This window comes from Pongo pygmaeus, chromosome 1 (assembly GCF_028885625.2).
Source record: "Pongo pygmaeus isolate AG05252 chromosome 1, NHGRI_mPonPyg2-v2.0_pri, whole genome shotgun sequence".
Taxonomy (NCBI): domain Eukaryota; kingdom Metazoa; phylum Chordata; class Mammalia; order Primates; family Hominidae; genus Pongo; species Pongo pygmaeus.
In genome coordinates this window covers 23,590,854-23,641,715 of record NC_072373.2, presented here as the reverse complement: position 1 = coordinate 23,641,715, position 50,862 = coordinate 23,590,854, and the positions used below count along the sequence as shown (strand labels likewise).

Sequence of the window (50,862 nt, the reverse complement as noted above, 5' to 3'; positions counted from 1 at the left end):
CCTGTAATCCCAGCACTTTGGGAGGCCGAGGTGGGTGGATCACCTGAGGCCAGGAGTTTGAGAGCAACCCGGCCAACGTGCCAAAACCCCATCTCTACTACAAATACAAAAAATTAGCCAGGTGTGGTGGTGTGTGCCTGTAATCCCAGCTACTTGGGAGGCTGAGGCAGGAGAATGGCTTGAACCCAGAAGGCGGAGGCTGCAGTGAGCTGAGATCACGCCATTGCACTCCAGCCTGGATGACAAGAGCGAAACTCTGTCTCAAAAAAATAAAACAAAACAAAAAACAAAACCAAAAAAGATGCTAACCATTGGCCGGGCACGGTGGCTCAAGCCTGTAATCCCAGCACTTCGGGAGGCCAAGGTGGGCGGATCACGAGGTCAGGAGATTGAGACCATCCTGGCTAACACGGTGAAACTCCGTCTCTACTAAAAATACAAAAAAATTAGCCAGATATGGTGGCGGGCACCTGTAGTCCCAGCTACTCGGGAGGCTGAGGCAGGAGAATGGTGTGAACCCGGGAGGGGGAGCTCGCAGTGAGCTGAGATGGTGCCTGCACTCCAGCCTGGCTGACAGAGCGAGACTCCGTTTCAAAAAAAAAAAAAAAAAAGATGCTAATTTGTCATTAAGGAATATGTCAGCGGGGAACAACAATGAACTATCACTATACAACTATTAGAATGGCCAAAATCCAAAACACTGACAACACCAAACATTGACGAAGTAACAGGCAGAGCAACAGAAACTCTCAGTCGTTGCTGGTGGGAATGCAAAATGGCACAGTCACTTTGGAAGATAGTTTGGCAGTTTCTTACAAAACTAACCCTACTTTTATCAAATGATCCAGGAATCACGCTCGTTGGTACTTACCAAGTACCAAATGAACTGGAAACTTATGTCCACACAAGAACCTGCACACAGATGTTGATGGTAGCTTTATTCATAATTGCCAAAACTTGGAAGATGTCCTTCATTGGGTGAATGCGTAAATAAACTGTGGTACATCCAAACAATGAAATATTATTCAATGCTAAAAAGAAATGAGCTGTCAAGCCATGAAAAGACATGAAGGAATCTTAAATGCATACTACTAAGTGAAAGAAGTCAATCTGAAAAGGCCATATATATATGATTGCAACTATATGATATTCTGGAAAAGACAAAACTATGGAGACAGTAAAAAAATGTGTGGTTTCCAGGGGCTAGAGAGGAGGAAGGGATGAACCGGCAGAGCACAGAGAATTTTTAGGGCAGTGAAACTACTCTGTGTGTTACTGTACTGGTAGACACATGCCTTTATACATTTGTTCAAATCATCAAATGTGCGCCAAGAGCCAACCCTAATGTAAACTCTGAACTCTGGGTTATAATCATGTGTCTGTGGCCGGGCGCAGTGGCTCACGCTTGTAATCCCAGCACTTTGGGAGGCCAAGGCGAGTGGATCACCTGAGGTCAGGAGTTCGAGACCAGCCTGGCCAACACAGTGAAACCCCATCTCTACTAAAAATACAAAAATTAGCTGGGTGTGGTGGTGGGCACCTGTAATCCCAACTACTCGGGAGGCTGAGGCAGGAGAATCACTTGAACCCTGGAGGGCACAGAGGTTGCAGTGAGCCGAGGCTGTGCCACTGCACTCCAGCCTGGTGAGAGAGCAAGACTCTGTCTCAAAAAACAAACAAAATGATGTGTTTGTGTAGGTTCATCAAATTTAACAACTGTACCAGGTTGGTGGGGACACTGATAGTGGGGGAGTTTATACATGTAGGGGGAGAGAGTATATAGGAATTTTTTGTGCTTTCCTCTCAATTTTGCTGTGAGCCTAAAACTGCTCTAAAAAATAAAGTCTAGTAGAAAAAAAAAAAAACCTCCAGTGACTTCTTATTACACGTTGGATAAAATTCAAATTTCTTCCCATGTCCTTAAAGCCCAGCTGACCTGGGCCAGGTTTGCCTGCTCCACCTCAGGTCCTTCCTCTCCTCCTCTCCTCACTTGCTCCCTGAGAACAATGCACACAAGCCTCTTTACTCTCCCCAAACGTGACATGCCAGTCGCACCTCAGGGCCTTTGCACAAGCTGTTCTCTCTACTTGCAAGGGTCTGCGCCCAGACCTTTGCATGTTAATTCGTTCTTATTATTCAGGATCGGATGTCACCTCCTCAGAAAGGCCTCTGTTATCCGTGCATACATATCTGCATGTTCCTTCCTGCCTCTACCAATTACTATCTCTCTTTATCTTTCTGGTTTATCTTCCTCATAGTACTTAGTACTATCTAAGATTTTCTTCTCCACCTCTTCAACCATCTATTGACTGCCTCCCCGCTGGAGCGTTGCTTCCAGGAGCTCAGAAAATTTGTCTAACCTGTTTCCTGCTATGTCCCGTTGCCTAGAACAATGACCAGCACAATGAGGTATCATGGTAGACACTTCATCAATATTTGTCGAATGAATTAAAAGATGGGCATTCTCACTGTGCAAACTTGGTGAACTCTGGATTTCAATTTTTTTGTAAAATGAGGTAGATAGATGAGATGATTCCTTTCAGCTCTAAATTACTAGGAGAAAGAAAAGGGGTGCTTGGGACTTCTCTCTGGATTAACCCCCATTGGTGCTAAATGCTGCCAGGCCTCTGCCAAGGAAGGTCTCCCAGGACTGAGAAGGGTAATCAGTTTCCCAACCAGAAGTCAGCTGTCCAGAGCCCTCTGAGCCCCAGGCCCATGCCTGCAGGCCGGATTGTTTCTCAGTCAGCAATCCTTGGTGTGGACTGGGAAGTTTCTGTGCCGTCCAAGGCTCAGCTCTGGCAAGGAACAGGATTCAGAGTCCACATAGAACACCAGTTGGTTCTCCCCTCTTGGGCTGACCAGCATCTGCCGGCTGTGTCTTAATAAGAAGTGGGCTCCACTCCATCTCCTTCTCTAGAAATAAGCTTTTTAAAATTTATTTAGAGATGGAGTCTTGCTCTGTTGCCCAGGCTGGAGTGCAGTGGTGCAATCTGGGCTCACTGCAACATCCGCCTCCTGTGTTCAAGGGATTCTCCTGCCTCAGCCTCCCGAGTACCTGGGACTACAAGCGCCCACCACCATGCCCAGCTAATTTTTGTATTTTTAGTAGAGACGGGGTTTCACCATGTTGGCCAGGCTGGTCTTGAACTCCTGGCCTCAAGTGATCCACCTGCCTCAGCCATGTAAAGTGCTAGGATTACAGGCGTGAGCCACCGTGCCTGGCTAGCTTTTAAGTGTTGGTTTCCCTAGACCCAGGGTGGAGGGCTCTGGCCACCCAGGAATTCCCAGAGCATCTCCTGACAGGAAGGCACCTAGTGCACTGTTCATGGATCTTCCTGTGAGGGGGCAGCACCAGTGGCCTGGCCTCCTCAGCCCAGTGACAGCAGGTCCTTGCTGAAACCAGCCCATGCTTCCAGCTCCGGGGAGCTCCCAGCGAGTCCAGATGTTGGGAGGTTGGGGAGGAGCACGGCTTGTAGTGTCAGACCAGGGAGACCCCTGGGGTGGAGTCTGGAGACCTGGATTTGGCAGGGCTCTGTCACCGACTCATAACCAAGACATTCTGCACCTTGGGTCTGAGGAACAGAGATCCTACAATTTCAAAAATAGTAAATGTCTCCGACCTTTTAGAGCAAGAAAGCTGCACAGTGTACCTGAGAAAGGAGGCGGATCAAGCTATTTGGGAAAAGCTAGGAAGAGGGTCCTTCCTCGCCCTGAGTCAAGGCCCATCCTTCTGGTCCCAGGGGGAGACCTTGCACTTGCCTGGACCCATGGCATAGACCAGGCGGGGTGGGAGGGGCACCATTCATTGAGGCAGGGAAGGGAAGACAGGCAGGTTCAGGAGTGGGGAGTGGAAAGAAGATTGGACAGGGACAGCTTGAGGAGCCAATGGGAAATCCAGGGGCCACATCCAGGACTCTGCAGAAGGTCAAATGTGGGGTCTTTGGCAGGAGGTAAGAGAGCAGGGAGAGGAGATGGCCAGGCACAGCTACAGAGGTACAAGAGCAGAGATGATACTGAGGGGAGCACAGAGGAAAACCTCTGGGAAATAACTAGTGGCTAGAGGTTTGGGAGAGAAGGGGAAAGCCAGATGGGACAGAAAAGAACTGAGAGAGGCAGGAAGAGACCCTCCCCGCCCCACCCCTGGACAGCCACAGACTGGTGCTAGAATCAGGGACAGGGAGGTAAGGAGGATTTTTATATATCGTTACAGAAAAAGATGGAAGCTCAGAAATGGAAGAGAGGTCAGAGAACCTGCAAAGCCACGCATGTGGGGTGAGGACTGCTCAGAGCTCAGAGAGGCTTGGTGCTGGAAGGGACCTGAGAAGAAGCTTTGGTCCAACCGCTCATTTCACAGAGAGAGAAACTGGGGCCTGAGGAGGTCACCCCATTGTAGATGGTGAGCCAGGCTGGAGTCAAGCATCTATAGGTTAGAGGATCCAACCACATCTCCAAGGTCCAGGCCTCATGGAGCCTCTGGAGCACCTCGTTCTCCTTTGGGAGAACAAAAATCAAATTAAAAAGCTGATTATTTTCTGGCTCAGCCTGAGAGGCTCTGCTACCTTGGTTCTGTAATTAAAAAATGAAATAATACATAAAGTGAAGGAGAGAGCTGGTCTCCAGGGCTGCCGTGGGACCAGCCCTCATTTTCCCACATAAGGCTTCATCTTCCTGCCCTGGGTCTCCAGAAGCAGATGGTGATATGGAGGACAGGTTGAAGGCTGGCCACGTCAACTTTCAGGCCAGGAAGGCCCCGCTTCAGATCAAAGCCGAGGCTGCTGTTCTCCTGGGAGGGAGCATTATGTGAGCCTGTTTGTGGGTCAGCATTGACAGGGCAGGCCCGGGGAGGCCTGTGTGACTTGAGCATGAGCTGAGGGAGCCTGCAAGGGGATTGGACATGGCACAGGGCAGTCAGCTGTGGTGGCCTTGGGCAGCCCATGACCCTCCCTGGACAATGGGGAATTTGACCTGCACCACGTTCATGTCCCTCCAGGATCTCTGGGTCTAGACTAGGGCTGTTTCCACTAATTAGGAATCATCCCCGGTGTGTGTTTTATTTCCACTTTCCATGTTTACTGTTGGTGTTTCCATAAGAAGATTCCAAGATGTGTTAGTTTGGTGTCAAATAAAACAGAAGCATCCTATGGTGTGTGTGTGTGTGCGTGTGTGTGTGCACGCACACGTATGGGAGTACATGTGGGTGTGTCCATGTGTAAGTGTGAGGCTGTGACTATGGCAGTGTGTATGATCCCTTCCTGGACCACGAGCTGACTGAGGGCAGCACCGACGCCAAGGCTGGCTCTGTGGCTGCCCCATGCCCACAGAGTAGGCTCCTGAGGGTCCTGCGACATGGTTTTGGATTTTGTTAATGAAAGATGCTGGTCCCTGGGAAGGTTTGATCCTCCTGCTTGGTACCTGGAGGCCCCTAGAATGTGTCCAGCAACAGAGCTCAGCCTTTTCCTATCTTACAGCCCAAGGTCTTTGGCCACCAGATGGGAGCCGCTAAAGGCCAATTCCAGACAGGCGGCAAGGAGAAGGAAAAGAACAAAACTGGCCCCTTCAGAGGTGGGCAAGATGAGGAGTGCTCACAGTGGTTCACAGTGGGGGTTGAACTGGGGCTCTGGGTCCTGTGGCCAGGGGTTCAGGGGTGGTCATGACCGCCTTTGTTCCAGGTGTGGCCTGGACCTGAAGCAGACCCTGTGTGAGGAGTGGGAGGGCTCCCTGAGGAAACTGCTCCCCTGCAGCCTGGATTTCCAGCTGCTCAGCCCAGCAGGGAAGGGGTCAGTGCGGCCTGAGCCCCACACACCACAGCTCTGGGGAGCGGCCTTTACTCTCCATGATGAAGACACCACAGCCCTGGCTGGGGATGACCAGCGGGGCCTCCACAGCCACACTGACCTTTGTCTGAAGCAGGTCTGCCTGACGGGTGCATTTGCCATGCAGCCTCATTCTTCTCCTGAGTATCCTCCTGTCCAGGGGTCTGGGTTCAGGAACGTGGCCCTCCTCATCCTGCCCCTCTCACCCGGGCCAGCTGGAGCCTCCACTACACCCTTGTCCTGAAATCCTCCCCCTGCTTCCCCAGGCCGTCTCTCTCCTTCTTCTCCCTCATCCCTGGACTCTTCATGATCTCCAGGCTGCTTGTCATGGGCTGAATTGTGGACCCCCAAAATTCATATGCTTAAACTCTAACCCTCAGTACCTCGGAATGTGTCTATTTGGACATAGGGCCTTTAAAGAGAAAATTAAGTTAGATGAGGTCACTAGGATGGACTCTAATCCAGTATGACTGGTGTCCCTGGTCTTGAACTTCTAGCCTCCAGAACTGTGAGAAAATAAATTTCTTTATCTTTTATTGTTTGTAGAGATGGGGTCTTGCTGCATTGGCCTGGCTGGTCTCAAACTCCTGGCCTCAAACAATCCTCCCACCTTAGCCTCCCTCCCAAAGCACTGGGATTACAGGCATAAGCCACCATACCTGGCTTTCTTTGGTAGAGACAGGGGTCTCACCATGTTGCCCAGGCTTGTCTAGAACTCCTGGCCTCAAACAACTTTCCTATCTCAGCCTCCAGAGTAGCGGGGATTACAGGCATGAGCCACCACTGTGCCTAGGTTGACAAATACATTTCTGTTGCTTAAGCAACCCAGGCTTGGTCACTTACAGCTTGGCTGTAGCAGCCTGGGAATGTGATGTGCCACTCTGCCCACACCGACATGGACTCAGCTCCAAGTCCACAGTCACAGTGCCAGGTTGCAAACCCACATCTGTGCCTCCAGACTCTTCTGAGGCCCTGCCTCGGTCCCTACGGGCTGAAAATGGGGAGCCCACCTCCCCTTAAAGAGGAACTCCCGATGGCAGTGGGGTTCAGCTCAGGCTCCAGCCATGCTGCTCATCTCATCTCGGCCCTGGGCAACCCCAGTGAGCCTCATTTTTCTCATTTGTGAAAATGGGCGTCGGATAGAAACACGCACTGGATAGGGTTGTTTGTGGGGACTGGGGAAGGTTGGGGAAGTCCAGCTCCAGCTTTGACCTATATCTGGCACTCCATGAACGCAGCTTTTATTTTTATTATTTCTCTCAAACCTATCCTCTTCCAGGATTTTCCATGTCAGTTAATGGTGTCACCAAGTAGAAGCCTTGGCCTGGCTTCCACACCTGCATCTTTCTCACCTGCCCTCATCTCACGGCTCAACAATCCCCATTAAATACCCGCTAAACAACAGCCATTGTGCTCTGCACTGAGCAAACAGCAGGAACCCTGTAGACGGCTGAGGTTTCAGCTTATCTGTGCATTAAACAAATTGAATTTTAAACAAGCAACTGATATTAGGGGGATATACTGGGGGAAGCCAAGGCTCTTTAAGCCTTGTGGATTACCCTCTTCAACTGGCTTCCCTCATCTTTTATACCCAAATGGCTGCAAGACTCAAGGCACTGTTTTCCAACATTTCTGGAGTATTCTTTCTTAAGCAAAAATTAGGCCTGATCCCTCCCTACTTAAAAACCTCTTAGGCTGGGCACGGTGGCTCATGCCTGTAATCCCACCACTTTGGGAAGCCGAGGCAGGCAGATCATCTGAGGTCAGGAGTTCCAGACCAGCCTGGCTAACATGGTGAAACCCCGTTTCTACTAAAAATACAAAAATTGGCCAGGCGTGGTAGCACACACCTGTGGTCCCAGCTACTCAGAAGGCTGAGGCAGGAGAATCGCTTGAACCCAGGAAGCAGAGGTTGCAGTGAGCTGAGATTGCGCCACTACACTCCAGCCTGGGCAACAGAGCAAGACTTTCTCAAACAAAAAAACAAAACAAAACAAAACAAATCAACCTCTTGCGGCCTCAGCTGCCTTCCGCTGTGCCAAGTCCAGCATCTTCATTGTTCAGACTCACCTGTTGTCCAGTCACACACACACCCAGCACACACTCATCCAGCACACACTCACTCTTCACTCCATCATATGAAGGACTGTACCAACACTGGGCACTGGTTCCCGCCACCCTACCTGAGCACAAGCAGTGCCCGTCACCCAGGGTGCCACTCTTCAGCACCCTGGCCCTTTAACACTTCTCCAGCTGGAAAACTCCCTTTATCTTTTCTAACCCATGTCCAACCTGACATTCTCTGCCAAGTCTTCCTGAACACCTCCTCCCTTCTCCCAGTGCTCCTCACTGCCTCCATTTATTACCTTGTCATATGGAATTTGCAATCACTTCTTTGTATCCTGATTTCCTCCACCAGACCAGGAACTCCAGTGGGGAATAAAGTGATCAGGTCTGATTGTATGCGTAGCGCCTGGTCTGGCCCACAGTGGACACTCAGTAGGTGAGGATTGAAATAAATGAATGAATGTGTGCGCGGGTTGAGGCAGGTGCTTTTTGCACCTCACCCCACCGAATTTTTACACAGCAGAGGAAGTTCAAGTTTACAGGGAGGCTAGCTTCTCTCTCTATCCTCCCCACCAGCCTTACCTCCACAATGCCCTGAGGCTTCTCTTTGCCTGGAACTCCATTTCCCAGGGCTGGCCCTGAATGTGTTGGGATATTGACACCCTAACATAGGTGGTCCTGGTCCATGAATAATTTGCATTTTATGTGCCCATGATCTAAATAAATATATATTGACTGGTAATTACAGTGTTTCCTCTTCACCTTCTTTCTGGTCTATCTCTTTGGACACCTAGGAATGTTGGCTGCAGGCCACAACCAGCTCAATTCAATTTAACAAGGATTCATCAAGCTCCACATGCAGTGGGCCCACACCCAGCTGAGGGTCAGCATCTCCAGTGGAACCTCCAGAGATTCTGATTCCAAGCTTTGGGGTGGGAGATGAGGGTCTGTCACATTCAGAGAGGCAGAAAAGACAAGGAGAAGGCATTTCTGGTGGAGAAAATGAGGTGACTAGAAACAGTGGGTCGTACAGTTAAGCACAGGTCTGCTTTTCAGATAGAAAAAGCATTTTGAGGAGTCAAGGGTAATAAGGTTGGAAAGAGAACTCAATAAATGCTGGTTTCCTCTCTATTTCCCTTAATTTAAAAAGGCAGATGATCAATTAGGTTTGGGAACCAGGTCTGGAGCCAGCGGTGCCCTGAGGAACAAGGACCCTGAACCCTCCCAGAGTGGAGCCTGACCCACTTCCGGTGCTGGGTCCTGTCTTTCCAGTTAACCTCTCTGGGCCTCAGTTTCCCTAACAGTTATAATCAACACAACAGCAACCTCTGGTTATTAGCGCTGTCCTGCCAGACACCAAGCTCAGCCTTTATCTTATTGAATCCTCATCTCAGCCCATGAGGTGGGGATCCTTCTGACCCTCACTTGACAGATAAGTTCTTGGAGGTTGAATAACTCACCCAAGGTCACCTGTCGTTAAAGTGACTGACCCTCTAGGCTTCGTCCTGAGCAAGATGGGTGTATATCGATTCAGATGGCCCACGTCAGGCTGGACACGCGGGCCCCTGGTGAGGCCTGAGTCACTGGCCGGGGAGCTCCGCTAAGCTGCCAGACCTTCCGTGTGCAGAGGGCGCTGCTGGGGCCACAGGCGAGGCTGCGTGGGGAAGCGGAGCGTGGATTCCAGCGCTTTCCCCTAGATCCAACTCTGAGCTGCTTTGCTATGTGAACTCAGGAAATGACCTGCCACAACTAAGCAGGTGGGCACCCAGCCGGGGCTGGGGTTTGCAACCGGTTTCTTCCCAACCAGGCCCAGGCAGGCTGTCTGGGGAGTTCGGCGGTGGCGCCTGGCGCCCTCTGGCGGCGCGGGGAGGTCCTCCTCGGCCGCGGGCGTCCGGGACCGCTTGGAGCCGCGAAGGGACGTTTTCTAGGAAGCTCTAGCCAGGCGCGGTGGCTCACGCCTGTAATCCCAGCACTTTGGGAGGCCTAGGCGGGCGGATCACGAGGTCAAGAGATCGAGACCATCCTGGCCAACATGGTGAAACCCCGTCTTTACTAAAAATCCAATGCTGTCCTCGAGGGTCTTAGGAACTCTTCCGTGAGCTGAGTGGGGAAAACGGGAAAGAAGACTCGAGTCTGGAGGCTGAGACTTTGACACCAGCTTCCCCAGTCATCTTGGATGGGTGCCTTGAGTTCTTCCTATGGGGGACAGGGATGGGGACAGGGATGGGGATGCCCCCTCCCTACCTGCCTCCAGATCGCCGTGGGACTCCTGCTGGATGCGACGAGTGACAGCCCCTTGTCAGCCCAGAAGCGCTACTATAGAGCAAAGACTTGTGTTCGTGAGAAAACAACTGACAGTCCAGGATGCCAAGGACCAATGGCCCTAGGCCTGGAGGAAGGAGCTGGGGAGAGAAGAGGAGGAGGCAGCCCTGGAGAGGGGGCGTGAGCAAGACAGCGGGGCACTGGGGAAGGCCGTGGGGTTCAGCAGAAAGATACACTGTTTAGGGCAAAGGGAGCATTATGCGGGGATCCGGGCAATGGCATAACTTTATAAATGCTCATTTCTTGTTCCTTTCCCTTTATTCAAAGAGCAAATAGTAATGATGGTTATATTTGTTTCTACAAAACAAAAAACAATTAAAATATTTGCTTCTCTGAGTGGGTTTCCCAGTGACTCAGGCAAGGTCCCCACACCACTGCAGGCTATATGGAGGCCAGTCCCCATTCCCCTCTGTTTTCTGGGCCTTCTTCCCAGGCACCTGTCCAGGGACCCCTGCAGCATCACCCTCTGCCTACACCTCCACCTTCTCACCTAGCCTAGTTTTGGGGGGGTCATTCCTTGTTTTCCAGCCAGAGGACCCCTCAGTGAGAGCAGTGAGGGCAGCAGTGCCTGCACATGGCAGGTCAGGTCAGTGCACTGGAAAACGGGTCTTGGTTTTAGACATACCTGGATTGGCACCCAGGCCTTTCCCCTCACTGGCTGTGCTCCCAACTTCTCCAAGCCTGAGTTTTCCTAATAACTACATCATAATTATTAAAGATTAAATGAGATCATGGGCCTTGCATGCGTAAAACCAGATCTGGTGCATAAAAAGAAGACACGTGTTTGTTTTTAAAGTTTCTACGCTTCAAGTCATATATGTGAAGTTGCTTGACAAGGAGCATTGGCTGGGCTTCCCATCTTAGGAAAGAGGAAAGCTTGCAGTGTGTGGGATTGTAGAAGGGGGAGGGATTGTGTCAGAGCAACATGGTCACCTGCCCAGGGGCCTCCCGGCTGCACAGTGACCCAGGTTACCCAAAGGCTTTGCCCAAAGCAACTGACCACGCTGAGAGAAGGATGAGCAATTATTATCTATTTCCCATTTTAATGAAATAATAAGTTGAAACCAAAGCAGACTAATGACTTGCCTGAAGTCACCTGGGCAGTGAGGATTAGAACTCAGGCCTTTGCTCTTACTGTTACCAGAAGTTCATTAACTACACTGGCAGAAGGAAAGCAATCTTTATTGTAATTTAATTGAAAAGATACTACACATGAAATTCTAACTTAACATTCACATATCTTAGAATTCAGGGTGGAGCAGTAACTGAGAGGTACATACCCCCACTGGTTTATGTTTGTTTGTTTGTTTTGTTTTGTTTTTTGAGATGCAGTCTTGCTCGGTCATCTGGGCTAGAGTGCAGTGGAGCGATCTCAGCTCACTGCAACCTCAGCCTCCCGGGTTCAAGTGATTCCCCTGCCTCAGCTTCCTGAGTAGCTGGGATTACAGGCACCTACCACCACACCGGGCTAACTTTTGTATTTTTAGTAGAGACGGAGTTTCACCATGTTAGCCAGGCTGATCTCAAACTCCTGACCTCAAGTAATCCATCTGCCTCAGCCTCCCAGAGTGCTGGGATTATAGGCGTGAGCCACCGCGCCGGACCCCACACTGGTTTCTCAGCCTCTTGTGGTCGCTCAATATCAAAGTACCTCAATTGACAAGTCTCTGATGTCCAGCCAAACCTCACATGCTCTGCTGCAGCCCACCAGCATGTGTTTTCAGTCATTTATTTTCAAGGGGGACAGAACATTTATCCACATAATCCTTCCTAAAATGGAAAACTTATAAATTTGATAACCATCCCAATCCCTTTTTACTTGAATATTCCTGAGGTACTTCCCTGTTACCTGAAGAAGCCTAAAGCTGTAAGAATTGGGAGGATGCCTCTGAAGTATCCATGTACTGAACAGGCTCTTGGGCAACACACAGGGGGAGGAGCAGGCACACTCATAGAGCACCCCTGAGGCAAAGTGGCCAGGACAGAAATGTACTAGGCTTCCCCACATCCCAGCCAATCGGGCACAAGCACAGCCCTTCAGTGCTCAATCAACACCTGCTGATTGAATAAAAGAAAGTCAAAAACAAACCAGGGCCAGGCGCGGTGGCTCATGCCTGTAATCCCAGCACTTTGGGAGGCCGAGGCAGGCAGATCACGAGGTCAGGAGTTTGAGACCAGCCTGGCCAACATGGGGAAGCCCCGTCTCTACTAAAAATACCAAAAAAATTAGAGAATCGCTTGATCCAGGGAGGTGGAGGTTGCAGTGAGCAGAGATCTGCACTGCACTCCAGCCTGGGCTCCGTGTCAAAAAATAATAAATAAACAAACAAACAAACAAACAAATAATTTAAAAAACCAAACCAGGAATGACCAGGTCCAAGGACAGTCTAGGAGTTGCACAGAGTTTTCACCCCAATAGACCAGAGACCTCTTTGGGCACTCAGGCAACAGCCCAACCTGACTTTCAAGCAGAAGAGCTGTCATTCATTCAAGCATTTGTTCAGCTGTGTTGATTGGGTATCATGCACTAGGACTAGGAAGATGGCCTGCAGCCCAGCTCTCATGCTAAGTGTTCCTGCTGGAGTGTCCGAGACACAGCTCGAGGCCAAAGCAGGGCACACAAGATCTGCTCCCACCTTGACTGACCACGTGGGGCCACGCATCCTGCTTCAGTACCGCATGGCCAGGGCAGCCTGGCCCCCCTAAAGGCTGTCCAAATGCATTTTGTAACTAAGCAATCCCCTTATGTGATTCCTAAATCAATACCGTACAAAGAGGTTTGCAATGAAAGGTCTCCCTCCTGCCTTGCCCCTATCTGCCACATTCCCACTGCCCCCCATAACCAGGTGCTGTTTTAGTGGTTTCTGGTATATCCTTCTAGAATTTCTTTATCCAATTTTGTATCGTCCCCTTTTCTTACATAAAGGTAGTATACTACCCACACTGGCTTGGACCTTGAAAAGCGGGGTATTTCATTTTCAAAATGCTACGGACTTCATATAATCACAATATCCACTTCTATGTTCCGTCTAGTTTATTGGTAAAAGTGAACACAAGTCAAGCCTTTACAAGTATTTTGCTCAGATGTGCAGAAAGGACTAGCTCTCCTGCCTGGAACAGTGAAGGAAAGCGCAGCCAGCCCCCTGGGCTCAGGCTGACTCTCGGTGTTTCTTTGGAGAGCGTTGCTTAGTAACAGTTGCAGGGGACACACACAGACAGGGGGATGAAAGAAGGATGCAGGACATGAAGGAGGATGCGTTTGTTTTCTAGCATGCCCCACGAGTGGGAGCAGTGGGAAAAATCTTTAGATCTTTTAACCACCAAAATCATGCCTGCTTACTGCAATCAACAATCTAAAGTAAAATAAAGAAATCAAGAAATTAAGTGAAAAGTCAATCTCAATCCTACTTCCCCAAAGTAATGATCATTAATAGTTGGGGCGGTAGTTTGCCCCGTTTTACAGGAGAGTAACATGGAGGCAATAGGTAAGGAAGCGTTTTTCTGGGGTCCTAAGAGACACCCACTGGGAAATCGGGATTGGAGGGTACTCGAGGCTGTGCTGCTTGGCACTCAGTACTAAAGGCCTCTACTCAGGGGTCCTGAGAAGAGGGCAGTGCAGGGAGCTAGGAACAGGGAGAGGGAGCTGGTTCCTGTGCACAAGTGGCATCTGTTGCCTATTATCAGGAGCAGAAATCCTAGCACTTCTGCTCACTGAGTCTCGTTACTGGAGTTGCCAGGGGCAACAGCACAGTCAAGCCCGGGCTACTCCACTTTACTCATACTAGAGAAGAGCAGTGAACACAGCTTCAGTGGTGGGTGTTGCTCCCCATGGCCAGCAGGTCCCTCCCAGTGGTGACCCAGGGCCATGGGCCTGCACACACCTCTCTGTGCTGCAGCAGAAGGACCTTGCCCCTCCCCAGAGGGAAAAGATACAGTGGCGGGCTTGGCCAGGTGCCATGTGATGCACACTTAGGCAGACTAAAGGAATATACATCAAGTCTAAACAGGAAACACGCGCCCATGCAAAGTGAAAGTCCACCACAGGCTTGAGAACACTTTAGCTCTTTGTGAGGAATGTTCCAGGCCCATTCTCATGTGGCCTTTCAGAGGGGACAGAAAGGCTGAGGCTGTCTTTCCCAACAGCATGCTCCCCTACTCTCAGTCCACTCCAGGCTGCCTTCTCTTGCTTCCCGTATTTGTCACATTGCGGTGTCCACATCTGTTCTCAGCCCTTGTACAACTCTGAACAAGGACAGTCTTTTGTTGTTGTTGTTCAGACAGGGTCTCACTCTGTGGGCCAGGCTGCAGTGCAGTGGTGCCATCTCAGCTCACTGCGACCTCCGCCTCAAGGACTCAAGCGATCCTCCTCCCTCTACCCCGAGTAGCTGGAACCACAGGCATGCACCACAACACCTGGCTAATTTTTGCATTTTTTTTTTTTGTGGAGACAGGGTTTCACCATGTTGCCCAGGCTGGTCTCAAACTCCTGGGCTCAAGCAACCTGCTGCCTTGGCCTCCCAAAGTGCTGGGATGACAGGCGTGAGCCATCACGCTGGGCCAGGACAGTCTGACTGCCTAGGGCACGCCCAGGCCTCACAGGGCACTGAGAGGAGCATTCAGCAAATCCTTAGTGAAAAGGCTGCGCTAACCCCCGATGCCAGCTCTTGCAGGGGTATCTGGGTGCTTTCCTGGTGGCTTGGACACCTGATGGGACTAGAATGCAAGCTCTAGTGCCTCTGTCTGGGGCCTGACACACTGGGGCTCTCTTGACCACCTCAGGGAGTTGCCAGCCCTCACTGACTGCCGGCAGCTCTGGCCCCAAGGCTCATCAGCCCTGTGAGAAGGTGGGCAGCTGGGAGGGGGAAGTCCTGGGTGCTTCCTGGCCTCCCCAGACAGGCCTGAGGTCTTGGGGAGAGATGACTGGAAATTTTCTCCAAGGAATGGCCCTCTCCTCCTCTCCCTGAAGCAGGACCAGGGCCTCAGCCACCCTCATTCCCATCTGGCCCTGATCATACCTGACTGAAGTTCAGAAGGGAAGGGCGGCAGTACTCAGCAGGTGAGGACACATCTTAGCCAGGGTGACCCCGTGCACCAAGACATAAGATGGGGCCTGGCAGTTAGTAGGTCCTCAGTAAATGTATGTTGGTATATTTAGGCCTGGGAAAAGGCGTGGTCTTGCAGGGGATGGAGGAGAGGAAAATGCAGGGAACAATCTCTTGTCATCTAGGATGACTTGCCAGTAGGCCTAGCACAGAGAGGATAGGATTTGGTATCAGATAGATTTGAATCCTGGCATCAATTCCTAGCTAATTAAAACTTGGGCAGCTTATTTCATTTTAAAAAACATTATTGTGTATGATTTACATGCCATAAAATTCACCCACTTTAAGTGTACAATTCAATGACCATATGTACGGAGTTGTGCAAACCATCACCGTGATCTTATTTTACATCATTGCTATGGCTCCAACAGAAACTCTGTGCTCTTCCCATTGCCACCACAGTCCCTGGCAACCTCTATTTCTGTCTGTATAGATTGGCATGTTTTGGACATTTCATATAAATGAAATCATGTAATACACGGCCTTTTGTGACTGGCTTCTTTTACTCAGCATGTCTTACAGGTTCATGTGTCTGTACTCGCATCTTTTACTGCTGAGTATTCAATTGTGTGGGTGTAACACATTTACCCATTCACCAGCTGATGACCAATTGGGTTGTTTCTACCTTGGGGCTACTTAATAACACTGTCACGAACATTCACACGCAAGTCTTTCTCTTCACTGTATAACTTGGAGCGAAATTGCTGAGTCATTTGGTAACTCTTTTTTTTAGAGGTAGGCTCTTGCTATGTTGCCCAGGCTGGATTTGAACTCCTGGGCTCAGGCCATCTTCCCTTCTCAGCCTCCCGAGTAGTTGGGACTACAGGCGTGCACCACCACACCCAGCTTGTTTAATCCCCTAAGGAAGTGCCAGACTGTTTCCCAAAGTAGCTGCATCATTATACATCCCCACCAGCAATACACAAGGGTTCCAATTTCTCCACGTGCTTGCCAACATTTGCTATTTTTTTTTTTAAACCAAGAACAGTCATATTTGTTGGTGTGAAGTGGTATCTCATTGGGCTTTGATTTGCATTTCCCTAATAACTATTTTAAGGCTGAGCATCTTTTCATGTGCTTCTTCACCCTTTGTTTATCTTCTTTGGTGAAATGTCTGTTCAAATCCTTTTGGGCAACTTGTATTTAACCTCTTTGAGCCTCACTTTTCTGGGCTCCTAAGCTCCTAAGGCCATGAGTGTATGTGAAGTGTCTGCAAGGGGCCGGCCACATACTGGGGGCTTTAAATGAGTTTTTCGTATTGCACTTGCTGTGTTGGCCCAGAAGAATGACTTCCCACGTGCGCTCAGGTTTGGAGTTAGAGCTGGGGCTGCCGACTCAGTGGAATGGAACAAGGCTCCCCTCTCTTCTCAGCAGGAGGGTGAAGGAACACCATTTACACTAAGGGGCCATGGTGTTCCAGATGTTCTGTTGAGCACTGCCACATGGTCTCATTTAACACCCATCACAATCTTTTGATGAAGCATGGGCTCCATATTTATAAGGGATGAAACCCTGAGATCAGAGAAATTCGGTAACTTCTCCCGGGCTGTGGAGTAGAAAGCAGGGGAATCTAAGATTTGAACCCAGAGCTGATGCTGATGCCAAAGCACATGTCTTTTCTTTTTCTTTCTTTTTTTTTTTTTTTTTTTTGAGATAGAGTCTTGCTCTTTTGCCAGGGTGGAGTACGGTGGAGCGATCTTGGATCACTGCAACCTCCGCCTCCCAGGTTTAAGCGATTTTCCTGCCTCAGCCTCCCGAGTAGCTGGGATTACGGGTACACACCACCATGCCTGGCTAATTTTTGTATTTTTAGTAGAGACGGGGTTTCACCATGTTGGCCAGGACGGTCTAGATCTCTTTGCCTCATGATCTGCCCACCTCGGCCTCCCAAAGTGCTGGGATTACAGGCATGAGCCACCGTGCCTGGCCTCGCACACCTTTTCAAACAGCCCTGCTGCACAGGCAGGGAGCTCCTGGGAACAAGTACCAGGCACATGCCAGCCTGCCTCGAGAAACACTTGATGTCTGGCTATGTGGATGGCATGCCCAGCTATTTCTGGGAGGCTGCAGAATTGATAGCTAAGAACACAGACAGCCCCACCACTGACCAGCAGCACAACTGGGGGTAAGCTGCTTATCCCTCTAGGCCTCCACATCTTGTTTCTTTTTTTTTTTTTTTTTTGAGACAGAGTCTCCCTCTGTCGCCCAGGCTGGAGTGCAGTGGCGTGATCTTGGCTCACTGTAAGCTCCGCCTCCCAGGTTCACGCCATTCTCCTGCCTCAGCCTCCCGAGTAGCTGGGACTACAGGCGCCCACCACCACGCCCGGCTAATTTTTTTTTTTTTTGGTATTTTTAGTAGAGACGGGGTTTCACCATGTTATCCAGGATGGTCTTGATCTCCTGACCTCATGATCCGCCTGCCTCGGCCTCCCAAAGTGCTGGGATTACAGGCGTGAGCCACTGTGCCCGGCCGGCCTCGACATCTTCTAGGTGAGAAAAGAATAGTTCTTCCTTCAGAGGGCAGCTGTGAGGATCAAATGCTCAGCACAGTGCCTGCCCCACATCGAAGCAGACGGCTTTCCCCTTTATTCTGGGCTGCTGACCCACAACCCATGCAGCCCACTTGGCTCTTCCCTGCCATTAGCTTTGGCTCATTCTAGAACAACACCTTGATCCAGACCAAGGGCCTGGCCCCTTATTCCTCTCATCCCTACTTCTAGCCCTTGGACAGTGCTCTCGCAGAGAAGCAGGAAGGACCTCACAAGGGTGTCGAGTTCTCCAGGATAATTATTTAAGATTAAGCCTAACAAAAGCAAGATATTTAAAAATAAACTTTATTAAAGCAGTTAAACTTAGCATTAAATAACACTCTTTAAATGGTACACCTATGAAGCAAGAGTTAAATATAAACACAGTCTAATCCTGTACACTTGTGATTAATTGTGACAATCTTAAGTTGCTCACTTCTTTCCCATTTACCAATTCAGAGAAAGCCCCTTTCCTGTTCTTCTCTCTCACCACTTTGCCTTGGCATCAAACCAACCCTGCATTGGGCGTCAGCTGCAGATCCTCCCCAGCCCCTCCTCCCAGCTGGGCTGACTCCAGTCCCAGCCCCAGTCTCCACCAACTGAGCAGCATATGCAGGGTTCTGTCTGGCTTCCAGCATCTACCACCCCTTCAGAGCAACTTCCAACATGGGACAGGAGAGGAAGCTCGCATTGCTTGGTCTGAACAGATTTAAGGAGGTTTCAACACAAGGACCTGAAAACTTCCTGAGCCTGCTTTCTCCTTGCACAGCTGAGGAGGGGCAATGGTGGGGGCAGGGCGGTGGGGTGGTAGGGGCTCTCAACTAAGGGCTCTGAATCACAGAGGGGATAGATGCTGCCTTAGTCCTTCTTGCCTCCCAGGGTCAGGCTTCTTGTGAGGAGCTTCCCTGGGCTGGAGGGGGTCAGTGTGGAGACTGTGGGGGATTCCAGCTTCACTCTGTCTAGGAGGGTCTTCTTAAGGGCAGCTGGGGAGATCTTTTCTTGGTCGGCCATGGACTGTAGCTCTCTGCAGACAAAACCCCAGAAGGATTGAAGGAAGGCAATAAACCCTGGGGACAGAGCTTTGAGTCTCCACTATCCATACAACCCTCAAGCTTGTTGATCTGACAACACCAAAAATTAGAGCCCCAAGACAAATGCTTCCCAACTAGTACTTCTAAGAAGTATTAGTTAACTAAGTTTGAGTTTGCTTATTTATCTCATTTGATCTGAGGTAGACATAGAGCCCCAAGTGGTATCTGTGATCACATGGGGAGAGTGACAGGGTTTGGAGTCATAGATTCAAATTAGAATCCTGTTTCCATCACTTTTTAGCTGTTTGACCTTGGGAAAATTGTCTCTGAGCCTCAACTTCCCATCTACAAGTCAAAGTTAATCCTGGTTATCTGAAATGCAGTGAGAATTAAGTGAAGTAAGGCTTGCAAACTCGTAGGTAAACAAAATCTACTAAGTTGTGGTTATTAACAGAGCAGAGACTCCAGCACTGCTAAATGGGACCCAAGACAGCAAGTTCCGCAAATGGTGCTCAATCCAGCCCAGGGACCAACCAGGAGTGAAGGGTCTGGGACAGAAGTCAGCGGGATGGACTCACTGTGTTCGGATACAGGAGGCCTCAACTGCATTGATGAGCAAAGAGCGGAAGCCCCCACTCTCTAGAAAGTGCAGGGCGTGGATGGTGGCTCCCCCAGGGGAGCAGACATTGTCCTTGAGCTGGCATGGATGCTGATCCGAGTCCAGCAGCATCTTGGCAGCTCCCTGTGGGGAAGGGCACATTAGGAGAAAGTTGCTGGTGTGCGTTGGAACAGGCTTCCCCATACCCACTGCTCCTGCCCAACTGCTACGCCAGATTCCCAACCAACTCCCGCCCCAGTTCAGTGATGCACAAGAACCCCCATTCTACACCCTGGTCCTGAACATGCAGGGGAAAGATACTGACCAGCAAAGCCTGGGCCCCGAGTCGGACTGCCAGGCGCCGTGGCAAACCCATCTTCACCCCACCATCAGCCAATGCGTCCAGAGCCATGAATGCCTGTGGAGACACTCACTAAGCCCCAGGCCACAGGCACTGAAGGGCCTTTCCTAAGGTCTGCTTTCTGATGACTGGAACTACTTCCAAGGGTTAGCATCCTGTACCAGCCAGCTGTGCCCAAGAGGTGGGAGCCACCCCCAGTCCAAGCCTGCCTGCCAGCTCATCTTGCTGCCTAGACTCCTGGAAGGCTGAACGAGCAAATGAGGGCCTCACATAGGCAGGCCCACTGCCACTGAGCCCCGTGACGGCATCAATGAGGTCCTCTTCCACCTCAGTGCAGAAGCCCACGCTGCTCATGAGCTGCTCCAGGAGTTGCCCATCCTCCACCAGGGCATGGGTGCCCGTGGCGTACACTGTAGCACCTTCCCGCACTACCACAGGTGTGTTGGTCATGCAGCGAATCACTTTGGGGGCTGGCTGGAACACCATCAGCTTCTAGGGTGAGGGAGAGAGCCGAATGAGTGGCCAGGGCACAGCTCCCACCAGCACCCACCCATTAGCTGCCATTCCTGGGTCAACCCTCCCCTCGCACAAGGGGCATCAGGGCTGAGATGAGCACCTTCTCCACAGAGCTGATGGTGACACCAGCCGCACAGGAGACCACGATGTGTCTGGCTTGCACGTCGGCCCCAATCTCATTCAGGATGAAGGGGATGATATGTGGCTTCACAGCCAGAAACAGGACGTCGCTGTGCTTCACCGTCTCCTTGTTGCTGCGTGTCAGGTTCACACCCATCTTCTGCAAGAGGAGACTCCCAGCTCACAGTGCTGGAGCAGCCTGGCTATGCCAAGGCCTCCCAGGGAGCAGCTGAACCCCTGCCAAACCGATTCTACCAGATGCAGCCTGGAATTCTTAGCTTTATGCCCTCAGGGTTCTACCCCCACCCCAAATGATAGTTTCCCATTGTTGCTACTGAACAAGTAAGCACAGGCTTGGAGCATGACAAGCTTCTCCATGGTAACGAGGAAGTGGCTGCCCTTCTTCCCTGCCAATCTTCTGGCATCTAAGGCACTCCTCTGCCAGGTAAGAAGGCCCTATGGTGAAAAGTGGCAGGGCAAAGGGAAATGCTAATACCTGGTCGTCAGAAGCACAGCTGAGTCAGGCCCTATCCTAACCCTGGCCACTTGTTCGTGGGGACCGCACAGTCTCCATGTGGTCCAGGGCTAGGCTGGAAGCCATCCATCCCTCTATGACTCCAAACTGAGAAGCAGGACCCTCCAGTGCTAGGGACATCAGCCCACCCTAGGCACAGACACTGCCTGTCACCTGCCTCATCAGCCATCCTCTCCCACAGAGCACAGGTTTTGGGTGAAGACTTGGAATATGTTTTTGGAGAGCAGAACAACTAACTCACCAGATTCTTCCCAATATGCTCATTCACGACTCAAAATAACAGCAAAGTGGCCACTGTTGTAAATGAGGAAATAGCCTCAAGGTGGCTGAGTACTTTAAGGTCATACAACTCGTCTATTAAGAAAAATGGCTGAGCGCAGTGGCTCACCCCTGTAATCCCGGCACTTTTGGAGGCCAAGGCGGGCAGATCACTTGAGGCCAGGAGTTCGAGACCAGCCTGGCCAACAGTATTCTCTACCAAAAATACAAAAATAAGCCGCGCATGGTGGGTGCCTGTAATCCCAGCTACTCGGGAGGCTGAGGTGGGAGGATCGCTTGAACCCGGAAGGCGGAGGTTGCAGTGAGCTGAGATAGCGCCATTGCACTCCAGCCTGGGCGACAGAGTAAGACCCTGTCTGAAAAAAAAAATTTTTAAAATGAGTATTTATTAGGTAACTACTATGTGCCAGATGCTTTCATCATATAATCACCTCAGTTAATCCTCTACCACTCCAGTGTCTGGATCTGACCCCCAGTATGTCTGCCTGGGTGTTCCCACCACACTGAGCTGCCCAAGAGAAGGTGGAAGGATTGTGATGTTCCTGGAGTGAAGGTCACCGCCGGCCAAAGACCAGCACTTGGGCGCAGGGGCCGGCCGGACTCACTTCATCTCAGGTCATCCTTTTCCTGGGCCTCCACCTGCTTCCCACTCCGCCCGGCTCCACCTACCCTGAGCGCGGACACCGTGGGCAGGTTCATTTCCGGGGAGCTGGCTATTATCTTGTGAGCCGACAGGATGCCTGCAGAAGACAGAGCTTTTCAACTAGGTGTCGCGGCCCAGCCCGTTACCACGCTTTCCCCGGCTCTAAAACCCAGAGCCGTCCTAACAGTGCCAGTTTCCCTCTCCCCCTCAACCCTCTACGAGGACAAAAAACGCACTTGCTGCTCAACCGGTCTCATCTACCCCACCGGACGCAAACTCCCCTTTCATTCGCTCATGCTGGTGGGACGGAGGCCCCCTCGGGCCTCGGGACCGCCCGCGAAGCCGCCTCCCGCCTCCACGCGCTTGCCTGCGGCCGTGAAGCCCCGCGCCAGAGCATAGGCCAGCTGGCCGGCCCCGATGAAGCCCACGCTCATGGTCCGCGGTTCACGCCTCCTGGCAGCCGAACGAACCCCCTCAGCGCGGGCCCGGAAGTAATGCTAGGGGAAGGGCGGACAGCGCAGGGGCGAACGGGCGGCGTGCCGAGGGCGGGCGAGCTAACAGCAGCTTCTGGGATGGTGCAACGCTGTTCTCCCCCGGCGGATATCTCCCGGGTGGCTGATGGCGCCTTAGGCCATGTGGCCCCGCCCCGTCCGGGCTACCAATCCGTGGCCAGGATCTCGGGCGGGCCAATCCGCGGCCGCGCCCGGGCCGCGTGCCCGCCTTCTCCGCTCGCGACTGGAGGGCGGAACTCCGGGCTGGAGTCCCGGAAGCCCCTGTGGCAGCTTGGCTTGAGCTCCAGGCGCCCGCCGGCTCAGGACGCCCGACCCCCCACCCCCCCACCCCAAGGCTGAGGTCGCTGTCCCTAAGCCACCTCGGGCTCAGGGCTGAGGCCTGGCCCAGGCCTGGCTAATATTATTTCTGGCACTAGCCATCAGATGCCCCTCATGGCCCACAGGAATTCTCCAGGTTGCCGATTTGCGGGGATGAAAGAGGCCCTTCTGGCGTAGATTCAGACCGGGTGGCGGAGAGGCGGCACCAAGGTGGTCAGCCGCGGCTTATTCACTTGAACTTGAGTGGTTCTCGCGAATTTGTCCAGACTAGATACAAGAAGGACAAGTTCGAGTCTCCGACTCTTCCGCGAGCCCGCACCCCCCAGCCCCTTGCTGTCACTTTTTTTTTTTTTTTTTTTTTGAGACGGAGTTTCACTCTTGTTGCCCAGGCTGGAGTGCAGTGGCACGATCTCGGCTCACTGCAATCTCCGCCTTCCGGGTTCAAGCGATTCTCCTCCCTCAGCCTCCCGAGTAGCTGGGATTACAGGGGCCCGCCACCACGACCGGATAATTTTTGTATTTTTAGTAGAGACGGGGTTTCACCCTGTTGTTCAGGCTGGTCTTCAACTCCTGACATCAGGTTATTCGCCCGCCTCGGCCTCCCAAAGTGCTGGGATTATAGGCGTGAGCCACCGCGCCCGACCTGTCTCTTGCTTTAAAAAGCTCCACCAATGTGATGTTTCCTTTTCCATCAGTAGTAAATATAAGGGGCCGCAGGGAACAAATGACAGAAGTAGAGAGGAAGAAGGTGGCGTTCCTAGAGGACTCAGAAGAGCTGGGGACCCTCAGTTCCCATGGTCTCTCTGCTAGCTTTTCTAGTCCCTTCCTTGTAATGCACACCCCCACTCCCAGGCAAGGGGCTGCTTTCTGTGAACTTCCCTGAGCAAGTCCCCAGGCCCCCAGTTTGTACACCCTTTAAAGTGAGGACCAAATATAATATTTACTATTAAGCAAAATAATGCTCTGTTTTATTTATTTATTTATTGAGACGGAGTTTCGCTCTTGTTGCCCAGGCTGGAGTGCAATGGCACGATCTCAGCTCACTGCAACCTCCACCTCCCTGGTTCAAGCGATTCTCCTGCTTCAGCCTCCGGAGTAGCTGGGATTACAGGCATGCGCCACTACGCCCGGCTAATTTTTTGTATTTTTAGTAGAGACAGGGTTTCTCCATGTTGGTCAGGCTGATCTTGAACTCCTGACCTGAGGTGATCTGCCTGTCTCAGCCTCCCAAAGTGCTGGGATTACAGGCGTGAGCCACAGCACCTGGCCTCTGTATTTTTTAAATTAGAAAAGTAATACAGACATATTGAGGAAAGTTTGGAGATAAAAGTAAAAATAAAATCATCCACATCATACTTCCCAAGGATAGTTTCTTACAAACATTTTTGGTGTATTTCCTTACACTATCATGTCCTATGCATATCTACTTTCTCCATCATTGGAAATAAATGATGTATATGTAGTTTTGAAATTTCTCTAGTAGACACGAGCATTTTCCAATGTCACTGAAAAGTTATTTAAGACAGTTTTAATGACTACTTATTTCATTATATGTATGTACCTTACTGATTTAACCATTCAAAGGTCAATGTTAGGTTTATTGATTTATATAATAGATAACTTACTGAGCCAGGTTCTGGGAGTATAGCTATGAACAAAACAGACAAGTTCCTGTCCTCATAAAACATCAATTTATTATTATTTCTTATTTTTATTTATTTATTTATTTTTGAGATGGAGTCTTTGTTACCCAGGCTGGAGTGAAGTGGCGCAATCTCGGCTCACTGCAACCTCCATCTCCTGGGTTCAAGTGATTCTCCTGTCTCAGCCTCCCGAGTACCTGGGATTACAGGCATGTGTCACCACGCCCGGCCAATTTTTGTATTTTTAGTAGAGATGGAGTTTCACCATGTTGGCCAGGCTGGTCTCCAACTCCTGACCTCAGGTGATCCACTCGCCTCAGCCTCCCAAAGTGCTGGGATTACAGATGTGAGCCACTGCTCCCGGCCTTCAATTTTTTAAAGTTTTGTTTATATTATTGTGATAAAATCTTTGCCTGACTCATTATTTTCTTAATGTGACTCCCAGAAGTGAGATTTGTAAGGTCCAGTGGTTTGGGGCTTTAAGAGCTCTCATAGCTGCCATGTTGCAGCATAGCCTAATGGTTACCAGCATAAAGCTCTGAAACCAGAAACCAAACTGGCTGAAGGAAAAGGGGGGCTTCTGTACAGCGCTTGGGAGAGGCACAGGGGAGCTCACAGACCAGAAGGGGCACCTACAGAGAGCAGGACCTCAGGAGTGGAACTAGAACACTGCGCTGCCAGCACTTCCCCTCTTCTCTTTGTCTCATTTCTGTTTGCCTGCATTTGGCCTCCCTTTGGTTTAGAGGAGTCTTTGTCAGGTAGTGAGGAAGTTGGGGGTCTACCCTCCTTCACAACTTCCTAATGCTGCCTGCTCCTCTGCAGGATACTCACCCTCCCCATAGTCCACCAGGGCATTGCAGGGCCCTTTGCTTTTCCTGGCTGTGGTCTGTTGTGGGGAGCTCTGGATCTGACCTGGAATACAGGAGGTTGTGCTGAAGCTGAATGTGTGTTTTGGAGTGGGGTGTGGGGGACACTTGTGTCACTCCGACCCCTTACATACACCCATCCCTTACCTGGTTGCCTTGCATTGATATCTCCCGTTTCCGCTTCCAGGAGCCAGGGTGAAATAGGAGAACTGCAAAAGCCTAAGAAAGGATGGCCAGGTGCGGTGGCTCACGCCTGTAATCCCAGAATTTTGGGAGGCTGAGGCGAATGGACCACCTGAGGTCAGGAGTTCGAGACCAGCCTGGCCAACGTGGTGAAACCCCATCTCTACTAAAAATACAAAAAATTAGCCGGGCGTGGTGGCGGGCGCCTGTAATCTCAGCTACTCAGGAGGCTGAGGCAGGGAAATTGCTTGAACCCGGGAGGTGGATATTGCAGTGAGCCAAGATTGTGCCACTGCACTCCAGCCTGAGTGACAGTGTGAGACTCTGTCTAAAAAAAAAAAAAAAAAAAGAGGCCATGTTGGTGACCCCCAGTGTTGGCTTCATCCCCAGCCAGGACTGGCCACATAAGACACGGAGTAGCAAAGGCACTTGCTCCCCTCAGTTTGGACTTAGGGCAGCAAGTGAGCCACTGATCACAAACTGTTCTTTTTTGTGGTAGTTTTGATCTATTATTTTTTCATCTCCAAAGTTTAAAGTTTATATATACAAAATCTATTATATTTTATTTTTTAAAAATATAAAATGGAAATAAAAAAGAGCAAAAGAGAAAAGAAAACAACAACAAAAAATAAAAACAAAGTAAGAAAACAAAAGAAAACCCAAATATGTATATATATATAAAATATATATATAAAATAGAGTAGAGACGGGGTCTCACCATGTTAGTCTAGGTTGATCTTGAACTCTTGACCTCAAGCAATCCTCCCTCCTTGGCCTCCCTGTGTTAGGATTACAGGCATGAGCCACCATACCCAGCCTGTTACCTATTTTAAATGTAGGTAAGCCCATTTTATTCTCTTTTAATGACCTTGCTAACTCTAAAGGCCCATTTCCTTGGTGCCGTGGCCACTGCCTTGGTTTTTAAGGCAATCACATCCGATGCCTGTGGAGTTCCTCTGAACTGAAGTTGAGGAGAGGAGAGGGGAAGCCCTTCGTTCCCATCCAGCCACCCTAAAGGACACCCCTAGCCTTGCACTGCCATCCTGCCATGGGACATGCTCAGTCCCTGCTGGCACTTGTCTCCTTGGGCACCCACTATCCTTTTGCTGTCTCTGAGCAGACACGTCCACAAAGCTTCCCGGACTGCCCACCTTCACCCCTCTACTCCCATCCTCTCATCCACCAGTCAGGTTCAGCTGTTTGTACCCTTCCTCCCTCTTCACTCCCCTCTGTCCTGCCTGATGGCCCCCTCCAGCTATCTCAGACAAAATGGATACTGCTTCACTTCTGTCTACTTCTGCTTCTTCACTATCAGGGCCTCAGGGCCTCCCTCTAAACAGCAGGCCAGTCTCTCCTATCTCTAAATAGCAGGCCAGTCTCTCCTAAGAACTGAGATGACCTAGGAAATGAGAGAGAAGCCTGTGCTGCTCCCAGATAAACAGATGGCAAGTGCCTTGGCCCTCAGTCCTCCCTGTCCTAGGAGCCTCTCCAAAGAGGCACAGTTTTGAGTGCATTTTTGCATTCTTTTTGTTATTGCATAAATAATCCATGTTTATTTTAGAAAAATTAGAAATGAGATCAAATGGAAGACTGGGTGCAGTGGCTCATTCCTGTAATCCCAGCACTTTGGGAGAACAAGGCAGGTGATCATTTGAAAACAGGAGTTCCAAACCAGCCTAGCCAACATGGCGAAACCCTGTCTCTACTAAAAATACAAAAATTAGCTGGGCATCATGGCCTGTGCTTGTACTCCCAGCTACTCTGGTGGCGGATGCACAAGAATCGCTTGAACCCAGGAAGCAATGGTTACAGTGAGTCGAGATCGTGCCACTGCACTTCAGCCTGGGCGACAGAGTGACACTCTGCCTCGAAGAAAAAAAAAAAAAAAGAAAGAGAACAAATGGAAAAACATTGTTTTCAATCCCACCACACAAAGATTTGAACAAATGTGACCCTTTTGGAGAATGACTGTCTTCACTTCTTTTTCCCATGCAATATGCACATTAAAACTTGATTTTGGCCGGGCGCAGTGGCTCATGCCTGTAATTCCAACACTTTGGAGGCTGAGACGGGAGGATCACTTGAGCTCAGGAGTTCGAGACCATCCTGGGCAACATGGCAAAACTCTGTCTCTACCAAAAAAAAAAAATAATAAATATAAATAAATAATAAAAATGAAAAATTAGCCGAATGTGGTGGTTCGTGCCTGTAGTCCCAACTACTCAGGAAGCTGAGGTGGCAGGATCACTTGAGCCTCGGAGGTGGAGGTTACAGTGAGCTAAGATCCTGCTACTGCACTCCAGCCTGAGCAACAGGGTGAGACCCTGTCTCAAAAAAAAAGAAAAAGAAAAGAAAGAAAAAAAAGCAAACTATCGCAAGAACAAACAACCAAACACCGCATGTTCTCACTCATAGGTGGGAATTGAACAATGAGAACCCTTGGACACAGGAAGGGGAACATCACACACTGGGGCCTGTTGTGGGTAGGGGGAGGGGGGAGGGATAGCATTAGGAGACATACCTAATGTAAATGATGACTTAATGGGTGCAGCACACCAACATGGCACATGTATACATATGTAACAAACCTGTACGTTGTGCACAAGTACCCTAGAACTTAAAGTATAATAATAAAAAAAAAATTAAAAAAACTTTTTTTTTTTTTTTTTTTGAGATGGAGTCCAGCTTTGTCACCCAGGCTGGAGTACAGTGGTGCGATCTCGGCACACTGCAACCTCTGCCTCCCAGGTTCAAGTAATTCTCCTGCCCCAGCCTCCTGAGGAGCTGGGACTACAGGTGTGCACCACCACACCCAGCTAATTTTTGTATTTTTAGTAGAGACGGGGTTTCACCATGTTGGCCAGGCTGGTCTCGAACCCCTGACTTCAGGTGATCCACCCATCTTGGCCTCCCAAAGTGCTGGGATTACAAGCGTGAGCCACCATGGCTGGCCAAAACCTTGATTTTTTTTTTTTTTTTTTTTTTTTTTTTGAGACGGAGTCTCGCTCTGTTGCCCCAGGCTGGAGTGCAGTGGCAGGATCTCGGCTCACTGCAAGCTCCGCCTCCCAGGTTCACGCCATTCTCCTGCTTCAGCCTCCCGAGTAGCTGGGACTACAGGTGCCTGCCACCACGCCTGGCTAATTTTTTGTATTTTTTTTTTTTTTAGTAGAGACAGAGTTTCACCATGTTAGCCAGGGGATGGTCTCCATCTCCTGACCTTTGATCCACCCACCTCGGCCTCCCAAAGTGCTGGGATTGATTACAGACGTGAGCCATCGTGCCCGGCCAAAACCTTGGTTTTTAAAATAAGTATTTACTCATGCTACATGGAAACAGGTGATATGCAAAAACCAAAATAATTTTGTTTTAGGATGGTGGGATTATGGGTGGTTTGCAATATATTAAAAATTATCTTTAATGTTATTTATTTATTTATTTTTTGAGACAAGTTCTTGCTGTGTCATCCAGGCTAAAATGTAGTGGCATCATCACGGCTCACTGCAGCCTCAACTTCCCAGGCTCAAATGCTCCTCCCACCTCTGCCTGCCAAGTAGCTGGGACTACATCCACTACTCCTGGCTAATTTTTTGTATTTTTTAAAGTATAGATGATGGGGATGGTCTCACTATGTTGTACAGTTTGGTTTTGAACTCGCAGGCTCAAGCAATCCGCCTGCCTTGGCCTCCCAAAGCGCTGGCATTACAGGCTTGAGCCACTGCACCTGGCCCTTTATTTCATCTTTTAAGTGAAAAAAAATTGTAATTACATCCTACTTCTAATGGGATTTGGCTTACTGTCTGTATTAATTTTCTATTGCTGCTGTATTAATTCATCACAAATTTAGCTGCTTAAAATGAAACAACTTTATCTCACATTTTGTAGATTTAAAGTGTGACTTTGAGGCCATGCTGGGCAACGTAGGGAGACCCCTGTCTTTACAAAAATTTTAAAAATTAGCCAGTATGGTGGTATGAGCCTGTAGGTCCCAGCTATTTGGGAAGAGTGAGGTGGGAGGATCACTTGAGCCTGGGAGATCGAGGCTGCAGTGAGCTGCGATCGTGCTTTACTCCAGTCTGGGTGGCAGTGAGACCCTGTCTTTAAAACAAAACAAAACAAAACAAAACATAACAAGACAAAAAAACAGTCTGAGTAGCCTCAGCTGGTTTCTCTGCTCCAGGTCTCATAAAGACAAATCCCCATGTCGGCTGATGATCTGGGCTCTTATCTGGAGGCTCTGGGGAAGGATCCACCTTCAGACTCATTCAAGTGTTGGCAGAATTCACTTCCATGTGGGTGTAGAACTGAGGTCCCCTTTCCTTGCTGGCTATCAGCTGGGAGTCATCCCACCTTTTAGAGGCCTCACATTCTCTAGCTCATGGCCTCCCTCATCTTCAAACCAGCAACAGCAGGGCAAGTCCTTCTCATACTTCAGATCTCTTTGACCTCTCCCTTCTACGTCATCTCTCCTGCCTCCAGCCAGAGAAAGTTCTCTGCTTTGAAGGGCTCATGTGATTAGATTGGGCACACTCAGATAATCCAAGATAATCTCCGTATTTTAAGGTTTGTAACCTTAATTACATCTGCAGAGTCCTTTTTGCTATGTAACATAACATAGTCACAGGTTGCAAGGATTAGGGCCCAGGTGTCTTTGGGGAGAGCATTCTGTCTACCACACTGTCTCGTTATCCTAATGAGCACACCTTACATTTTGAAATGAAGCCAATCTCCTGCATTTTTTTTTTTTTTTTTTTAGCTCACACTCAGCCTGGTGTGAGCAGGCCCATCTCTGTCACTGATTGCACGTGACTGCCTGGGAATCCACAGATCTTTTAGAGCCACAGATACATCACTGTGTAGCTGGTAGAGTTCTTCAGGTGGATATTGATATCCTTCTGGTACACAAAGCAACCATATGCCCTGATATTTACAATACCCCAAGTGGAAAATCTTGGCTGTCTTTAGACATTTTTTAGCTCTATTTTTTTTTCTGTTATGATTTTAATTTTTTTTTGAGATAGAGTCTTTCTCTGTCACCCAGGCTGGCGTGCAGTGGCACAATCTCGGCTCACTGCAACGTCCACCTCCCAGGTTCAAGTGATTCTCTACCTCAGCCTCCTGAGTAGCTAGGATCACAGGTGTGCACCACCATGCCTGGCTAATTTTTGTATTTTTAGTAGAGATGGGGTTTCACCATGTTGGCCAGGCTGGTCTCGAACTCCTGGCCTAGAGCGATCCACCCGCCTCAGCCTCCCAAAGTGCTGGGATTACAGGCATGAGCCACCACACCCAGCCTATTTTTCTCTTATTATTTAGTTAGTATTAATTAGCTTTGTAGGTAAGAAATAGAGAGTCCTTTATCCCGAAGTACAGCCATGCCTCACTTAACAATGGGTATATCGGCCTGGTGTGGTGGCTCATGCCTGTAATCCCAGCACTTTGGGAAGCCAAGGTAGGTGGATCATGAGGTCGGGAGTTGGAGACCAGCCTGGCCAAGATGGTGAAACCCTGTCTGTACTAAAAAATACAAAAATTAGCTGGGTGCGGTGGCAGGCACCTGTAATCCCAGCTACTCGGGAGGCTGAGGCAGGAGAATCACTTGAGTCTGGGAGGCGGAGTCTGCAGTGAGCTGAGATCACACCACTGCACTCTAGCCTCCGGAGCAAGACTCCGACCCAAAAAAAAAAAAAAAACGATGGGGATATGTTCTAAGAAATGCATTGTTAGGCGATTTTATTGGTGTGGAAACATCATGGAGCGCACTCACATAAACCTATACGGTGGAGCTTACTACACACCTAGACTATGTGGTATAGCCTATTGCTCCTAGGCTACAAACCTGTGCAGCATATTACTGTACTGAATACTGTAGGCAATCGTAACACAATGGTAAGTATTTGTGTATCTAAACATACCTAAACATAGAGAAGATATAGTAGAAATATAGTGTAAAATATTTTAAAATGGCACAACATCTATAGGGCACTTGCCATGAATGGAGCTTGGAGGAGTGGAGGTTGCTTTGGGTGAGTCAGTGAGTGAGTGATGAGTGACTGTGAAGGCCTAGGACATTACTGTACACTACTGTAGACTTTATCAACACTGTATACTTAGCCTACACTAAATTTGTAAAAATACATTTTTCTTTCTTTAATAATTGACCTTAGCTTACTGTAACTGTTTTATAAACGTTAAATGAAAAAGAAACTTTTTGATTTTTTTTTTTTTTTGGAAACGGAGTCTCACTCTGTCACCAGGCTGGAGTGCAATGGTGCGATCTCAGCTCACTCCAACCTCTGCCTCCCAGGTTCTAGCGATTCTCCTGCCTCAGCCTCCCGAGTAGCTGGGATTACAGGCATGCACCACCATGCCTGGCTAATTTTGTATTTTTAGTAGAGAAAGGGTTTCACCATGTTGGTCAGGCTGGTCTTGAACCCCTGACCTCAGGTGATCCGCCCACCTCAGCCTCCCAAAGTGCTGGGATTACAGGCATGAGCCACCACACCCGGCCAACTCTTTTGTAATAACAATTAAAACACAAACATATTGTACAGATTTATACAATATTTTTCTTTTTATCCTTATTCTTTTATTTTTTTGGAGGGGAACAGAGTCCTGCTCTGCCGCCCAGGCTGGAGTCCAGTGGTGTGATCTCGGCTCACTGCAACTTCTGCCTCTCGGGTCCAAGTGATTCTCCTGTCTCAGCTTCCCGAGTAGCTGGGACTATAGGCATGCGCCACCATGCCCAGGTAATTTTTTTGTATTTAGTAGAGTTGGGGTTTCACCATGTTGCCCTAGCTGGTCTCAAACTCCTGAGTTCAGCCAATTTGCCGCCTCGGCCTCCCAAAGTGCTAGGATTACAGGCATGAGCCACCACGCCTGGCCTCTTTCTATCCTTATTCTATAAGCTTTTTCTATTAAAAAGTTTATTTTTTTCTAATTTTTAAGTTTTTTGTTAAAAAATAAAACATAAACACACACAGTAGCCTAGGCCTACACAGGGTCGGATCAGCAATATCACTGTCTTCCACCCCCACATCTCGTCCCAGTAGAAGGTCTTCAGGGGCAATAACACATATGGAGCTGTCATCTCCTATGATAATGCCTTCTTCTGGATTCCTCCTGAAGGAACCGCCTGAGCCTGTTTTACAGTTAACTTTTTTTTTTAATAAGTAGAACGAGTACTCTAAAATAATAAAAAGTATAGTAAATACATAACAGTAACAGTCACTTATCAAGTATTATATACTATATATAATTACATGTGCTGTGCTTTATTTTATTTTACTTTATTTTATTTTTTGAGATGGAGTCTCGCTCTGTCACCCAGGCTGGACTGCAGTGGTGTGATATCAGCTCACTGTAACCTCCGTCTCCAGCGTTCAAGTGATTCTTCTCCTGCCTCATCCTCCTGAGTAGCTGGGACTACAGGCGCCCGTCACCATGCCTGACTAGTTTTTGTTTTTTTAGTAGAGATGGGGTTTTATCATATTGGTCAGGCTGGCCTCGAACTCCTGACCCCAGGTGATCCACCCTCCTCAGCCTCCCAAAGTGCTAGGATTACAGGCGTGAGCCACCCTGCCCGGCCTAGCATGTGCTATGTTTTTATACAACTGACAGCACAGTAAGTGTGTTTATATCAGCATCACCACAAACACGAGTAATGGGTTGTGCTAGGACATTATAATGACTATGATATCACTAGACCATAGGGATTTTTCAGCTCCATTGTAATCTTATGGGACCACCATTGTGTATGTGGTCTGTCATTGACCGAACCATCATTTTGCGGTATAACTTTCTCCATAGACAAGCATAAGGAAACCCAGCTGAATGGGAAAGCTAAATGGAGGGGAATTGCATAAGACAGCTCCCAAATGACGTTCTAACCTAATGCCTGTGTCATCAGCAAAGCAGCTTATTGGGGACTGGCATAGGAAGAAGTTTATAACCCATTCTGTGGGATAGAGATTCAATACACTCGCATTACCTCAGGCTGTTTCTTCATCTAAAAAATAGGATTAATAATATCCACCTCATGGGATAGCTGCAAGAATTAAGTGACATGTGACAATGCCTAGCCCAGTTCCCTGGTTCATAGTGAATGGTCAAGAAATGTTAGCTCGCTTACCACACTATTGTCAACCCCCATTGCCCATCACCACTGTTTTAGGGGTTACAGTGCTTTCTAAATAGGAGGCAGGCCAGGCACAGTGGCTCATGCCACTTTGGGAAACTGAGGTGGGTGGATCACTTGAGGTCAGGAGTTCAAGACCAGCCTGGCCAAATAGCAAAACCCTGTCTCTACTAAAAAAACACAAAAATTAGGCTGGGCACGGTGGCTTATGCCTGTAATCCCAGCACTTTGGGAGGCCAAGGCGGTCAGATCACCTAAAATCAGGAGTTCGAAACCAGCCTGGCCAACATGGTGAAACCACGTCTCTACGAAAAAAATACCAAGGGCCGGGCACGGTGGCTCACCCCTGTAATCCCAGCACTTTGGGAGGCCGAGGCAGGCGAATCATGAGATCAGGAGTTCGAGACCAGCCTGGCCAATATGGTGAAACCCCGTCTCTACTAAAAATACAAAAAATTAGCCGGGCATGGTGGTGGGCGCCTGTAATCCCAGCTTCTTGGGAGGTTGAGGCAGGAGAATCGCTTGAACCCGGGAGACGGAGGTTGCAGTGAGCTGAGATCACGCCACTGCACTCCCGCCCAGGTGACAGTGCGAGACTTATCTCAACAACAACAACAACAACAACAAAACCCAAAAAATTAGCCGGCCATGGTGGCGCACGCCTATAGTCCCAGCTACTAAGGAGCCTGAGGCAGGAGAATTGCTTGAACCCAGGAGGAGGAGGTTGCAGTGAGCCGAGATCATGCCACTGCACTCCAGCCTGGGCAACAGAGTAAGAGTCCGTCTCAAAAAAAAAAAAAAAAAAAAAAAAAATTAGCTGGGCATGGTGGCACATGCCTGTAGTTCGGGAGGCTGAGGTGTGAGAATCGCTTAAACCTGGGAGGGAGGCGGAGTTTGCGGTGAGCCATGATCGTGCCACTGCATTCCAGCCTGGGTGACAGAGCCACACTCTGTCTCAAAAAAAAATGAGGCTGCAGTGCTTGCTTTGGCAACACATAAACTAAAGAGAAGACATATGTGAGTGATTGTTTAATATTTTTGGAATGAGAGTTGTGTGAGAAAATAGAAATATCATAAATGAAAGCCTCATCTATATAAATTTAGCTATTATAGTCTTCAGTGCGCCCTAGAGGTTGGGGGTCCTTTCTTCAGATCATTATGTTGCTCTCATTCCCCATTATTGCTCCTGGAAATTAAAAACAGACACAGAGTGAAACATCACTTTTTATTTCTTCTGAGTATCTACATTCAATTGCTTTGGCTAAATTAACAAAAAACACGCACATACATGTGGTTTCTGGTGACAAGTTCTCTAAGACAGTGTGGGAAATGACCTAAATATGCACAGGCAAGGCTCAGTCTCCAGAGGGTTGAGCAGGGGTAGGTAGGGGCTGTCTGATCCCCAGGGCAATGAAGTTCTTAGAGCTGAAGCCCAGCTCCTCCTTTTTAAGAGGAAATGACGACCCAAAGCCTTCTGCGTTTGTTTGAGATCCTAGCTTGTGGCCCTGTCAGAACCAGAATCCAGGCATCCCAATTCCCTGTCCACTGCCACCAGCCTGAAGCCCTTCATCCTTCCTCTTAGCACCCTCTCAGGGGAACAGGGGCCTAGGTATGTTTACAAAAGTCCAGAATGGGTCAGTATTTGGGGGGAAATAGAGATTTGAAGGTTTTAATTCCTCATGTAATAGAGCAATTCAGTTCTGTTTCCCCAGTTCTAATCATAGGGTATTATTGTTCCAGACTCAGTGAGGAATTTGCCAGAGAACAGAAACTCCCAGCTGAAAATTTGTGCATCGCTCATCTGTATCTTGTAATCAGCATGCCAGCATTTCCTACTAGAGCTCAGCATCTGAGCTGCATTATTTACTCACGTAAGTGCTTAGGATGGGTGATGGACAGGAAAGACAGGAAATGGAAGGACACAGGGCGAAGGTCATACAGGAGCACTAAATTGGGTTGGGGTAACTTGCTAAGTATAAAGTTAAGACCTACATTAAGATCACCTCTATGCACACGTTCAGTTAGAGGGCTCAATGGATACACCAGGCGCCTATGGCTGGAGCCTCCTTGGCACGAGCGCCCCATCCGAGGCACAGCTGCACTTCTGCACCCTCATATTGGGCAGGCTGACCACCTGGGGCCTGGTCCTGCCTCCCTCCTTGATGCTGACGATCATGGGCAGCGAGGCAGTCTCCGAGGCGATGCACTGTCGAGGCCCCAGAAATGGCCACTTGAAGGCCAGGGCCTCCGGGGGCTGCTGGCAGGTGCCCACACACTCGTAAGCCAGGAAGCCCGGGGGCTCCAGCACCCAGTTCTCGGCCCACTTCATGCCCTGCAGGTCAGTGTACATCTCCTGGCGGCAGCAGCGGGTGCCCTCGGTCACTGGTGCTTCAGGGTCACAGTCGCCCTGAGCTCTGTGTGGGCAAAGAGAGGCAGGGTCAGAGGTCAGCTGGGAAGGCTGAGGTCAGAAGGCCTGGGGCACAGCTTAGTGGGCACCTAGGAGGGAGATTTATGATCCAGCTCTCACTGTGTTCTAAAAGCTGGATATTTGTGAGAAGATGAATGAATAAACATATCTGAAACATAAATAATAAATCGGCTACTATTAATTAAAGGTCTCCTAATAGGCCAGACAATGAACTAGGTACTTCACATGTATTATCTCAGGTGATGTCTGCATTTCATCCTCAGGTAGGTTCCAGCATTAACCCCATTCCACCTGAGGCCACTGACACCCAGAGGTGTTCGGTGACGTGCCAGAGGACCTGCAGCCAGTGGAAGGCAGAGCTAGATGGAGGCCAGGCCAACCGGTTCCAAGGCCTCTTCTTAACCACTGTGCTACACAGCCCCTGTCTGCTCCAGAGAGTTAACTGGTCCATGAGGAAAGAATTCACCAAAGCAGGAAGAAAGCTCATCGCCCCTAGTAACAGCTAAAGCTAGGATTTTTCAAAGATTTCATCACGGAGAAGGGTAAAGTGAAAGTAGATGATTACAATCATGTGTATATGAGTCAATGGCAACATAAAAATCCATGGAAAATTATCAAAGATATTTTTAAATAAAATGAATCATATAATTTCTTTTTTTTGTTCTTTTTCTTTCTTTTTTTGAGGGGGGGTTTCTCTCTTGTTGCCCAGGCTGGAGTGCAATGTTGTGATCTTGGCTCACTGCACCCTCCGCCTCCCGGGTTCAAGCAATTCTCCTGCCACAGCCTCCCAAGTAGCTGGGACTACAGGCGCCCGCCACCAGCCCCAGCTAATTTTTATGTTTTTAGTAGAGATGGGGTTTCACCATGTTGGCCAGGCTGGTCTGGAACTCCTGACCTCAGGTGATCTGCTGGCCTCGGCTCCCAAAGTGCTGGGATTACAGGCGTGAGCCACCATACTTGGCCTTACAATTTTTTATTTTATTTTTGTCATTTCTTTAAAACTTTTTTATTTTTTTAATTTTTTTAAGGATAGGATTTCACTGTGTAGCTGAGGCTGGTGTCAAACTCCTGGCTTTAAGCAATCCTCCACCTCGGCCTACCAGAGTGTTGGGATTACAGGCGTGAGCCACTGCGCCTGGACTGAATAGTACAATCTCTTTTTCTTTTCTTTTCTTTCTTTCCTTTTTTTTTTTTTTGAGACGGAATCACACTCTGTCCCCCAGGCTGGATAGAGTGCAGTGGTGTGATCTCGGCTCACTGCAACCTCCGCCTCCCAGGTTCAAGCGATTCTCCTGCCTCAGCCTCCTGAGTAGCTGGGATTACAGGCGCGCACCACCACACCCGGCTAATTTTTGTATTTTTGGTAGACACGGGGTTTCACCATATTGGTCAGGCTGGTCTCAAACTCCTGACCTTGGTGATCCAGCCTGCCTCGGACTCCCAAAGTGCTGGGATTACAGGCCTGAGCCACCACGCCTGGCCAATAATACAATTTCTGCCATTAGAAACCCTGACATATAGTGGGCAATCGCTGGCATCCTGGGACAGTCTGCATCGCGCTCTCCCCAGCCCTCGCCCACCGCCACCATCCGGTCCCCCAGACAGTCCTGGGGACGGGGGTCTGGACCACTCAGTGGCTGCTTGTCTCTGGTCTGCCCAGTCCGGCACCTACCCATAGTCCCTGAGGTCCAGGGTGTGCAGCTCCAGCTGGGGCTCCCCAAGCCCAGCTGGCGCCCCCTGCGAGGCAAAGCGGACCAGCTTGTGGGCGCCGGACGCCAGCGGGCCCAGATGCTCCCTCTGCACCGACACCTGTAGCAGCAGCGGCTGCCGGGGCCGGCTCAGCTGCTGCCAGAAGTTCACGGCCTCGGTCACGTCGAAGGCCTTCCAGCCGCTCTCGTGGACGGACACCAGCCTGAGACATGACACACACGACACGGAGACCCAGAGCCGCGTGAGGGCGGGGACTGGGACGGGCCCTGAGGACCCCGCAACGCCCCCCGCGTCCCTGCCCCCAAGCCGGGCCGAGCAGCGCCCTCCCCCTGCCCTGCGCGCCCGCGCGACCCCCACCTGGAGTCGATGAGGGAGGTGCGGTTGGAGCCGTCGTCGCGGACACGCAGCCACTCGACGGTCACCCGGGCCTGGACACTGCGCGGGGACAGCCGCCCATGCCTGTGCAGCGCGGCCTTGGGGACCGGCTCCTGAAAGAGCCGCAGCACGGCCTGCACCAGCTCGCTGTTGGGCGGCAGCCGCTGCTCCATGCCGAACACCAGCAGGTGCGTGCTGGCCTCTGACGCCAGGAACCTGCCGGCCACCTCTGGGGACAAGAGCAGGGTCAGCAGGGCCTCCCCCGACTCTAGCGGAGCTCTGAGGATGGCAGGGCCACTGAGCTGGCAGCCAGGCCAGGAAACACCGGCCCTGTTCTATCTCTGGGGTAAACCCAGTTTAAAAATCTCCCTTGGATCTGGGCCTTGTTTAGTAACAATTTCCATCCAGCAGGCAGGGGTGCCTGTGGGACCCTGGCTAGCAAGCTTGCCTCAGCTGAGATGCTGGGAGCAGAATCCTCACCCAGGTGCTTGGCCTGGGGTCTAGCTCTGGGCACTGAGGAGCTAGGGAGGCGAGAGGCTGCAGGAGGATTCAGGCCCAGCTGCACCCCTGACAGCCAGGTATAACCCAGGTAGTCTACTTAGGTATTTTTCAGTTATCCAAACATGCTTCTATCCTGAAGGACTCACTTTGATGTTCACAGTGCTGGGAGATGGCTAAGACGTAGTCATACCCTCGTTCCAGATGAGCACATGGTGGAGAGAGGATTTTAAAGCCATTTACTCAAGGTCAGGCTCAGACCAGAGTGGCAGAGTGAAAACATACCCTGGGAGTCCAGCTGCACCAAGTGCCTTGAGGCACACACTCACCTGCTCCCCCAGCTCTACTTTCTCTCCTCTACCCTCCCCTTCTCTGATGCCTTGGTTTTTCCAGCAGGTCTAGCCTGGTGCACCTCCCCTGGGCTGGAGGGGGGCCCTCAGTGCACAGCTGGAGACCCTGGGCCCAGACCCGGCTCCTCCTCACTGCTCCTTGGACCGTGGCCCTCACACAGCCTCCCACAGAGTCCCAAAAGGCCAGGGGCCCTTTGACACCTCCAGAGTGGGCAAAACCGGCCTGCCCCTGACCATGGGACCGGGGGCAGCAGGGAGGGAGGGCCTCACCTCGAAAGCTCTGGCTGAACCTCTTCCCGCGGGAGCGGTCCCCGTGGCTGCGCCGCAGCAGGGCCACGTATTGGGCCCTCACGTGGGCGGGGATGACCAGCTTCTCCATGTCGGCCCTGTCCAGGGTGGGCACCTCGCTGAGCTGCAGCTGCCGCAGCAGGCTGCCCAGGAGCTGCTCCTCGGTCAGGGCTGCCCCGGGGCCGGCCAGGGGCAACACCCAGAGTGCCCAGCAGAGCCAGAGGGGCCGCATGGTGCTGCCCTGGAGGAGCAGGAGGCAGAGTGGGGCTGTCCTCTAAGGAGGTTGAAGGAAGGTCTCAGGCAGCTGGCTGTGCTGAGCCAGGCTGGGCCAGCTTTATAGCTGGCCCTGGGCTGGCCTGGGGTGAAGGGAAGAGGGAGGGAGGGAGGGAGGGAGGTCACACCCCTGGGACCTCCTGGGAGCTCACAGCCAGACAGGTCCCTGAGCCTGGAGGAGGGGGCTGTCTAGAAAGGACAGGGCTGTCTGGATGCCACCCAGGCCTGGGGCCTCTGGCTGTGCTGTCAGCAGCTTGACAATATTTTTAGTGCCTGTTGAATTTTCCTGGCCTTACCCCAGCCCTGTTCTATGAAAAAGTGAGTCTATTCTGTGAAAAACAAAGTCCTGCTAGCCAGCTGCTTAAATCTCTTTAAGTCTCTTCTGGAGGCTGGGCTGGGTCCAGGTTTGCAAATCATAAAGGAAGGGCGGGAAGGATTCTGCCTTCCGGCTGATTCTGGCCACATTCACAGAAGCCCCTTGGTCATCTCCCTCCAACCTACACTCCTTGCACACCCTCTGCCTGTCCCCGCACCAGGGATCCCTCAGGGTTGTCTCACCGTCCTTGCCCTCCCCCCATAACATCCTCTGTCTAGACACAGTCAGGACACAAATCTGGCAGCTCCACTGTCTTTAGGAGTCCCAGGAACAGCAATTTCAGCAAGTGCCTTTGCAGTCACACGACCACAGCACAAGAGTCCTCCCTTCAGACAGAAGAATTATTCTGGGGTGTGCTCTCCCCAGTGAGCTGGCTGGCCAGTTCATGCCACCAGCACTCAGCTGGAGCCCAGGTCATTTCCAGACACAGATGAGGGACAGGAACTTAGAAAGCAGAGGCCAGAGCTGCCCAGAGGCATGGCCTGTCCAAAGCCACAGGTACTGGGGGCAGATTGAGGTGGGAGCCCCCCGTGTCTCCTCAAACACACAGTTTAGACTGGCCGCGTTCAAATATGAGGACTGCCATCTGCTAACTGACCTGCTAGCAAGTTAGTTAACTTCTCAGTGCCTCAGTTTCCTCATCTACGGAAAGAGGGCGATGATCATAAGGTCTTCTTCATAGGGTTAGTGTGAAGATTAAATGCATTAATACATGCAGGATATTTCACCCAGTGTCTAGTGACAGGTAAACACTCTGTAAGGGTTTGCTATCATTATTATCCGCCTGAAATCTGCATTCACAGGGTCGTGGCTCTTTTTTTTTTTTTTTAGACGTAGCCTCACTCTGTCACCCAGGCTAGAGTGCAGTGGCGCGATCTAGGCTCACTGCAACCTCTGCCTCCTGGGTTCAAGCGATTCTCCTGCCTCGGCCTCCCGAGTAGCTGGGACTACAGGCGCATGCTACGCCCGGCTAATTTTTTGTATTTTTAGTAGAGATGGGTTTTCACCGTGTTAGCCAGAATGGGCTCGATTCCCTGACCTGGTGATCCGCCTGCCTTGGCCTCCCAAAGTGCTGGGATTACAGGCATGAGCCAGCGTGCCCGGCCAGGTCGTGGCTTTTTATAAAACTATCAACAACAATAATAGCACACATTTCCTGAGTGCATGTGCCAGTCATTGTTCTAAGCTCTGAATGTGTATTCACACAGCCCTTAGGAGGCAGGTGTCAGTTTCAGGTGCATCTTGCAGATGCAACGTCAGAGTACTGCCTGGGGAAGTGACCTGCTCGCCAACCTCAATGAAGGGCTTGGGAGCTAAATGGAGCATCTGTCTCTGTAGGCACCTCCTCCTGGCACTGGCATAGGGGATTTGAGGATGTGCAGGGGGAAGCTCTTCCCAGGACTCCACAGCCTCACTTGCCCATGTCCTGTCGCATGAGTAAGGATGGTGGAGGAGGACAAGGACTCTGGGCTGAGGGGGCTGCCGGGCAAGGGGCATCCCCCTTCACCTTCTAAGTGGGGGCACTCTGGCCCCTTTGTGGGAATGCTGTGTCACTGACAGGTCTCTCCATGTCATCCCCCTGCTTCTGTCCTCAAACATTTCAGGCAGAGGAAGAGGGAATCTTCTGGTGCTCGAAGGTGGAATTCTTTTGGATGAAAGCCCAGGGACTTCATGCCACCATATATATATATATACATATACATATGCATTTGCATATGGAAGTCTCATATTTGAACCCAGCCAGTCTAAAATGTGTGTTTGAGGAGGAATGGGGAGCTCCCACCTCAATCTGCCCCCAGTACCTGTGGCTTTGGACAGGCCATGCCTCTGGGCAGCTCTGGCCTCTGCTTTCTAGGTTTCTGTCCCTTGTTCTATGTCTGGAAATGACCTGGGCTCCAGCTGAGTGCTGGTGGCATGAGCCAGTCTACCAGCTCACTGGGGAGAGCACACCCCAGAATGACTCTGCTGTCTGAAGGGCTTTTAGTAGTGTGTGTGTTGGGGGAGTGTTTAGCATCAGAGAAGGGGGAGGGATAAGAATAACACTGATAATAATCGTAGTGTGATGTGACTCACACCTGTAATCTCAGCACTCTGGGAGGCTAAGGCAGGAGGATCACTTGAGGCCAGGAGTTCGAGACCAGCCTGGACAACGTAGCAAGACCCCATCTCTACAGATAAGCATAAATAATAACCACAGTGGCTAATAGTGCTTGTGGGCCATGCACTATTCAGAATGTTTTATATTTACTGTTAACTCTTTATTCTCACCATAACTTGAGGAGGAAGTTGCCATTATTATTTCCATTTTATAGATGAAAAAACTGAGCATAAAACTGTTGTCTGACTAGCCCAAGGTCATACAGATAGTAGGTGCTAGAGCTCAGGGTATCTGAAGGGAAGGAACAGGGATTTGGTCACATATGTCCACAAACCAAGGTAAGAGGAAATACAGAAATCCTAACAGCTGACCCTGGGGTGGGAGAAGGAGACCCTTGGGGTCATAGAATCATGACCTCAGCTGCTTCTCTGTTTCCCTTTCCTTTTCTCTCCCATCTGTATTTCCATGGGATTTGTGTAATTCACAAGGAGAAATTCAAATCCCATCTTGGCACTCATCTCCCATAGTTGGAACATCCCATGAAATATAAATTCCCACCACTGTGTCCGGTCCAAACAGGACCTCCTGTTCTCTCTGTGACAAGAGTAGCTTTCTTCAAAAGAGAAGCTGTTGCCTTTCTTTGCAAGTGATTAACAGGGAAAGGACTTACTTGATGCAAACATTTGGGTCTTAAGTCAGGCCAAAAGGTGCAGAATTGTCACATTTACAGGCAAGCCAGGACCTGCGGGCCTCAGTCTCTGGAAGCTGTTCTGGGCTGGTGTTTCATAAATATGCAATAGTCCACTACCCTTGCCACTGGGCGACAGGAAGCCCTGTGGCTTATCACTGGTGCCAAGGATATAACACCCAGGCTGTCCTTGCATGCCACTACCCCCTCCCCAGACCCCCAACATATAGACCCACTGGGAGCTCCCTGAGGCTGGACACTCACAATGAGACCTCACGGGCCCCTGTTCTGGTTCAGCAGGAACCTGCTGTTCCAGGGCTGAGGGAGGCCAGGCCCCCGGTGCTGCTGCTTCCCTGACCTGCAGATGCCCATTCGAGGTTCTCTTCCAGCTAGGAAACACCACAGGGCTGAGACCCTCTGGAGGTCCCCGGGGATTCAGGAGCTCCTGAGCTGGTCTGGGGTAACAGACCAGCTAAATTGAAACCTCATTTCCAGAGAAGATAGCAAAGTGGAGGGACCCCCCTACACCTTCTTGATTCCCTGCCTCCCCCTGGAGGGACCCCCCCACCTTCTTGATTCCCTGCCTCCCCCTGGAGGGACCCCCACCCCCCACCTTCTTGATTCCCTGCCTCCCCCAGATGTCTTGCTGATATTTCTGCATCGGCCTCTCAGCACAGGACCAAAGCTAGAGCAGAGCCCTCAACAGGAGGTGAAACTACACAGTCAATATCCAGCCTCTCTAAGGACCGATCCTGCCTGCAGGGATGGGTGTCTGGCACGTAGTGCTCAGGGTGGCCCTGGGGGCTGCTGGTAGCCTAGGCAAGTGATCCACGATTGGGAAACTGAGATCCCTTCCTGATGTTGGGGGACCTCCCTTAGGTGGAGGAGCCTGGGAACATTTAGCACCAATGGAGGGGTTTGTCCAGCCAGACGACTTACCCTCTTTATTTCACCTGCTAGTTTGTAGAATCAGAGAGAGCTTAACACTGAAATTGGCTATCCAGGCCATGCTCCTGCCCCCCGGAGTTTAGAAACGAGAAAATGAGGCTCAGAGAGATGACAACTTCCCCAAACACACACAGTCAATGATCCACGATCAATACCCCCATAAAGTCAGGTCTTCCCACTCTCATACCAAAGTTCTTTTCACGCCCTCAAACTATTTCCAGTCCTGCCCTGACCCCCTGAAGCCAGTAGGGTCATCTGTCAGCCCCAGGCAAGCTGGGGACTCAGTCAACCCAGGGTCGGGTCTGGGCAGGGGGCAGGGAGGCGTGAGAAGCAGACAAACAGAGAAAGGCCAAATCCCCCAGACTCCTGAGGCCCAAGATACAGGCCTGGGTCCTAAATGTGGATTCCCAGCAGCCTGAAGAGTTTTGTTGGGGAAATAAAATAATTGAGCAATTAGCTAGGGGCCAAAAGAAGAGCTTGAATGTGGATTGGGAAACTTTTTACAATGGGCTGATTAGCCGTCAGGAGGGAGGGCAGCCACCCTTTGTCATGCAGCGGAAGGAGCTGGGCCTCTGAGGGTCTGAGTGGAGAGTCTGGCTGTGGGGTCAGGTCAGGCTTGAAAAATTGTAAAAAAGCCTCTTCTGTCCTGGTGGGACGGAAGGTGTTTGGAGAACAGGGAATACTACTTAACCAAGCTGTCTCAATCAAAAATTACTAAGTGTAACTACTAAGTGTAAAAAAAGTGGAAAAAATGTAGACTGTTTCTGAACCTGTATTGTTAGTGGTTTTAAGATGTTGTGAAGACTTTTTTTTTTTCTTTGGAGATGTTATGTTGCAGATGCTGTAGGTGTAATTGTACGGATGCTGTGTGAGGATGTGGATGCTTTGCACTGCCAGCTGTTTTGTTGGTGTGCATATCCGTTAGGACTGAGGCACTTAGGACCAAAGTCTCTTCCAACCCAGATGACCTTCAGATAACCCAAACTTCTCCACTTGCTCTGTCCTCCCTGGACCACTCCTGTCTCCTTAATATGGTGTTATCCGGCCCAGCCATCCCACCCGCCCAGCTTGGCTATGATGGAGCCACGAGGCAAGCTGCCCCTAAGCTTTGGGGATGGGCTCCCCATTCCTCACCTCCTCTTAGCCCCAGACAGCTTTTCCACAACCCACTGCTCCAGCACCTCCCACCTTCCACCAGGTCTGGGGATGTTCCATGGGGGAGTCTCTGGGGGTAGTGATTTCTGCCCAGAATCACCTGAGAAACCTATGTAAATACAGATTCCTGGACCCCAACTCAGGCCTCCTGAATGGACTTTGCTGGCGGCAGTGTCCAGGAATCTGAGTGTTAAAGATTCTATGCACATTAGGTTTGAGAAGCAGGGGAGGGTGAGGATAGGTGGGGGCCAATAGCAGGCAAGGAAGCTGCCGGAGAATTCAGGTGAGAAGAACCCCATCATTCCATTAAACTTATAACCTGGCCCTTCTGGATGATTCCTCCACTTCCTGATTGCCAGTGATGAGAGAAAAGAACACAAATGGGAAAAAACTAGAAAAACATTTTTTCCTGAGGTATTTTCTGGGCTTTCTCTGAAAATTTGAGAGTAAGAACAGGTGAACAAAGAGGTTTCTTTTCTCTCTCTCTAAATACCCTGAACATAATCATGTTATATGCAAATTCAGCATTAAAACATTTATTTATTCATTCATTTTTTTGAGACAGAGTCTCACCCTGTTGCCCAGGCAGGAGTACAGTGGTACGATCTCGGCTCACTGCAACTTCCACCTCCCAGGTTCAAGTGATTCTCCTGCCTCAGCCTCCCAAGTAGTTGGGACTACGGGCACCCACAATTACGCCCAGCTAATTTTTGTATTTTTAGTAGAGGTGAGGTTTCACCATGTTGGCCAGGCTGGTCTCGAACTCCTGACCTCAAATGATCCACCCACCTTGGCCTCCCAAAATGCTGGGATTATAGGCGTGAGCCACTGCGCTCGGCCTCAGCATCATAACATTTAATGCTCCAAAGTTAACAGTATGTAGGTCAATAGAACTATCAAAGTGTAATTATTTCCACCTTCCTCTAAATTTTTGTTTCTTCTCCACCCCCTCTGCCTCCCTCTCCTGCAAAAAACCCTTTTGTGTCTTTCCCCACAGCTTCAGTACTTCTGGAAATTTTCTCCTACAAGACCCCTGATGTAGGAGGCAGGAGACCAGGTGCTGATTCTGACCTGTGCCTGCCTGGGAACACTTAGCCTGCCATTTCTATGCTCATGCAGAGAAGTTCCTATCTTGCCCCTGATCAGAAGCCACTATCATGACTCCCCGCATCACAGACAGAAGTTTCTTCTCCTTAGTTTACCTGGAAGCTCTTCTCCAGGTTCCACCCTGGCTTTCCAACCCCCACATCCTGCCCTTGCCACTGCCCTCCACCCCCAGCATTCTGAGGCCCTGAATGGTCATCTCTTTGCTCATTCTTTTTCCTATGCCTGCGTGCCCTTCCTTTCTTCTTTACCTTTGAAATCAAGCTCATCTGGCAAGCCTTGGCATAACACTCACTTTCTTCATGAAAATCCTCCTGTCGTGTTCTGACCACTCCCACCTCTTGCTGCCTTGCTCATCACTGTGTTCTCCAGGTGCCCCTTGGTCCCTCATGAACACAGTGGGATGACACCTTCTCCTGGCATCATAGAGAGATATGCCCAGGTGCTCCCCTACAGCACAGGCTCAGCAAAGGGATTCCCTCTTACTCCATCCTGTAGTTATGCTGAGCACAGTGCATAGAAAATAATTGGTGCTCAAATGCTATTTGCTGAAAGAAAGAAAAAGAGAGCGAGAATAGATGGATCATACCTTTTTTGCTAAGAAATTTAAAATGGAAAATTTGAGACATGAGATTTTAGTCCAGATTAAGGCCAGTATTCTTTAAGGAAACTGGTAACCAACAAACACAACTTTAAAGTTGAAAAAACAGGCTGGGTGCGATCGCTCAACGCCTGTAATCCCAGACCTTTGGGAGATTGAGTCTGGAGGATTGCTTGAGTCCAGGAGTTTGAGACCAGCCTGGGTAACATACTGAGACCCCATCTCTACAAAAAATTTAAAAATTAGCCATGCGTAGTGGCATGCACCTGTGGTCCCAGCAACTCGGGAGGCTGAGGCAGGAGGATACTTTGAGCCCAGGAGGCAGAGGTTGCAGTGAGCCAAGATCGTACCACTGCACTCTAGGCTGGATGACAGAGCGAGACCCTGTCTCAAAAAAAAAAAAAAGTAAAGAAAAAGAAAAAAAATGCAGACAGTGAAGATGGTAAGAAGTATCTCTCCTATTCTAACACCTAACCCCTGGTCAGCTTCCCCAAAGCAGCACTCTATCTTGTATGCACTTCCAGGACGGTCTAAGCTTGCCAAAGCCCAGGTGTGTGATAACACTGTGTATGCAGTAACATTGTTCCCCTGTGCCCTGATTTCACCTGGGGACACATCTTCAACCACCTCCCTTCCCTCGGAGACGCAGTTCCCTTGACCTCACAGGATTCCCTTGGCCTTTCTTTAGGATCACCCTGTTCTAGATGGAAAATGTTAAAGACTCGGATCGTGTCTTCTAGGCTGTGGGTACCAAGTCCATGAAGCAGAGGGAGCGTTCTCACCAGCCCAGGGAAGAGGATCCATGGGGGCTGTGGTATTGATAATGAGGGTCATTACCCTGTTCCCTAATCTCCAGAGTGTGGCTGATAAGCAGGGAGGGATAATTTGCACATTCTGACAGATAATTGGAAAGGTGGGCCAAGTAAACAAAATTCAGAATAATGAATATGGAGTCATTTGGGAATCCCTGGGATAAGCCCTGTCCTGCTGGGGCAGATCCTCTTCTCCAAACCTTCAGCATTTCATCAGCTCAGCCCTGCAGCTGCCGTGGAGAGGAAACGAGCTTTTGCCATCCACACTTGTGAGAAGCTACTGGCATGTTTGACCCCCTTCCTGCATGTTCATTAGGGAATGTGACACTCCAGCCACCAAGCGGCCCTGACACCTCCTAGAAACACTTTTTGCTTCCTCTGCAATGCAACCCTAAGCTATCCCTTCAGCATTTGGCCTGCCTCTTGGTTTTGGAGCCCTGAAAGGTTCCTGGTGGGAGCTGATGAGTTTTCCAAAGAACATTTTGGGGGGGTGTGTGTGTGTGTGTGTGCGCACATGTAATTAAAGACATGAAAGACATGTCTTGGTACAAAATCAAATAGCACAGAAGGGTCTACAGTGAAAAGCAGTAAGCAATAATCTCCACTCCACCCTTCCCCACTCCAACGGTCAGTTTTGAGGGTTTACCTCCAAAACAATAAACAGAATACTTGTGCCTCTTTTTCTCTTTTCTTTTTTTTTTTTTTTTTTTTTTTGAGATGGAGTCTCACTCTGTCGCCCAGGCTGGAGTGCAGTGGCACGATCTTGGCTCACTGCAACATCTGCCTCCAAGTTCAAGCAATTCTTGTACCTCAGCCTCCCAAGAAGCTGGGATTGTAGGTGCGAGTCACCACGCTGGGCTAATTTTTTGTATTTTTAGTAGAGATGGGGTTTCACCATGTTGGCCAGGAAGGTCTCAAACTACTGGCCTCAAGTGATCCACCCACCTCGGCCTCCCAAAGTGTTGGGATTACAGATGTGAGCTACTGTGTGCAGCAATTTTTTTTTTTTTTTTTTTGAGACAGAGTCTTGCTCTGTTGCCCAGGCTAGAGTGCAGTGGTGCGATTTTGGCTCACTGCAACATCTGCCTCCAAGTTCAAGCAATTCTTGTACCTCAGCCTCCCAAGAAGCTGGGATTGTAGGTGCGAGTCACCACGCTGGGCTAATTTTTTGTATTTTTAGTAGAGACAGGGTTTCACCATGTTGCCCAGGCTGGTCTTGAACTCCTGGCCTCAAGTGATCTGCCTGCCTCAGCCTCCCAAAGTGCTGGGATTACAGGCATGAGCCACGGCGCCCGGCCTTTTTTTTCTTTTTAGCTTCATTCTTTTATCCATTTAGCAAACATTTACGGAAGGCCTGAACCAGCCATACACGGTGCTATGCACTTTAAATGGCTTTGCTTTTCCCTGAAACCAAGAGGCACAGAGGAATGGAAGGGCTGGTTGAGGGAACAGAAGCACAGCAGGAAGTCAGGGCTGGTCAAGGCTGGGTCAGGAGACCCCATCCGCAGGAACCTGCTCCTGTACAGAGGCCAGGCTGCTCATCCCGACTGGATGCTTCTGTCCACCCATGACGCCCACTCGACGGGCAGTTTCAACACTGTGCTGCTAGGAAGAGGGCTTTCAACTTTGGCTGGGAGTTGGAAGAAGCTAAAAGGGGAGAGGGTCCCAGAGCAACCCCCCCACCACAATGAGAGGAGCCGGGGGCAGAGCCCCTGGACCTTAGGAGAAGCACCATGAGCTCCCCGGGCTCCCACTGAGCTTTTGAATCCTGAACTAAGGAAGGTAGAACGACCAGGTCCATGTGTAAGACCTGCAAAGACCTTAAGCCCTGAACACCACTAGGCTGTGAACTCTGCCCTCCAAGGCTGACAGTGAAGGGCCTGCTAGGTTGGTCTTCAGGGCAGCAAGAAGGAGGAGTCAGGAGGTGGCATCCACACACTCCCCCCATACCCAGAAGTGGGAAGGGGAGACCTAGAGGCACAGAAGGCAAAAGTAGCTTGAAAATGGCAGACAAGAGGGCTGGCAGGGGACAACAGGCTTTGCCACCAGCATCTACACAGCCCATAGGCCTGAGGGGCTCCTTTTTGCGGGGGGACTCTGGGGAGGGGGTCCTGAAAGAAAGAGCTGTGGAATCAGGCCAGGGGCTCCGGCCTCTTCTGCCTAGGCGGAGCAGCAACCGGCTCAGCAGCGTCCCCGCCCCCTGCTTAGCTCCTCCCCCTGGGTCCCCCGCTGGGCAGAGGACAGGACAGACAGAGGCAGGGAAGTAGAGGGAAAGGGCGAGCGGGCACATGGAAGTGCAGGGAAATGCTGCGACTTCCATCCATCTTTTAAAAAATGACACACAGGAGTCTATGTTCAAGGAACTCTCTAAGGTGGTGCCAAGAGACAGAAATGTTTCTGGGCCAGAAAACAGGAAGTTAGTGGCAGGTCCGCAAAAAGAAAAGGCGCTCCAACTATCAAAAGGAAGCAAGGCAGGAATACTTTTTTAAATTTTTATTTTTAGACAGTGTCTCACTCTGTTGCCCAGGCTGGAGTACAGTGGCATGATCTCGGCTCACTGCAACCTCTGCCTCCTGGGCTCAAGCGATCCTCCCACCTGAGCCTCGTGAGTATTACTTATTTTCATAAGTAATACTAAAATGCCCAAAGCTTCTTTCTTATTATGGAATCATTCTGAGAATATGAATTATAATCTTAAAGTATTTTATGTTCCCCTCAAGTATTTGTTTGCTCTACAGTCAGTTCTTCAAGGGGGACCAACCTAAGCCATCGTCTATTACCGTAGAGAAAGTAGAGCTGGGAGTCATCATGATGAACACTTGTTCTTGGACAAAGACTCCCACTGGGCAGCTCTCCCATTGTGAATTTCAGCCATGTGCTGACTGCAATGGACAGGAGCATATGCATTGAGGCCTTATCCACTGGGAGGTCCATGGGGGCTGTGAGCACAAGAGGCCACCTTGGACATCACCCAGATCCCTTCTCAATCCAGGTGATGGGCAGCTTCTGGGCTTCCCTAGAGGTACTGACCTCAAGGCTGGGTGGCCCCTTCCCTCTGTCCTGAGGAAGCCTCCCCTAAACAAAGGAGCGCCCACCTGTGCCCAGAGCCTGGAGAAACCTCTGAGGTATGCAGACTGGGGGACTGTATGTAGGAGTCCAAACTTTACCAAAACACCTGTAGAGTCCGTGAAAAAGGAAGACTCCAGCTAGGTGGATGGGATGACCTCTGCAAGGCAGTCTGGAGACCATCTGGAGGCCATGGGGATGGCAGCTCTCACTGGAGTGAGCCAAGCCACCTTTTCTTTTTCTTTTTGAGTTGGAGTCTCACTCTGTTGCCCAGGCTGGAGTGCAGTGGCCCACTCTCGGCTCACTGCAATCTCTGCCTCCCAGGTTCAAGTGATTCTCCAGCCTCAGTCTCCTGAGTAGCTGGGATTACAGGCGCGTGCCACCGCGCCCAGCTAATTTTTGTATTTTTAGTGGTCAGGCTGGTCTCGAACTCCTGACCTCGTGATCCACCCGCCTCGGCCTCCCAAAGTGCTGGGATTACAGGCGTGAGCCACCACACCCAGCCACTGAGCCACCTTTTC

The 50,862-nt window shown here is 50.2% G+C and overlaps 2 protein-coding genes across 2 annotated transcripts; both read right to left on the bottom strand.

The window, feature by feature from the left end:
- Positions 1–18,120: 18,120 nt before the first annotated feature.
- On the bottom strand, positions 18,121–22,567 carry PYCR2 (pyrroline-5-carboxylate reductase 2). The gene is made up of 7 exons (XM_054502039.1): positions 22,283–22,567; positions 21,942–22,012; positions 20,439–20,618; positions 20,093–20,314; positions 19,787–19,879; positions 19,442–19,605; positions 18,121–18,856 (listed from the first exon to the last, which is right to left on the bottom strand). The coding sequence occupies exons 1-7, from the start codon at positions 22,347–22,349 to the stop codon at positions 18,691–18,693; spliced, it is 963 nt and encodes a 320-aa protein (XP_054358014.1). The 5' UTR covers positions 22,350–22,567; the 3' UTR covers positions 18,121–18,690.
- Positions 22,568–34,782: 12,215 nt separating this feature from the next.
- Positions 34,783–39,808, bottom strand: LEFTY2 (left-right determination factor 2). The gene is made up of 4 exons (XM_054502009.2): positions 39,203–39,808; positions 38,067–38,313; positions 37,672–37,911; positions 34,783–35,985 (listed from the first exon to the last, which is right to left on the bottom strand). Exons 1-4 carry the CDS (start codon positions 39,450–39,452, stop codon positions 35,622–35,624), a joined length of 1,101 nt encoding a protein of 366 aa, XP_054357984.1. The 5' UTR covers positions 39,453–39,808; the 3' UTR covers positions 34,783–35,621.
- Positions 39,809–50,862: the final 11,054 nt, after the last annotated feature.

Coding starts and splice junctions, on each gene's coding strand:
- PYCR2 (XM_054502039.1), bottom strand. CDS start 22,349: ATGAGCGTGGGCTTCATCGGGGCCGGCCAGCTGGCCTATGCTCTGGCG. Junction 19,880..20,092: donor GTGGCAGTGGGCCTGCCTAT/GTGAGGCCCTCA, acceptor GTGTCTCCACAG/GCATTCATGGCTCTGGACGC. Junction 19,606..19,786: donor TCGGGGCCCAGGCTTTGCTG/GTCAGTATCTTT, acceptor CCTTCCCCACAG/GGAGCTGCCAAGATGCTGCT.
- LEFTY2 (XM_054502009.2), bottom strand. CDS start 39,452: ATGCGGCCCCTCTGGCTCTGCTGGGCACTCTGGGTGTTGCCCCTGGCC. Junction 37,912..38,066: donor ACCTCCCTCATCGACTCCAG/GTGGGGGTCGCG, acceptor GTCATGTCTCAG/GCTGGTGTCCGTCCACGAGA. Junction 35,986..37,671: donor CTGGACCTCAGGGACTATGG/GTAGGTGCCGGA, acceptor TTGCCCACACAG/AGCTCAGGGCGACTGTGACC.